The following is a 72,089-nucleotide window of genomic DNA, read 5'->3' on the forward strand; positions in this document are numbered from 1 at the left end:
CTCGTCCAGCTTCATTTAGAAGGGCATGATAAGACAGTACAGTATCTATCAGCTACCACAGGTTATGTCAGTGGTGAATAGATTAGTGGGATTCATTGTGAAGGAAGCATCAGCAAATTGGTCTTTAGGCTATGTTTGTATTAGTAAATAAATAGAATCAAAGAAGAGGCTCAAGCACTGCCCTGCAGTGTGTTTAACCCCTAGCACACCCATGGGCATCACTCTGGCATATGCTGTACTGTGCTCTGCATCATGATGCCTGGCAGTGACACAAGTGAGGACCAAAATCAAGAAATTATTTGGATGTGACTACTGTGATTAGGGCCAGGGAAAGTCTTGAGAAGTTATTTGAGGATTGAGAAGTGAACAGGCTTGTATAGAACGACCACAGATGATGGGATCCAACAGCTCCAGTGAAATTTCATGTTATACATCCTATGTTGCAGCAAAATGGTTGCTGTGCTCTTCACACCAGGCTCCCAAATGGGGATCTCTGAATACTTCTATCCTTCTCCTACTGCCGCTGAAAGCCCTCCCTCCTGCCTTCTTTCTGACAGTTGTTCTGTCTGGAGTCTGCACATGGAAAGGGGAGGTGTGTCACTAAATTTCAGTGGCAGTAAGAGCAGGAAATATATACTTTTCCTCTGTTTCTCCTAGACTGTCCCTTTTTTCTCCCTTCCAAAGCCATTTGACCCTTTTTCATGCTCTCTCCCAGCTTTCTCATCTTTTTCTTGCACCATAAATTCTCCGTCAAGTCACCAAATTCAGACTGCTTGCCTGTCCTTTAGTACCAGTCCTGCATTTAGCTTTTTTTCTTTATCCCATGACACATTTTATTCATTCTGATACCTTCCGAATGCCTGTTGGTACATTTTCCTTCAGTAGTCCTGTCTGATGGACGTGTTTCCACAAACATTTCTATAGTGATAATTTACTGGGCCCGGACAATATTTTCATCTGCTTACTAAGCAAGTAACTGACAATTCAAGGCAAGTCTATAATGATTGCTATATATGCCAGCCTAGGGAACTGGTACAACTGAAAATCAAGAGATAGATTTCAGTACAACAGACAGGCTATAATAATTCCCCCACACACAACAAAATGAGTAGAGCAGGGTTGCCTCCTGGAGTTCATCCTGCAAAATCTCATTGAAAACAGTAACCATTTCCTTACCACATCCTCCAGTAACAAGGCTGCCTCCCAGCCCACCTGTGAATCTCCACGGAGTTCAACTCTGCACTAATCCGAGACCCAAGGGAAATCAGACACAACAAGGTCTGGGGTTTGGATTTGTTCTTTCACTTAGATGCTTTCTGGCTATCTTGTCAGATTACAGAGAAAGAATGAATGGAAAGCATCCGGCTATTTGGTATACAGGGGTGAAAAAACTAGTATTTCAAGTGTGGGAAACTTGATAGTAGGAGGCCAAAGGGGTGAACATGAGAAAAGAAACAGCAGGAAGCCAAGGAGGTATTTGTTTTCAGAAGAGAGGAGAGAAAAAATGATACTACACAAGAATATGTGGTCATACGGGTACAGATATCTCTCTGTAGACTGTGTTAGAGTTGCAGGAAATAAATACCTAATAGCTTCTTAGTCACCAAGGAATAAGAACTAGAATATAGACTGGTGAGTATTTGTATTTGTTGTTGTTGTCTGTTTTGTTTGTTTGTTTGTTTGTTTTTAAGAAAATAATGGAAGAACTACTTGAAAGCCCATTTTCTTATTCAATCTCCAGAGAGTTTTAGAGGATTTTGTCAGCAGCTCTCTTGTGATATAATATCAAAACAGCCATGGTGAGTCTGGCTAAAGATCCCTCTAGCTATGCATCATATTTCTGATGCTGTCAGAAGCTGATTCCATAAGAAATAACATCGGAACAGCTCAGCACACAGCAAAACTTCTCATGCTGAGGCCTCCCATTTTCTAACAGAGGTAGTTTAGAGATACAGTTGCATCTATATCCTTGTGATTAATGACATTTTGTACTTCTCCATTAAACTCTTTTTGAACTTATTTATACTTCTGATTTACCAGGATTTGGTTCCTCAAAGAATACTAGTTCTGACTCTGCAGCCAATATGCAGAGCAATGACCTTGACTAAAGCTTTTTTTTTTTTCTTCTTTTTTTTTCTTTTTTTTTTCTTTTTTTTTTTTTTCCCACAACATGTTTGTGTGAGCACAAAACTTTATGACACATTTTTATTTCAACCTTAAAAAAATCTATAAGAACAGTTTTTCCTAAAGTAATGAAGTTTTCCACAGTAGTCCCTGTGATTTTAACATGCCTAAGACCACAGTCTGCATCTCTTACCTCTTGAGCACAAATAGAAATCTTGCTTTAAGAGGGGAAGGGACTGGAATGGCAAACCTGGAATATGGCTGTCCCATTGACTCTCAATCTGGTCTGCAAAGTATGTTCATACACTTTTGGTGATGATGCCTACATAAGAATCTCTTCAAGAGGAGAGCATTTTTCCCTTCAGAAAATGAACTGAATCAGATACAGAACGTGTCTGCATAGATTCATTTCTGCTCACCACCATGTGTGGCATTAAGTTCAATGGGAAGAAACAGGCTTCTGAAACAGAAGCATTCACACATTCAAATACTCAGAAATAACTATTGTATTTCCAATTTACATCCTACATCGACACTCACTTGTAGACAACACAGCCTGTAGTAAACAGAAAAGGAAATGTCTGCCAAAATATTTGCTGTGAGAGAGTATTTCCAGGAAGAACAATATTTCAATTAAAGTAGATGTATTAGTAACCTTATCACAGAATACTGAACAGCTGAAGTTAAAAGGGACCTCTGGAGAACATCTGGTGCAGCCACCCCGCTTAAGCAGGGATACCTACAGCAGGTTGTCCTGGACCATGTCCAGGTTTCTTTTGAAGATCTCCAAGGGGGGAGACTCAACCACCCCTCTGGGAAACCTGTGTCTGTGCATAGAATTGCTTCCTGGTGCTTAGAGGGAATCTCTTGTGTTCCAGTTTGTGCCCATTGCCTCTTGTCCTGGCACTGGGCACCACTGAAAAAAGTTTGGCTCTATCCTCTTTGCACCCTCACTGCAGGTATTTATATGCACTGATAATATCTCCTCTGAGCCTCCTCTTCTCCAGGCTGACAAGTCCCAGCTCCCTCAGCCTTTTCACAAAGGACACATGCTCCAGTTCCCTCAATCATCTTCGTGGCTGTTTGTTAGACTATGCATTATGTCCATGTCTGTCTTGTACTGGGGATCCCAGAAGTGGGCTCAGGTATGGCCTCACCAATACTGAGTAGAGGAGGAGGATCACCTCTTTGCAATTTGCTACCTAAAGCTTCAGTAGAGTCAGTAAATACAAAAAGCACAAAGTGCAAAGTTCAGCTATTAGCTAGACTGAAACCTTCTCCAGTGTACCTCCTTCCATCTGCTTTACATGCCTTCCCTGCTTTTTTTTTTTTTTTTTAATAATGAATGAAAAGAATAGCATTTTTCCTATTTCTATTAAAAAGAAAAAAAAATATTAAGTGAAATATCAACTAAACAGAAAGTCGCAGTTCTTCTGTAGCCTAAAATTCTATTTAGTTCCTCACGAGTGGTGTTCTGCATTCATACTTTCTCTACACACATCTAAGCTGAGTGAGATCCTCTCTCAACACTGTTAAAAAGCACTTCTTTACAATCACCAGCAGCCTGCAAAATATTCTCAATAAATCATGTAATGCAGTGCCCTATGAATCACTTAAAGAGTTTTTCTCTCTCATACTTGTTATGTGAAGACTACACATAGATTTTAAATATCATAATCTAATTAGAATTTAGGAAGATATTTTTCTCTTGCCTCTTTTTGGGGAGAAGTGTTTATATAAAACTGTGGTTTTATAAAGAGTCTGCCATGTACATGAGAACATAGTTCAGATGGCTGCTTAGACAAAATATAACTTGAGACACATTACTATTCCACACACACACACACACACACACACACACACACATACACAAGACTTCACACTTACTCCCACCCTTATTTATAAAGAATTATACAAGAGTAATTCATAAAACACCAAAATTCAGGTTTTCTGTTAATGCTTATAAATATATATATATATATATGTTAAAATAGATTTTGGTTCAAAAACCAATTTGACAAAGGTCTAAGTGCATCTACTCTGGAAAGCCTCATGTTGTATCTTGTTCGCTTGGCAGGTTTGAAGTGTGGGAGCCAAACACCAGCAGGAAATTGGTAAATATTAGAAAAACTACCCCAAAATAAAGTTTTTAAATCAAACATTTACTAGACTAGAGTCTTGTATGTCTCCTGTGAATGTACAGTGTATGTACTGTGGTGGCTACTGCATGAACAACACTGCCCTCCTCTGTAGGAAATCAACATCTCCATAGCTGCTAACCTGTCTCTTAAGGCCTTCTTTCAATATTTGAAGAACTCTTCAAACATATTACAAAAATAAATAAATTAATAATAATAATGGAGAAAAACAACCTGAGGTGTCAAGCACATATCTCTGAGTGCCAGATCAACCCTCCTGAGTGATGTTAAATGGCAAAGACAAAGGTGGAGGGCCAAAAAAGCAAGCAGCATTGACCAAGTTGTTCTTCAGAGTAAAGGCAGAATGAAGCTTTGTCAAAGGTTAGAGGAGCTAACATGTCCCTAATGGGACCCAGTGTGAGGGTGACAGGCCTTCCACAGCAGTGAGGCTTCCTTAAAATGAATGTAAGCCTATAAAACCAGGTGAATAGAATTAAAAGAAGAAGCGGAGGTGAGGTAAGGGAGCATCAGTTAACCAGAGTAGGCTGAGGGGAGATTAATAGAAAGACAGATTAGGATGGCTGAAATGATACAAATCAGGAAATGAGAGTTAAAAGTACAGCTGAACAAATCTGTTAGATGCTTAGAAATTATTTTTTTCTTGTGCTCTGGTGCTTGTTAAAGTTGCCTGCAGATAAATGTTTGACATGGTAGTCAAAACAGACACGAATTATAGAAATGTCCTTGTTAAGAACAATAACAGCAACAGATAAAACCCAGATAAACAACAAAATCAGCAGTTTATTTTCTTTGGAGACTGCAAAACTGGTGCAAGGCAACTGGGAGTAACAAAGAAAGTATGTCCACATTATGTTTACATATATCACATCTTACCTTGTCTTCATTTTAAAGTTTTCATCAGCTGTGCCTGAAAAGTAGCACCTACACCCACCCATGAGAAGCTGTTGTAAAACCTTCTCCACTTGGCATCAGATGGAACAGAGCATGGCATGTGTATGTCAGCTTTCCCTTCCAGCAGGTGGGAAGAAGCCCCCAGGTATACATGGCTGCATTGGCTACAGTCACTGGCACCTTTTGTGTTTTGCTCTGTTGTCTTGGCACTGATATCCCTGGAGTGGATAATTACAGGATTGCTTTCACAGTAGCTCATCTCTCTCGGAGGAGTACACAGAAGAGAATACACAGTGATGGATTGCACATCCAAAATTTAAAATGCCAACTGCCTTCAGTCCAACACCTCTCATGTGTGACTCAATACTTGAGGAAAAACAGACCTCTGAAGACTGAGAGATATTTTGCCTTGATCCAAAACCAAAGCCAAATAGATTTTGTGAATGTGTGTGAAATGTGCGAAACCTTGTCAACCTCAGTGTTCTTATCCAACAAATTCACGTAGAAGCACAGAACTACTGATGTCATATAAATAATGCTAAATACATGCAAAGAATGAAGGAAGTGAACATAAGCATTTGCTCCATGGGAACTTGCCATCACCAACACACTGGTATAGTCAAACTGAAAGGGATTGATGTCGCATGTACAAGTGATCTAGCTTGCTCAGCAGACAGCTTCCCAGCCCATTAGAGGAATGTCAAACCTTTGGGTTATTTTAATTGTAACCTCTCACAGATAGTATGTCTTCACTGAATGAAGTAAGATGAAGGAAAATCTTCAGTGCTTTAGAGTACTAAGACTCAACGGGATGACTGTGAAAAAATACATGCACAGATATACCTTCTCTTTGTTGTGATACTTTTGCAAACAACAATCACTTTTATGTAGCTGCCTAGGCAGAGTGTGCAAAACGATGTGGTGTCTGTGATTGCTTACTAAAGTTCCCAGAGGACTGTTGTGTTTTCTGCCTCTAAGCTGCTTTCCTGCAGTGATTACTGCACTGAGGATGTGTTGAATATATAATTACATTATTTACTAGTGACTTTCCTCACACTATATGAGCCTAAGTAAATTAAAAGGTATGCACTGAAACTATGTTATTATAACTGTTTTATTCATACCAAGATATTAGGAATTTGCTAGAATTTGCAATACAGTAGCAAATTTCTGACTAGATGCTTTGAATTGATTCAAAAAAATCAGCAAAGATAGGCCTTTCTTTTGAAAAGTAAATTTATAGGCAATCAGGCAACTCTGCAGTTAGAAGAATTCTGTGTTGTCAGAGGCAAGAAGTTCTGCTCAACTTCAGCCTGAAAACGTGTCAACACTGACCAGAGAGATCTGCTCTCACAAAACAGTGTTTACTCAGCCCTTCTCTTTAATACCATATGAGTTCTGTTAGCACTAACTAGAAGGGTGACTTTGATCACAGCCTGAAATGCTAGCAAAGGAAATAGTTTGTTTACTAACTCATGTTTTCATCCAACAGAAACAGGAGAGAGAGGCTTCTGCACCAAGAAAATAGAGAGTAAACTGTAGGTAATATAAACAGGCAGCAGTGAAGGGTACCTAAAATTAGCAAAGAAAATGAAAATCATGCATTCACACACATGACTCTATGTAAGTATTCTATTGACTTTGCTAGTACTGCTTCACATACATAGCTATTCCTTATTCTGTTTCCATGCATCAGTCTAAACTTTGAATATATATCTTCAATTGTTATTCACCCAGCATTAGACAATCATCTAAAAATAATGAACAAAAGCAAAATCCTTCATGCAATGTCTTCCAGTGTTAGTTTGGATAGTTACAGTGGCAAGAGAAGATACTCTGATACTACATATAGGTACTGTCATCAAGAGTAGCTAGACTTTGCACCACCCATGACTCCATGCTTCCACCCACCTCTCCTTCACACACACACAGTCTCCAAAACACAGCTCCAATTTCATGTTTTCCCTCACCCTTATCATTATGTCATCATAAGTTAAGTTTATGAACTTCATTCCTTTCTCAGCTTTATTCTACATACTTCATCACCATTTAGGTCTTCCTCACCTTCCTAAGGCTAAAGTACAGTTCTCATCATGGATAGATTCCTATACAGATAATGAGAAACTCCTAAATCCACCCAAAGTCAGATGTGACATCTACAGGTCATGTTTCTTTTGTTTCTTGTTTGTACTTAAGAATCCAGAAAACATGAAGTTTTTCAAAGTTATTTGCTTGCTTATTTGTCTGTCACTCATAGTAAGAGAACCCGTCCTCACAGATTCACAGGATTTGTGGTATCTAAACTTTTCAGAGCAGAACAGCACTACCACAACACCCTGTCTTCAGTAACAATTTTAATTTCTTAGACTTAGCAATTTATCACCAGATTTTGTATGTCTGGTACTAGTGTGTTGAAGGGAGATGGAATGTCCAAGAAACTAAACTCTGCAAAGTAGTTTGCAGGAGATACAAAGACTGCATCTACATGGCAGAGAGAGACCCATTTCAATCATGGAATCATAGAATCTCCTGAGTTGGAAGAGGCCCTCAAGGATCATCAAGTCCAACTCCTGGCTCCAAACCAGCCAAAAACCAGCCTGTATGTCTGAGAGTGTTGTCCGAATGCTTACTGATCTCTGATAGGCTCAATGCTGTGACCACTGCCTTGGGGAGACTCTTTCAGTGCAACCATCCTCTCAGTGAAGAAAACTTGCCCAGTATCAAATCTGTACCTCTCCTGACGCAGATTCAGCCAATTGTTCACCCACCGTGTTATGTCCTTGGCTAGCTGTCTGATGGGCATTTTGTCCAGAATGGTCCTGTGAGAGACAGTACCAAAAACTTTGCTGAAAGCCAAGAGTATGACTGTTGGCTTCCCCTGGTCAACCAAGCAGGTAACCTTGTAATAAAAGGAAATTTAATAATAATAATAATCCCCTTAAACAGGACTTTCCCCTTATGGACCCATATTGGCAGTGACCCATGACTACGTTGTCTTTCAGTAACTCTCAGAATAACCTTCTCCATAAAAAGAGGAACTGAAGTGAGACTGACAGGCCTCTAATTACCAGTGTCTTCTTTCTTACCCTTCTTGAAAACTGGAAAAACATTTACTGTCTTCCAGTCGATTGGGACCTCTCCAGATTCCCAAGACCATGGAAAAATAACTGAGAGAGGTCTTGTGATGATGTCAGCCAGCTCCTAGAATACCCAGGGATGAATCCCTTCTGTAGAATTTGTGGGATAACTGCTTGACCTATATAAGCAGATTTTCTAAACGTGTTACTCTGCAGTATATCTATTTTTACTGCTTCTTGGATGGCATAACTACCCTTCAAAATCCCATGACTAATCATAATACATTTCTTTACACAAAATACAACTTCCTGCACTTTCCCTAGAACATGTGGTAAAAATCACCTCGTTTGCAACAGTTGTTCCTGTAATTGTAAGAATTAAATCATGAAACAACTTTAAATGCATGGTCTGTTGTACAAGCAGACCAAACAGCTCTCTGCTTAATACTTGAGAATAAAAATAAATTATTAGAGTGCATCTCATTACAGCTGAGTGATGTGCTTTACAGACTGTCTCACATTGGTAGATTTAATTAAGCCTATATCTTACATGTATTAATTTTCTCACCAGCAGACTTATTAAATCCAATTTTACTATAAAAATAAGGCAATATCTATTTGTTTTTATTACTGAGCTGAAAATAAATAAATTCCTTCCAGTGTCCTCTTAGATGAGAAAAGTGTTTTCTTCCATTAGGAAATGGTCCTAAAAAATCACGGTAGAATTGACTCAGCTGCACAAGATTTAGAGCATGCAAATATAGATAGAAATAAGCTTTTTCCAGTGAAAACTTAAACCTCAGAAAATCTGTGATGGAATACAACAGAAAGTTGAAGGAGAAATTTGACTCCATGGCTCAATGCATAGTTCACAACAAGCTTCTACACTAGTTAATTTTAAGCTTGATCTTTATCAAATACATGCTATTTTCTTTGATCTGCCAAAAATAGATTAAAATAAATTTCAGTCTAAATTCATCATTACTAGCACTAGGTTTAAAATTAAAATTAAATAATTCACTTGCACTCCCATCACAGTGTATATTTTACGGAATGTATGTTTTTGTGATTAAAAACTATGACATCAAACTGAATTCTATTTCTTTTTGCACTGAAAAGAGCCAGCTTAACCTTAGAAAACTAACTCGCCTGCTCTCCCCTTAATGATATGAGGTACTTCTCTGTTTTACAGACAAGTTCATGGATACATTCACTCATACTTGTAGAATGCAAAAATACTTGGAAATCACTTTTTCAACAAGAAATATTTAAAATTGCCCGTAATCTTTTTAAATCTACATGTACTTTGATTCCAGTGTATGAAAAATGGCTGCATTAGTTCAGAAGCAGCAGCTGAGTGTTTTTGGGCCTGTCATTTGTCTAGAGTACTGTGTATTCACAATTTAATTACCAGGTCATAGTCTGGCTACTTTACAAAGTCAACTGGCTAGAATATCTGAAGCTTTGACAGAATTCTACACAATGAGATGATAAATCAAAACAACTGGCAGTTTTTCCTTTTAGGAACTGCAGCTCTATACACCATTACTTTTACGTGAATAGTTTTTTCCTTAATTGTGTAACTATGGATGAAACAGAGCCATAAAGTCAAAGCCAAATGGCTCCAAGATTCATGATGTCAAAATGTGAGGTTTTGATAGATTACAGGCAGACTTAATTGTGGCTGTTAAGATCCACATCAGAAAATTAACTAAGTTTGAAGCTATGCTATTCTGGTTTTCAAATCTTTTAACAACTTTTGATGGGTTACAGAATGTTCTCATTTTTCTATTTGTTCCAATCTCTGTTAAGGGGAAGAAGAAAAGAAAGTTGCTTTTGTTGCTGTTGTTGTTGTTTTTAATCACTTGGTCAAATATTAAATGTAATTGTAAACTAGACCCATAGATTTCCAGCTTTGACAGTTCAGAGATATATTGTTATTTTCCATATATAAAGTTTAAGTTATTTTGGAAAAAAAAAAAAAAAAAGACGACTATTTTTACAAATATGCTGAATGATTTTTACTAAAATACCAGTTTTCACAGGTTTTACAATTTCTTCAGAAACCTACTACTTGAAAATCACTCACTGAAAGAACATATGCTGTATGCAAGGATTAACTTAAAAGGCAACTTGTCAACGTCATTAAACATACATACTCAATCACAATGATGCTAAAGCTCTCTAGTGCAAGACTTGCATGGATGCATTCATGTTCTTCTAAAGCTGGCCAAATTCAGCAATAGCAGGCACACCCAAGGTATTTTTAGAGGGATTCTGGATTTACACTGTATTCCCATCTGCTACCTCAATTACACTCTACTACCTCCTGCATTCAGTGCATTGAATAAATCATCTAAAAGACATCTAAAAGATGATTAAGCTGTTCTACCTTCTTTGTTTTAGCCGTTCTGCATCCCTCACTGAACATTCTTACTTCTCTGGTACATCCTGATTTCTATCACATCCTTTCAGACTTCATTCCTTTCTTTGCCCTCTTTTGCCATTGCTCTCTAACTTGCCCAAGCTGAGCAGGTGTCTAAAAATGAAGATTGAATTTGGAAGGCATTTCTGAAAACCTGTTGTTAAAGAAGAACATCCTGGGAAGTGTATAGGTTCAAAAGTGGTTTGTTTCTCATTTCAGATAAACTGACCGTCCACCTAAATAAATTGTATCTGCTGTTTCTGCAGGCCCTACATATCCTACTCTTCTCCAGAGATAATTAGAGTAAATTTGAAGAAGGTAGCTGGATGAAATTTACCCAGAGTAGTTTCAACAGATGGGTGGGGAGTTCTACAACCAAGGTATTTCTAACAGAATGGTGCAGTTCTGAATGACCAATGTGATGAAAAGACTGATGTTGAGCCCAGAGCAGTAACTGTTCAACTCAGTCTAGCTGCAGCCCAAACAGTGTGTGAGAGCAGCCCCAGGTAACTTCAGCTGACTGTGAGTAAAGAGAGCTTATTCTGCTAGGAATATTATGTAATATAGATTATTTTCTGCTTAAAATGAGTAAGTAGTAATTATTTGCTCTTACTCATCACTGCATAACTTCAGTGAAATCAAATCATTTGCAACTGGACTGAATTTGATCCCAGCACCTATTTGGAGCATACACCTCATTTTGACTTTTGCAGTCTCCTGAGTCATGTATATTCATGACCTACTTAGCAGGTCAACTTAATGAGGTATGAGTGGAAAGGGAGCATAAGCAGCCACACTTTTGCAACCTGTACATTGACACAATTAACAACTGTTTTAAAAAAGCAGTGCCAAAAGCTTCACCACAGAATAACAACCAGCTTGAAAGTATCCAGAGACTAAGTATGTTTCCCTGTTTTTCCTTCTGTGGTCATCTGTACTAACTAGAATAAATTTAGCGCAGGTAAACCTATCTCTGCTGCTTTCCCATGTGCTCTTTGTTTCACACTTTTGTAACCAGGTAGGCACTGGTTCCTCTTTTTGAGGGTGACACTTTCCACTACTGAGAAAAGTGCACAGCTTCTTTTCACAAAGCATTCCACTTATTCCACTTGGACTTCTGCTGGATAACTGCTATGCAGGCTGCAGGCATTTCGAAATAGATGGGGTGTCCTGCTTCTGCAAAGAGTGGATATTCTAATTATGGGAACATAATCTCTAGGTATATCAGGAAAAAGAGATAAATAAGAGACGTAAAAATATTTCACTCTCTCCTAAACACTCAGCTTGTCTCAGTCTGCTTAGATGATCAGACCCAGACTGGAAGGCAAATTAAATGCTTGCACCAGAACTCTGAGAAGCTTCATTTCCAAGCTTTGGCTTCCCAGATTTTCAGTCACACAGTCTCATCAGACTTTCATAATTAATATAATTAATTCATTCTGCCATTCTGCTCCAGGCAACCTCTCAGCCCACATTATTTTATCTATTTATTTATTTATTTTTTTTTTGGTGAGGTTTACTTGTAGTGGAATTGGACCAAACAGGAAGAGTACATTTATTTTCCTAAACCCGTTGATAATAACAAACACCCCAAACAGCTGCTACAAATGGAAAAGCTCAAGAATGGCCAGTAGGAGTAATGTGGTACAGAAAGTGTCTAAGTGACCACACAGTGGTATTTTAACAGGATGGCTGTGGACATAGCAGTTTTGGTTTTGTTTTGTTGTTGTTGTTTTTTCCCTAAAGAATACTAATCAGAATTAATATATATATATATAATATATATATTAAACTTCACTCTTATGTACTAAAATTTCATTTGCAGGAAGAAACAGAAACAATCTTTCACTAACTCTTAGTACTGACATCACGTACATAATAAAGAATTTCAGCCTTCTACTTGCCATCAGGAGCTAGATCTCATTTTTTAAACAAAAAACTATTTTAAACAAAACTATTTTTCAGCCTCAGGAAAAAGTAAAAAAAAAAAAAAAAAAAAAAAGTAAAAAAAAAAAAAAATCATATTCTTCCTGTAGAGAAGATCCTTGTACTGATTTTTTCCTGAAGACTGATCCATCTCTTACTAACATGTACAGATCCTCTCAATTTCAGCCTGAATTTATCACAGGTCTGCTAATTAGTATTCTCCATAGCATCAATTAAAATGCTGTCACCATGCAACCTACAAGTGACTTAAATGAATCACTACCTTAACTTTACTAAGCAGTATATTTAAACACTTAGCATTGACAGGGTTACACAAAAGCAGCAAGTGTTGCTGCTTGGTAGGGTATCAGGCAAATAGCAGAGCTAATGCATAGTCCCTCAATTTTTTTAAGATTCTGCCTTAATTCTGCCCCAGGTAAATCTCCTTCAGTCCTTCAGTTTAATTCAAGCTGTAAAGATTTGGCTTTTTTTTTTTTTTTTTTTTTTTTAATGTGGTATAGCAGATAAGTATGTATTTTGACATGCATAGAGGCACTAATGGTTTTTAATCAGGATGTCTTTGTCAGGGTCACGAAAAAGCTACTATGCAGTGCTGAGAAGCAGTGCTGCAATTAGCCTCAAGTGACTGAACTGACCACATGCTGATAGTGAAGGAGATTACAATATCATTATAAAGATGTGCAGTGAAAACCAGTGCCACCAATGTCATAGCAGAGCATGCAGTCATTGTTACTCTTCAGCATACCTACAAGACGCAGACCATCTCTCACAGCCTGACCTTCTGCAACCTGCTTGGTACACTGCCATAACTTTGACTGCAGTGAGGCAGGAGCTATAATAGCAGCAGGTCATACCACGTTATGTTCTTTCTACAGTGTGATTATCAACATATATTTCCTGATGAGACAATTACAACTTCTTTGAGGCAAGTTATCTCCAAAACATCATGATAATGCTGGAAAAGTCCATGGTCATGGAAAAATTGTTTTCAACACTGCTTGCTACAAAATCTATAGTAAACAAAACTATTGGAACAGCAGTTCCAACATATGTGGAGATAATGTACAGCAACTCTGATTTCCTTATATAGCTCTTTTCCCTTTCTTCTGGGTGTATCCCCAGACCATTTGCAACAATCATTGACATTCTTCATCTTCAAATGGGGGAATTTCCTGTTTGTTTTTGTTTGTTTGTTTGTTTGTTTTTTATTTATTTCCTTATGACACCCATTCACAAAGCAGCAGCAACTATTTCTGCTCTGTATTCACAGTGGTGACAAGCAGCTGAGAATTGCCGTTACATGTCTCAATGTGTTCTGACATGTGCTTCTCTAAGTTGATTTCAGCATAGATTTAACACAGTATGTCAATATCCTACCTATTGAGCTTTCTCTCCCATCCCATCCCATCCCATCCCATCCCATCCCATCCCATCCCATCCCATCCCATCCCATCCCATCCCATCCCATCCCATCCTATCTGAGCAGACTGTGAAAAGCTGAATGTTATCTTTTACTCGCTTCAAAATTCCTTCGTGTCAGCTGCAGCTCAGACTTGGAAAAGTGTTTTCACTCAAATAGGAAGTAATTTTTTATTTGTTTATTTTTAGCTTTCCAGTACATACTGCAGACATTTTTCCTTTCCCTGACCTCTTAGGGAAGAAGCTGCACTCTTGCTCTTTGTGTGAGGATGTTATTTTCTTAAATATGCAAGAGAGAAAAACAAAACAAAACAAAAAAAAAAAAAAAAAACAGAAATTCAGCACACATAAACCCACTGATAATTTCATGTCCTCTCTACTTTTTATCATGTAGGATACCATCACTCTACAATTATAGCCTCACTCTAAAGGAGGCTATAGCGAGGTGGGGATGGATCTCTTCTCCCAAATACTAGTTGATAAAACAACAGCAAATGGCTTTAAATTGCAGAAGGGGAGGTTTACATTGGATATTAGGAAAAAATTATTCACTGAAAGGATCGTTACATATTGGAACAGACTGCCTAGTTGAGTCACTGCTCCGACCCTGTAGATCTTCAAAACATATGTAAATGTAGTGCTTAGTGACATGGTTTAATGGTGGACTTGGCAGTGACAGGTTAAAGGTTGGACCTGATGATCTTAGAGGTCTTTTTCAATCTAAATGATTCTATGATATTGTTGCAGTGAATAAGAGGGCAGCATTTAACATATTATACACTGCAAGCTGAAAAGACATTAAGAGCAAAGATACCTGCACTGAATAATGAGTTCACAGAATCATCTAGTTTGGAACACACCTTCAAGATCATCAGATCCAACCATCAGCCTGACCTACTCCCATCACTAGACCCTGTCCCTTAATGCTATAACAACGTGACTCTTAAATGCCTCCAGGGATGGGAAATTCACCACTTATCTAGCAGCCCCTTCCAGTGAAGAAATTCTTCCACATATTCAATCTAAACCTCCCTTGGAGCAACTTGAGTCCTTTTCCTTGGGTCTTACCAATTGTCACCTGGGAAAAGACTGATACTCATCTTGCAACAAACTACTTTCAGGTAGTTGTAGAGAGCAATGAGGTCCTCCTTCAGCCTCCTTTTCGCCAAACTAGACAGCTGCAGCTCCCTCAGTCTTCTGTCTTGTGTTCTAGTCCCTTCACCAGCTTCATTGCTCTTCTCTGCTCATGCTTAATTAACTCAATATCCTTGTGGTGAGGGGCCCAAGACTGAACAAAAGATTTGAGGTGTGATCTTAGCACTGCTGAATACAAGGGGGTAATTTTTTTCCTAGTCCTGCTGGCCACACTATTTCTGATGCAGGCCAGGATTCCTTTGGCCTTCTTGGCCACCTCAGCACCCTGTTGGTTGACGTTCGTCTGGCTGTCAACAAGCACCTCCAGACCCTTTTCTGCTCGGTAAATTTTCAGCATCCCTTCCCCAGGCCTATAGCGCTGTGTGAGGTTGCTATGACCCAGTTGCAGGACCGAGGAGTTAGCCACATTGAATGTCATGCGACTAGCCTCAGCCCATTGAACTATCCCATCCAGATCCCCCTGCAAAATCTCCCTACCCTCAAGCAGATCAACAGTCTTGCCTAACTTGGTACTGTCCATCAACTTAGGATGTGCTCAATCCCCTCATCCAGATAATTGATAAAAATGTTAAACAAAACTGGCCTCAATACTGAGCCGCAGGGAATGCCATGGGTGACCAGCTGCCAACTGAATAGAACTCCACTGACTACAGCTTAGAGCCATGCAATCTGTCCAGTTCCTCACCCAGAGAACCATACACCTGTCCAAGCCATGAGCAGCCACTTTCCCAGGGGAATACTATAGGAAACAGTGCCCAGCATTTTACTAAAACCCAGGCAGACAACCATAGCCTTTTCCCTTGCCCACTGAACGCATCATCTTGTCATACAAGGAGATCAGGTTGGTCAGGCAGGATGTGCCTTTCATAAACCCATACTGGCTTCATCTGATTATTTGATTGTCCTGCATGTGCTGTGTGATGATCATTCAGAATACACCTGCCCATAGTCTTCCTTGGCATTGTGGTCAGAATGACATTCCTAGAAACTCCCTGAATCCTCCTTCCTGCCTTTGTTGACTGGAGTCCCATTCACTGAACTGGGACCTCTCCAGTTAGTCAGGACTGGTGGTAGTTTATTGAAGGTGGTTTGGCTAGCTCTTCTGCCAGTTCCTTTCAGTACCCTTGGATGAATCCCATCCAGCCCCATAGACGTGTGAATGTTCAAATAATGTGGGTCACTTACAGCTTCCCATTAGATTATAAGAACTTCATTTCACTCTTGATGACAAACAGAAGTCCCAGTATCACCCTTTTAACTTTTGATACTAAGTTCCCCCAGTAAAAAACTTCATGACCTCAACAGTCAGATATGGGCTTGTTTTTTTTTCCCCATTAAGGTGTTCATCAGCTACATTAAAAACAAGTAAACCTTTATAATAGGTACAACTCTCTAGGAAAAAACATTTATTCAACTAATTTACAGAGGAAGCCAATTAAGGCAAAATATATTACTTGGAAATAGACAGGCTTTCACTGGGTACAAATATGAAGTGGCTTAACAGTATTGTATATAAATATGTCCTTTGAAAGCATCAGGAAAGGTAAAAGCAAAAGAATACAAGCTGCAAAACCGTTTAAGGCAAACAAAAAGTAATTGTTTATTCTTTGTTCTTAAAAAAAGTATTATTACCAAAATATTCTCTTCACAATTACTTCCATATTTCTGCATAAAGATTTACGATTGTGTGAGCATAGATAGAAGAAGTGAAGCCATGAAAAAAAATCAGAGAAGACCAAAAACTTATACGAGAAACAGTGAGCCCATGACATCAAGAAGGCATTTAGGACTTATAAATGTTTAGAAAATGCAGGATAGCAAAGCAAGTGATACACATCTCACTATTTTCCACATCCAATTGCTGACAACCATAACTTGATAGAAGAAATTATACTAATTCCATATAAAATGTGTGGTTTGGAAATACTGTAGTAAATGACGTTGAAATGCAATGCTGAGATAATTTCATGTGTATGTGCTACCTGATCTAAAAGCCACTGAAGCAACTTGAACTATGCTGTGTGTTTTATCTGGAGATGATTTCATCTCTGCTACAGAGAAGCTATACATAGAAAAAGATGCAGCTTGGAAAATGAGATTTCAAGAATTATTTAGCCCAGACTCGAACTAACTGGGCATGGGTTTGTGCTGTTCTTCAGCAGTCCACTGTTACATGTTAAAAAAAACTACTCAGCATCAGTCCTGAGAACTTACATACACCAAACCTCTGATGTGTGAAATACCACTTAAGCACAGGCCCCAAGATAACATCTAATTCAGAAGTTGTCTCTCTAGATTGAAATGCACATTTAACATACATATTATGCTGTCAACATGTTTATATTATTAATATAAGTAGCTAAACAATGATCCCCATCTTTAAAAAAGTATATTGAGTAACTGAAATATTAAACATTTCAGAAATGCCTATTAAGGTGTCAAGTAATAGCACATTCCAATTTATAAACTGTGATGTTATTTGTCTTACTTATAAATATATCTGTTTGTTCTGATTTCCTCTTTTGTGAATTATATTGGAAATCACATGGTTATTGAAAATTGGAATTGCTCATTTCCACTATTGGAAACTACCTCCACATCTTAAAAAGTAAAATACAGTTTACAGGTAGATTAGAAATCTGTGCTGTATCCCCACTGAGAATTAGAATACATAGTTTTCACCATTCCAGAAACAAAGCCAGTATTCCTTAGTGTCATGGATCAGCCTTCTTTCAAACGGTCCTGGGTGGTAGATGTTGTTTGTACATTCCTGCCAGAGCCTTGGCTGCACTGTAGATCATCTGTCGACGGGACATGCCAGTGAATACCATGTGCCAATCAGTCCTGTTGACATTCAGTATGTTCTTCTCAAGCACTTCGCCCACTGTCACCAACAGGCCTGACCATCTCAGATTGTAGTCCTGAGGAGTGAGACTCTTAGCCTGTGTAATGTTTTGAGAAGTGATTACTGAATGAGCATGAAAAGAGTAGTTTTGTTTGTCTTCACCAAGACTAGCAGTAAACTTTCTTACAATGGGACTACATGGCAAATAAAAGAATATCAGAATCCAAATCTCAGACTGCCCTGCAATTTTGCAAGCCAATTACACTTTTTAAATTTGTGTCTATCATGATCCAAGTGACATCTGAACAATTTAAATATGAAACATATTTGAGGGCATAAAGACATTCTGCTATTAGTATGAAATAGTTTTCTCTTTTGAAGTAGCCAACAGATGGAATCAGTAACAATACGTATTCATACAGTAAATTCTTACTCTCCACAGATTTTTTTTTTAATGCTTAAAATGTCCTTTTGGAGCAGACAAGTAACAAGAAAACAGCTTGGCAGAAAAGGAAGACTGAGCTATTTGCATGAGATCACAGTGTGCATACACTGTAATTCCCCAAGACTGGATGCAGATGGTAAATTGCGGTGTAAGTACCACTGCATTTATCTGTTTTCATTCTCACCCCAGATAACCACCTCTGGCCACTCTCACATACAACGAAGAAGACTTTCAGCCTAAGAAAGGCTGTTCTTAGTATTACTTATTTCTTCATAACATTGCACAACGGGCCAAATTCTTCATACAGTTTTTGTTTTGACACAGAACTGAGTCAGTCTTTTTCCACTGCATGTGCAGCAGACCAAAGCTCAGCAGTGTGTTTCTGCCTTCCTACAACCGCTGTCTTGTAAAGTAACAGTATGTATCACAGAATTACAGGATGTTAGGGATTGGAAAGGACCTTGAAGAATCATCTAGTCCAATCCCACATACAAATTTGTTAGAATATACAATCTGCTCCAATATGGAAATAACTTGATGCTCTCCAGAGGTACAGAAGAGGCAGAATTCCTTTGTAAGGAAAAAGCAAATTCAACACTTCTTATTAATCCAAACATATTGGCAGTAAGAAAATAATTTAGTGGACAGTAGGGACTGAATATCTGTTATGGTATCTCCATTATGATCCATAATTGCACATAACTTCATAGACAAATTTAGAATTTTTGGTGCTAAATATCAGTTAACACCAAATAAAATATAAAAAAATAAAAGTCTAGTATTTTCCCCTGTTCTTGCAGTTTCTGGTTTGACAAAAAAAAGACGACATCTGGCCTCTGAACAGAAGCTTCTCGTAACAAGATCTCAAATTCACCTTTCACTTTCTCAAATCAAGCAATATTTAAGAGTTATAAACAGCCATGAGTCCCTAATTATGTGCTCAGAAAAGTTTATGCCATTGGTAAAGACAGTAAGAATTATATTCTAATTCTAAAAAGTTTCATTCTATGCAGATACTTTTATCACTATTTCTATTACAAAAACAACAAAACACACAGCTAGCAATTTAATTGCTTTTCATGTATTTTTACACCTTTTGTACTGTGAGTAACAAATAAGATCTATCATCCAATGCACATTTCTTCTGTTTTCTGTCTGAAATACCACTATATGATTACTGCTTCTTTTTTTTCTCCTCCACTCTGTAATCTAGATTTTAATTACAGATATTTAACTGGATTCATACTAAGTTTCTCTCACACCCCGAGAGAAACTCAAAGAGACACAATGGGAATAAAGGTAACAATTGGTGCACACACCCAATCAAGAGCCCAACAATTTGCTATTAACAATAGCTTTTAAATGACAAAACAGTGTTCTGTAAAACAAAAATGAAGGATGGCTACCATGATTATTATTTTTTTTTGCATCTGTGGAGCATTGATATGAACTATGTAACAATTTATGCAGTAATTTCACATTGCTGTGCTTATTTTCAGATGGGTTGCTTACATCCCTCAGTGAAGTTGTATCTGCTTAATTAGTATTTTTTCCTGTAGCTTCACGTCTTTCACCACTCTTTTTAAGAGCATTCTGTAAAACTACAGAAATGGAGCAGTATTTCTCATTTTGCTACTCATCAGCTTTTCAAAGTTGTAAGAGCTCTGAAAACTAAGAACTATCCCACAAATCTCCACTCTAATGGAACTGGTATTACACGCACAAAAATTAAACAATCACTATTTGTTTTCTCAAAACAATCCTCTGCAGATCAAACTCTCAGTTTTGGTTTGGAATTCTTCACAGAAACATTAAAAATAATTTGCAAACCAGAATTAACTAATGTATGACTCATCTGCAGTCAGGCAACATGCAGCGACTGGATTTTGGAATAATTCCCAGTGTGGCCCAAGTAATGTAAGCAACCTCATGAAAAAATTGTCGGTTTAAGAACTGCCCAGTACTGGGTTATTTTCAGTGGGATGACCCATGGAATTTCCAAGACTTAAATCTTCCTATTTCAGAAATTTTAAACCTTTGTGAGAATAGCACAGTCAAAAGAGGAAATCTGTCTTGTTTTTAGGTAAGAGACTGTATGTTGTGGAATCAGGTCCATGCACAAATATGAAAAGGTATCTGTGATTTATTTGAAGTAAGTTTTAGGAACACTAACCAATACAGGATGCTATCCTATCAGTATGCTGGTAATTAGCAACATAAAATATCTAGGTTTTATGAGCTTTATTAAAATTGGAGTGTTCTCAGTTTTTATACTTGTGCCTGAATGAGATGTTAGATACTTCACTGATTTAGTAACATGTGCACGTGTGTGCACATACACTCCATTATTACACAGTTTTGTTGACCTCAGATGAATCTCTAATACATACATGAAGTAAGTTAAGAAAAGGGAAACACTCATTTTCTTGGGTAAGAGTGCTTATTGCGTATACTTGGTGCACTTGCTTAGTGCATTCTTGAGCTGCAAGGCTTTCCTGTGTGACCGAGGGAAATGCGAGTATTCTTACTTTATCTAAAGATTGGTAAGGTTTATTTTTAGACACTGAACCAGACTGACAGATGTAGTACAGTGATTAAAATTATATTCCATTTTGAGGAAATATTTTTTCTCAGTTAATTTCTTTTTGGTTAATATTTCCTCTTCGTTAATTTCTTCTTGGAATATTTCTTCTTAATTAATAGAAAAGTAAAACAAATGTTTCATGTGCTGTATACTGCAGAATGAGACTCCTGAGCAAGGATTACTTTGCCACAAATGCCGAAAGATTTTTAAGTAGTGCTTACCTATGACTTAGAAGCATTTTTTATCCTCATTTATAAAGAAAGATTTAAGTGAAGCAACAATACGAACTGACATCATAAATGAAATTAAAACTTAAATCTTATGTCTTGACTGTTAATCCAACACCTGTAAGAAACCTGAAAACTCACCTGCTGAACATACTGTAAAGGCACTGGTGTTGCTTGGGTAAAAGCTTCCAGATGAATTCCATGAACTGGGTCCTCAATAATTAAACATCCAATGTCGAACCACCTGCAATAATATGCAAATTAATTCACTTTTTAGTACTGTGTATCACTTGACTGAAAACTTGTTTGTAGTTGAATTACAACTCATGCATTTTACAAATTCTGCTACATATGTAATTATATGTAATGAAGTTTCATTTAAGTGTGTTGCATATTTTAAATAAAATTTGTATACATCATCTTTAGTGTGTATGTATATAGTGTGTACTATAGTGCATGAGTATGCATCTAATAAGCATAAAATAAACAAAATTATACAAAATACAAGGAACAGATCAAAGAAACACAGAAAGCTGGAGGAGAGGGGGCCTGTACAGATATATTCTTTTAGACATACTTATTATGTTACTTTTTTCATGCAATCTTTTCTATAATGCATCTCATTAAAATAACTTTCCCTAACAATCAAAAACCTTAATTCTTATTCACGTTCTATATTCAGAAGATTTTTTTTTTTTGCATATATAATCTTACTACAATCACTTAAATGATTTAGTCAGAAGACTAAACCTTTCTGAAAAAAACCTGCACCTTTCAGAAAAAATGGTGCCTGCTGCAGAAGGCATGGTAAAACTACTGAAGCAGTACCAAGAACGTTTCTCTATCTAGTTTACAAAAATATTAAGCAATTTCTCCCTATCAAACTTTTAACATTGATACAATCCAAACAAAACTAAGGGCAACTCATCATTGCCTCACTGTATTCAATTTCCAGAACACTTTTACAGTTGAGCTGCCACAGGAGAGACACACTTCATAGAAAACAAACACAAAAGCAAGACCAAAATCATAAAAGATTTAGAAAGCTAAATATTGAAGCTGTTGTCTTCTACATATTACCCGTGTCTACATATAAATTAAGTTTTATACTTTAAAGTGTGAGAAACAAGAATGTTGTTATGAATAGAAATGCAAGACTCAAATTTTAAAAATGACTGTCTGGGGGGGGTGACAATAGCTTACTGTCAGAGCAAGACTGCAGTAGAGTGAGAGGGGAAGAAGTACTTTCACTTGCATTCTCTTTTGCAGGAGGCAACAGAGTACTGGAATGCCCTGTGATAGAGCACTACTCTCACTTGCAACTATGATAGACTTCTTTAAGGATAAAGCGCTCTCAATTTATATAAAAAAAGTTGGTAAATGGAAAGATAACAAAATACTTTGCAACTTATTCTGCAAACAGTATTCAGAATGCACAATTGGAAGGGGAGTGATGTCCTTCAGCTGTCTGAAAGACCATTGAAAATTGTGTGGTTATTTGGAAACACTGCTCTCCTTTCAGATATTTGTAAGCATGATACGGATATCAGCAGAACACAAATTTTATCCTTGATACTGAAGTGCAACACCACAATGCTCACTTCAGAATTATTATTTATCAATTATTAACACCATGATCTATTATTTCATTGCAGAAAAAATAGAGCCAAAAATAGTTCAGATTTTTTTTTTTTTTTGTAACAACATGCAGGGAAACTTTCAAAGTCACTTGTTGGATGAAGCAAGCATCAAGTAATTCTTTGCTTCTACTGTAAATAATATTGAAGATTATGATGTTCTTGGGGCACGTATGGTATGGACAGAAAAGCTAGCATTCTGTTCTATGATCTTCCTGGGCCAGCTCTTTCATTTCAAATGTTTTATCCAAAATTCTCAGGTTTAGGAATGAGTAAACTCAAATAAAGAGAACAGCAATTATTCTGAAACAGAGACCTTATTGTCACAGTTACTCCTTTGTGTAAACATTATAAAACATCTAAATTGAACTAGGTGGAGATAAATACTTAAGAAGAATTAAAATACTTCCTAATTTTCTTTACTTAGAAAGTTCACCATTCATGTTCCACTAGGGATACTAAACGTACCTCCAAAAATGGAGCAAACGTGTCAAAAAATGAATCAAAGTCTATTACACAAACAACAGTGCAAAGATGAGAAAGCAAATTATTTCAGATTGTATCAAGGAAACATGAAATTGTCTCTTTGTTTCGGAAAATAATTATAAAACTACTTCAAGAACTGTCTGTCAAAAAGCGTGTTATGACATCAAGTTGTAACTATTGTGCCTTCAGATATGTTACATCTGTGTGGAACAGATTAGAAGCAGTACACTCCTGGTGAAATGAAAATGCATAATATAGTACCTCAGGAAACTGCATTACTCCAAATCCAGAACATCTCTAAATATACTTTCTGAAATGAATACAGTTTCAGAGAGAGAAAAGAACGCACACACACGTGAGAAAGGAAGTCATAAGACAAATTTCAATTTTTACAGCTCCTTAATTTTGTCAGTTTTGTATACTTCATTGTGGTTTTGTAACGTGAGTCTTGATAAAGCTGACAAGGATCTTGTCTATTCAACTCTAAAGACGTCTGGCCAATAAGCTGAACAACCTCTCCAAAATCAAGTCTGCCAAAGCAATACTGAAGATAGACTCCCTCCTGTCTTCTGCTGAGAAAGTGATAATGGCAACTTTTTATAGTAGGCCCCTTTGAGTCAATAAAGAATACTCCCTTCCTCCCCCCTGCCACCAAGAACAGGTATCAGGTTCTCACTTGTCAGGAAGCAATTCCTCAATGAAGTTTTCCACTGACACAGCAGGTTGTTTTTCATGTATTACTCCTGTCCGACGCAAGCTGTCTATCCTTTCTTGGGCTCCCTAGAAAGTAATGTAAACTGTTACACAACAGTCTGAGTCACAACATAGTGCAATACTTGCAGATGAATACAAAAAGAACTCTTCAATGTACTTTTTGCGTTAAACAATATGAGAGATTTGGAAAAATTACTCTCATTTCAAAATTTAAAAAAAAACAGCTTATAGTGGAATCCTCAATAGTTACAAAAAAAAAAAAAAAAAAAAGCTCACAGGGGAATCCTCAATAGTTACAAAAACTATAAGACTAATTCAATATTTTTAGTTTACTATTTTTCCATGAAAAAGACCTACACTAGCATACAAAGAATTCCTAATCTGTAACTGCACCAAGTTTTACTGTCAGCTAATGAATAAGCATATATTTCTTTTACCATTTCTGCAGCTTAATATTTCTCTGTTTTAGATCCTTTATGAGTGTTGTAAGACCAAAGGAGAATCTCTTTGTTGTGGTACCCCTTCAAGTAAGATCTAGAAATCACCTCCCCAAATCTTAGGTTGTTTTGTTACAACTCTTAGGTTGTAACAAAAATATTAGAATTACACAGTAGTACCCAAAGGGAAAGAAGAGGCAGGTAAAGAACATATACATTATCCCCCTTTACCTCAGTATGAAATCGTATCAGCTAATACACAGGTATGAGGGTAGTCTTAACTCAGCTGTGAACGCTGCCCCAACAATTAGGAGAAACTATTTAATTTATAATAAATGAATAATTTGCTTACATTTAAGAAACAACATACTGGAAGTTGGAAGTAGTTTTTTACAGCATTTTTGGTTATTGGCCAGGAGGTTCTACCTATATATACCCAATGAACATGCAGTTTAGAATCTGGTGAAACACCCTTTGCTAACCATTTCTTTGGGCCAGCACAGCTGTTAGTGAGGCTGCACAGTTAATTCTTACCTTTTAAGGGTTACATAGATCTGCTTGGGAAGATCCCTGTGACAAGCGTTCAAACTATCAAAGTGATCAAACTATCTCTGACCTACAGAATTAGTGCAGAGACAACCTCAGCCTCAGAGTCTCCTTTCATTTCTAACATTCCCAAAGTACTGCGCTAGTAATAGCTGGAGAACAAATGCCTGATATACTTAGAAACTGTAACAAAAAAATTTCACAAAGTATGCTAGATGTGAAGGAAACAAGACATAAGGAAATTGATGAAACCATTCTTCATCTGAGATGAATGCATTTCCAGTAAGAAATAAAAGCATGTTTCAACAAGCCACTTGAAAACATTTAACGATTCAGATCATAAAAAAAAGCAAAGGTTCACCTATACTACCAACTGACCTTCCCTTTATGGAAGATAAGGTTGCTTTGGGTGAACGTTTCCACAATCTGTCTTTGCATTGGAGGCACATTAGTACTGTTATATATCAACTTACTTTTAAACCTGCAGCATAGCCTACAGGTTGGGGTGCGATGTTAGACTGTGCAGCCTCTCCAGTAACAACAGCCATTCCGAAGACTTCTTGAAAAGCATCTCGAATTGCTGCAACTTTCACTTCTTTATTAGAAGTAACCACAATGTCCAGTTCTCCACCAGTTTCTGTAAAATACATAGTGTTGGTATTTATTTCTCCACGTTCACATTATATATAAGCTAGTTCAAATATGTTCTATATCTTAAGGATACGCTCCAATTGGTCTTTTCTTTCCCATGCACTGCACAAAAGTTCCTTCATGAAGCAGAAGTAACCGAAACTAGAAAGTAAGAGTCAGATGAACAGCAAAGAGATTTATGGATGAAAAAAAGACAACAGAAATTGAGAAATGTTCAGTACCCTGAAAAAAAGCAGATTCCTCATTTACTATGACAGTCTGGGGATTTAGGAGACTCGGACATCCATTTCTAAGGATGTTTTGATATTCAGGGAAGCAGTAAAGAATGTTGGTGTGACATGGAAATTTGTCCTTATGAAAGAGACCAAGAACACAGATTCAATTAACAGAATCAGTGAACAAATGTCAAATTACATAAGCTTTAAGACAAAGGATTGCATCACTTTCTAGTGGTCCTTGGACTGTAAGTTTCAGTATCTTGTTGTTAGTCTTCCTCCCTACAATTTTATATTGATTATAGACTAAACATCTATGGATCAAAAAGTTGTCAGTATTTCCAAAGAACTTCCATATGAAAAAGATGAGTTTCATAAAAAAGGGTGAGTTTTCACTAACTTTTTTTTTTTTTTTTTTTACAATAAAAACACTTCATGAACTAATAGAAATCTAAGACTACTCCGAAAGACTCATGAACTCAAATGTACCTTGCATTTGTCTATCACCACTGAATCATTTTACTGTCAAACTTAATGTATGCAAAAATATCTCTGAAAACTCGTCTCTGTTGTGACAAGTTTTCTTAAGAACAGCTTTAACTTTTTTCAAACATGGAATATTTCAGAGTAAGTAACATAAATAAATTGCATCAGAAAGTTTAAAGAACTGAGGCAACTTCATAGACATGTCCACAAATGGGCACTAAAAATAACGGGCTGGGACATGACTTACGATCCTTAGTCCAATGGCTGTGAATGACGGTGAAGTACAACATGAATGGACTACAGAAAGTCACCAGATCCACTGTCATTTACTAAATAGCATGTCCTTTTGTTTCTGCTGAAGACAGAAAATTGGGCTAGATGAACCACTGGTCTGATCCAAATGCATTAGGGACTGAAGGATCTACCTTATGAAGAAAGGCTGAAAGCTGTGACTCATCTTGGAGAAGAGGAGGCTCATAGGGGATCTCATCAATGCATAGAAATAAATGAAGGAACAAAGATGACAGAGGCAGTCTCTTTTCAGGGGTGCCCAGTGACAGGTAAAGAGGCAACAGGCACAAACTGAAGCACAGAAAGTTCCTTCTGAACATCAGGAAAAACGCTTTCACTACGCAGGTGACTAAGCAACCAAGCAGGCTGTCCAGAGAGGTGGTGGCACCTCCTCCCTCCTTGGAGATCTTCAAAACCCATCTGGACATGGTCCTGGGTACATGGTTTTAGATAGTCCTGCTTGAGCGGGGGGGTTGGACAAGATGACCTCCAGGTCTCTTCCAACCTCCACCACTTCGTGATTCTGTGACACATCAGGACATTTTTAGGACAAGAGCAGCAAACTAATAACGCCTTTTAACCTGTCATCACCCAGGCCCACTGTTTGTAGAAAAACAAACTGCACCTCTAAGGAAAAAAAAAGGACTAAGTCCAGTGATTTTGCTTGCACCCACATGAACCTCATGAGATTCAACAAGTCTTAATTGCAAGGTGTTGTACCTGGGTTGGGGCAGTCCCAAACAGGAGTACAGACAGGGAGAAGAACTCATTGAGACCAGCCCTGGAGAGAAGGACCTTGGGGTTCTGGTGGACGTAAGGTTCACCATGAGCCAGCAGAGCACGTTTGCAGCCCAGAAGGCCAACTGCATCCTGGGCTGCATCAACAGAGGTGTGACCAGCAGGTTGAGGGATATGATTATCCCCCTCTGCTCTGCCCTCATGAGGCCCCACCTGGAGTGCTGCATCTAGGTCTGGGGCCCCTACCACAAGAAGGATGTGGGGCTGTTCGAGCAAGTCCAGAGGAGGGCCACAAAAATGATCAGAGGGCTGGAGCACCTCTCCTATGAGTGACTTCTTTGCAGCTTTTCAAAACTTAAAGGAGGCTTATAAAAAAAAGAAGCAACATTTTGCTTTTGCAGATAATGTTAGGACAAGGAGGAATGGTTTTAAAGTAAAAGAGGGGAGATTCAGATTAGAGGTTAGGAGGAAACTCTTCATGCAGAGGTTGGTGAGGCACTGGAACATCTTGCTCAGAGAGGCTGTGGATGCCCCATCCCTGGAGCTGTTCAAGACCAGGTTGGACAAGGTCCTGGGCAACCTGATCTCGTGGGTGGCATCCTTGCCCATGGCAGGGGGGTTGGAACTAGGTGATCTTTTAAGGTCCCTTCCAAACCGAGATGTTCTGTGATTCTAAACAGAAAATCTCAATTACACCTGCTGATAAAGCCTGCAGTATTTATCCTGATCTAAAATAAAATCCTCCAAACAAAGCTTTAAGTTTAAATTTTAAAGGAAAGAATAGTTTATTCTTTGGCTCATATTACTCAGCAGACCTCAATTACGGGAAATATTTTCTTTTTATGAAGAATTCCCAAAGGTATGCCAGAACAGTAGTAAGCTTTTTTTTTTTTTTTTTTTTTAAATCTTGTTATATATTAATTAGTTTACTGAATGGAATTGGATGTACACATCATTGAACTCTGGTGCATTTATTTTCAACATAGCAAAACAACAAGCCAATAAAAATAGGGAAATTACTGAAAATATCTTTTTTCATTGATTCCTTCTTGATAAAAATCAAGTTAAGTACATGTTCTTAAAATTGACTGCAGGCTTTTGCTGAAGCTAGCCTTGTTTTGCGTGGCCTAGGGATAGAAAAACTGATAATGAGCTTTTTAGTCAACTGAAAACTAAGCCAAAACATATCTAATAATAAGTTACTGCATATTAACTTAAGAACTAATTTTGACTCATGTTTGTATTCTGCACATGATGAATTTAGATTATGTGCTTTTATATTAAGGATCATCATGTAACAAAAGCATTTATCTCTTTTCACCACAGAAACGAAACAAAGGTAAAACATGCACTAAAAGAAAATCTGTGACTGCGTCTGTCACACATTATGGTAATAAGGAAATAGTAAAATCTAAAGTGCAAAAATTTGAATGTATTGGTGTATATTTAAGACAGAACTGTCACATCCAGTTAAGGTCCAGTCCCTGTACATTGTACACCTTGCGCGTTCCTGAAATGCTGGTTCCAAAGACAATTTGAGATTGATTGTCCTCTTTTGTTCTAAAACTTTTTTTTTTTTTTTAAATGCTTATAAGGTGACCCAACATTTAACGTGCAGACAGATATTCCATTCCATGTGTTTGACTCAGACCAAAGTCTTTACCCTGAGCCACTGAAAACAGTTCAGCTATTTTCAAGGAGGAGATTACAGAAATCCTATTTTTTCACATGCAAATATTCTTTCGACCACCTCATCTACAAGCTTTGTTACTTTCAGGCTTTGGCATGAAAAAATCTGAAATTTGTTTGGAATTGCAGCAATGGAGAGAGAGCAGAGAGAAGGGGGCCAATTTCTGTTGACAGCATGACTTTTGCCAATTCCAGAGAACATTTCTAGAAAAAGGTAAATACTAAGTTTACAAATTTCCAACCTATTTCCACAACTTGCAACTACAAATAGACATACACGACTGTTTTCCCTTCTAGCATGATTACAGAGAACTTTGCGACAACCATTGAGCTTCCATACTCTTAACAGAATCTTACAAGCAAAGCATTTTATTAAAATGACTTCCTCCTCTAAGTAATTCTGTTCTGTCCAATGAATAGTGCTCCAAACTGTCAGTGAATTCTGAGATATTCCATATTAAAAAGGGACAGTCAAGACTGCAATGGCAACCTTAACTACAATTCCCCTAATTGTGCATCATCATTATTTACTATACCTTGCCTCCTGATACTCCACTCAATAGTTTCTCAATTGCTGGCTGTACTTCTCACTGACTTCATATCCCTCTGTCTCACCACTAATAAACTGCTAGGATATATTTAGTTAAATTTAAGATGATTAACTACTTTCAATGATAAGGTCGTCTTCCCCTTTTATTTGACATATTGTCCACTGCATTAGTGCAAGACTGCAGCAATATCGTTAGCCTGATCACAGAATAAATCCAGTTGAAAAACAGCTCCGAAAAACAAAATGCAAAAAATATTAATAGTTACTTCTCAGCCACATCAGCTTCCTGATCAGCTTGACCTACATTCAGACAAAGGGCAGTATTGGCACAACAAAAGAGGGAGGACTGCTTAGAGAACTGCTGGAAGGAAGGGGGGGGGGGTAAGGATAAAAAAACAAACTACCACCCTAGATAAATTATGTCTTCTGTTCCATATTTAATAAGTAGAAATCTCAGGTCACTATGTGTGACATAACATGTACTTCAGTAAAACAAAAACCTCTGAATACAACAAAGTTTCTCCCTCCTAATAATTTTCAAACTAATTGAAATGCTATGCTTTTCCTTGAAGGCTCAATGCCCAGAAATGCTTCAGACCTCATTAGACTGCTTAAAAATTTTCATTTTCCTACTGCTTTAAGTTTGCCAAATTTCCTAAAAATAGTATAATACTAGCAGAGTAGAGAAGTAGAACAGATCAAAGTCAGAAGAAAGCCTCAAAAGCCATGTAAATACCTCTGTCCTTTGCCTCTCTGAGTCTGCCCACCTTTCAACTTGTTTTAGTTTGAATGTGGTACCTTATACAATAGTAGTATTTAATCATGCGATATAATAGAATTGATACTTACAATGTACTTTAAACTCCGCAACACTTAAACGGAGATACAGTGGGAGAAAAAAGTATGGAAACTCAGACATTATACACGAGTGCTCTTTATTGTTTTTATCATTTTTTTTTCTCCTCATCTTCCACAGTTTGTATTAAAAATGTATTACTATGCCACTACATGAACTATAGTGGAATACAAATGCCAAATGAACCTCAAGACATAAATGAAGCCAGCCTCACAGTGAGTGATTCATTGGAAAATACACCTGAAAAATCAGTACAGTACTGTGGCTTTGAATTAACATACCATATATTTAAATTCTTTACTCTTTTTGTGGTGAGGCATAGGCACAGGTTGCCCAGGGAAGCTGTGGATGCCCCATCCCTGGAAGTGTTCAAGGCCAGGCTGGATAGGGCTTTGAGCAACCTGGTCTAGTGGGAGGTGTCCCTGCCCAAGGCACAGGGGTTGAAACTAGGCGATCTTTAAGGTCCCCTCCAACCCAAACCATTCTATGATATACAAACTTCAAGTGTGTAAGTAGCACGCTATTAGGTTAACCTATTATTTGCAAGTATTATGTAATGGTTTGTCACAAATACTTACTGATATATGGAACCATCCCAGGATCCAGTGTTGTGATCATAGACTCCACTGAATGTTTGGTTTTATCAAGGACAGACTTCACCATGGGATTCTCAGCTACACCCTAAATTTAAGCAAATAAGATTTCCATATTTATCTTCTATCAGGATGCCAAAGTGTTACAGTTAAAAAACAAACAAACAAAAAGATCCCTTAAAATATTAAACTATTTTGTGTTTTCCTTATCACATTTACCCTATATAACATTGCATCTCACTCCTCAGCATATATGCTATGGGAGATGATTATCACCGCATGACTCTTTAGTTAAAGCATACACTTCAAGTATTGTCTTTCCCATCCTCTGCATTAATGCATTACTCAGATTAGCTTAAAAAGAAACATCTCAATCAGTGATAGTGTGCAACACACTTTATCTGGTTCTATTCTGGGACTGGAATCTGTGAGCATTTAGTAAGGTTGTAGATTTCCCATGCTAACTATAAGCACCATCAGAGTATGCAGCTAGATTTACTCTGTGCTAACTTAGGCTGAAGAACTCTCTTTTCTAACCTTCATAAAGACAATAGGATCTATTTTTGTATTGTCCATTACTAAGAAATATTTCTAGGGCAATTGAGCTGAAAGTCCTCAATTTATAAATAGATTCTAAACAATACTGGAAAAATGTTCTGTACTCTCCAGCCAAATCATAGGTGGAGCTGCTGACAGACTTCAAAGTTGATTAAATATAAACACAAACACTGTCCTGTGTCTTGCAAATAGTCTTAATGAATGTCTGTATCTCTTCACGAGTTTACTTAAATCCAGGAAAGATTATAGAGTGAAAGAAGAAAGACAACAATGCTTAATTAGGGAGGGATAAATAACTGGAAACTGTAACATTTATAACTTAAGAACTGTAACACCTGTAACATTTCTTTGGTAGGCAGGCTGCTTTAGGTCTAACATTAAAAATGCAAATGCTTACATTTGCTTCTCTTTAGAACAAGCATTATTCAGGGAAGCACTGTGCATGCACTTTTTTTGGCAAGTGCTTGCTTAATATTTAACATGTTTCAGTGAACTGCAGAATCAGACAAGCTTTAATTATCTTAGAATAACTTCTGCTCAGCAAAGCTTTGTTTCCACAAATACAAATGCTTTCTATTTCTTTGTTGCAAACTTAACAAAGGCAAAAAGCCACAATCCTACATCTCCTGAGATATCGTATAGATACTAATAAGGATTGTTTTACCCACACCTCACATTGAAATAGCTCACTGCTGAGTTCAGGTACTCTTCCCATCACCGTGGAGAGCACTAAGCCTGCGTATAGAATTTGGTAAAGGAAATAGAACAATTTCTAATGCTAATATAATGAAACTTTTTCAAGGCAGAGCCCATTGTAGCCTCTTCTTTCCCATGCATACAACCCCAGACACTTTTCTGAATGGTAGCATCACTCAGTAATACGTAAGTTATTGTGATTTCTCATATATCCACAGGATGCTGTCATGAGCAGGCCAGTAATATTCCTTCTTCAGTTCTAGTAATATTCCTTCTTCAGTTCTCTCAAAATTTGAGGTTTGTCTGCTTCAAGTGACGAAGAAGAAGAAGAGACCTGAGGGAATAAGATTCTCAGAAATGCTGCCAGTAGGAAGTTCCAGTTCTGGAGTCAAGCAGTACTTCTCCAATCACTTCCATCTTGGCTTCCTAACTAATAACTAATACACTTCTCCTGCAGGTAATCAAATTCATGAAGTGCAAGAAACTGCTGCTTCTGCCTTTGCACACTGCCTTACGGTCACTGGCCTGTCACAAAGCAGGGAGAAATAATCTACATTTTTTCTATCAGTGCAAAACACTAAGGTTCACAACACTATGAACCATAACGTAGTTAGATTTGGAATTTCTACCAAGTCATTGCTAAGTCAACATAAATCCAAACAGATGGGGAATCTTCAACTTTGGAAGACTGCAAATACACATCTGTTGAAAATTTAGGTATTGATGTCCTCTTTTTTCAACCAGTCAAATACTCAGGCCATGAGGTGCAAAGACTGCTTTAGTGTCCAACTTTGCTTCTGACACATGGAATCAATTTTGGAATATATCTATAACGCTCCTTGGCCACCTTTGACAGATTCAGGGAACTGAAGCAGTCTCACTCAATTCTAGACCATAAACTTGTCAATCTTAGATTGTCACAATCTTGAGTATTACCTAACTTGAAGGGAATCTAGAAGAAAGGTATAAACATCTATCTTAAGAACACCTGAGAAAAAAGTAGTTCAGACTATATCTAGAATAAAAATAAGGTAACTACTCCAACTACTATTTTAGTTCTTCAACAGGAATCCAGGATGCATTTCTACAGTAATTACCAGTTTGTCTCCTAGATTCCGGCTCATCTTCAGAAAACAAAGTCTGATGTATGCGGACAAACATCAAGAACTTGATGGCTTCATTGTAATTAATGATTCCTTGTTCTCTGACCTAAAAAGTCCTCAAAAAGAGGCCACTGAGCACATGGACCACACAGAACACTTAATATGTCAATAAAGGTTTAGTTTTTATTATTGATGTCAGATAGTGATTTTCTCCAAAAATGGAAACAGGACACCTTTTGAACCTTCCTGCTATAAAGGCACCAGTAATGGGGATGAGATTGGCTTTTCTGATAATTTGCAACTGCAAGCTCTCGTACTTTCAAAATGGCTACAAAACCACGCCACAAGAACAACATTCTCTGGAACATTACCATCTACTGCAAATACAAAAAGAAACATAATGACTGAGAGAAGGACATTATTATTTAAGGGAAGAAAAACCATGTATTTTCATAACCATGAGAAGACATATCTTCCTGAAAAGGGCAGCACAACACGCTGCTCTCACTGTAGTGATGGAGGTTTAATCTGGCGCTTCAAAGCTGTTTCACTGTCAAGATGTATATTCCTTGCTGGTAGAGTTTGCCATGTCACAACTTTTTCTCCCAGCTTTTCACATTCAAAAGAGCTTGAAAGTCCCTCCAAGACTCTACATTCCCATCACGACTTTAGTCCCCTCAATCTTTCCTTCAGGTTTGGCATAAACCAGCAAAGAAGATGGTGCTGCTCTTGAGGATGGGGTTTAGCATTTATTAACAGCCCTTGGATTTTGCAACAATCTACACAAAGCTACTTATACGTAGCATTTTCCAAAGCTTCAGAAAGGTTACAGACTAATAAATTCTACTTGTGGATGCTGCTTGCTATTTCCTCGGGATTGTGAGACTGCTCCAAGAGCAGCTACTCTTCAGTATACATTTCACACTTTTCAGTAGAACAGAAAAATCGTACAAGATATCTTAGGCATTTCTCAGGTAAACTTTTCTTAGGTGGTAGAGATTTTATTGTTCTCCCCTTGAAGAGACTTATCTGTTACAGAACAGGCAGGACTTGCATCCCAAAGAAACCAAATTCACTTCATAAGGAAATGTTAAAAAAATAAATTTTGTCGAGGTAAAACATTATCATTTTGTTCGGTATCCAATTGCTATGAAGTACAAAGCAGCTTTCAAGTCTTAAGGATTTTCTAAAATGTCACCTAATTTAAGAATGGGTGACAGAACCTGTTAGGCAAGTCTTCCTGTCACAAAAACTAAAATTAATCTAGAACACCTGCATTTGTGTAGTCCTTCCTCTTCTATGCAGAGGAAGAGAAAAAGCATTAGCTTCAACAAACATCACAACTAAAAATGGCCACCTTTCACATGACACCTGAGGAAAGATGGGATTCATACTAACATGCATTTAAAAAATAAGGTTTGTCCTACTGCAGTCAGTAAGAAGTCATAACTTCTTGTGAAAGGTAACAAGAGAAAAAAACCTTACTTTTATAAACCCCCACAGTCCTCCAGCAGGTGCTCCACCCTGAGTAGTAGACACTCTGGGGTCTTCATGCTCCTCAGGAAAAGTGATTGCAGAACCACTTCCAGTTCCAGAAGCCAAAGGGGATGAGAAAGATGCTTGTTGAGTAATAGGATCTGCCAAAACACCTTGTAAAAGGGAGAAATAAAACACAAGCGTTCATTTATTCTACTGCACTTAATTTGTTATACTGTAGCAACATGCATTGTTTAACAGGAAAATGAGCAGGAAGAATTTAAGAATACTGGGCTGTTTTGTTTCGTTTCTTGATGGCCCCAGAACAATTCTGCTTGTTAAAGGTTAGCAGATATAACTACTGTAAATGAGTTCAACAATGTCTACTAATAGAACTGAGACTGCCTGTACATTATGTGTAAAATTAAACAATGTTTTTTTTTTATTAGAGCTTAGTTCAATAGTGGTGCTTTTAATTGTATTCAAATTTTAATAATATGCACTCAGTTGAGGAAAAAGAGGAATGGGTGTTGCTCTCTGCATATAAAGATAGGAATGTTCTCATACATAATAAAAAGAGAGGTAGGAAAATTTCTAACCCTGGGTGCTGGAAATTAGTAGCAATAGAAAAAGGAGCAAACAAATGAAAAGCTTTACATATTTTTAAGGAAAACAAAAAGAAACTCAAACAATAGAAAATTTTAGCCTGAACCTTTACCCCATTATTCAGGTCTATTTTAACAGATTTTCCAACACAGGCCTTAATCAAGAGTTATTTTTATCTTACATTGCCCAACAGATAGGTCTTTTTAAACATTTTCCTAATACAGAACACTTAACAGAGATATCACCAATAACAGAAAAAGCCTGGCCCAATTGCAAGTAAACAGCCAAGTTTCCATTCCACTAGCAGAAAATGACATCAGTAGAGCAAGCAACTACAGAAACTGCTTGCATGGAAGGTATGTATTTTTAGCTGTCCTAATGCAATTTAGTGACTTGAAATAAGAAAATAGAAGCCGGTGTCAGGGGATGAGCAGTTCATTAAAGATTAAAAAATAAAACTAAAATATGAGATTACAGCCTGCAATGTCATACCATACTGTGGAAATATCATGTCTCTACTTGACTCTCTGTCCTAAACAAAAGATAGGTCTCCACATTCGGTCTGATTCTTCTGCACAAGTTAACAAAACCCACATCTCGCAAGTAGTTTTTTGCAAGCCTGGACGCTAGTAGACCTCCATAAAAGGGGACTCTGTTCTAGACCATGACTGTATTTAAAGGCTACTCTCCATTCTTCTGAGCGCGGCTACATTAATTAATTGTACCTGGAATGATAAGAACTTAAACTTGCAGGACTCTAGCAGAGTTGGGAATAAAAAAGACCACCACCCAGGAGGTCAACGCGCTCCATGTCTCACAAACATGAAAGCATATAAAAAAATTAAAAAAAGATACCTGTCACCGGAGGTGCAGAAAATGACGGCATCAGTGGGCTCTGTGGTGCTCGACCAGCATGACCTCTGGTAATGTCATAGGTTGAAGACATGGAAAATCCTGAAATAGGTGGACCAGTGGGAGGTGCAGAAAGACCAGGGCCAGCTGTAGAGCTTAATGGAGGAGGTGTAGAGAACTGGGACAGGGAGGTACTAAAAGCTGAAGGGGCAATAGGAGGTGGGGCAGGAGTTAAAGGTGGTGCAATAGTAGAAACTGCTGCGGAAGGTACAAACGGAAGAGAAGCCGAAGTCATCATAGGAGGAGGAAGTGGAGACACTGCGGCTGGCATAGCTGGTGAGTATGCTGGAGATGACATGCTTGGTGTAGCAAGGGGACTGGACAAAGCTAGGAGAGAGAAAAAAATGTATTTTAGCAATATCAGTCCTTAACCTCAGAAATTCAGTTACAGATTTGGTCAGATAACTTCAAAAGCAAGTTTTGAACAAGTCTGCTTTTTTCCCTTGAAAGGGAATGTTAGTTTTGCTTAAGTTTGCACACAACATTGATTCCACTCATTTTTTTGTGACAGTATCATGTAATCCACGTCCCTTTTTCTTGCATTACCCTATTTGCCTTAGCCGAGAACAGAAAAAGATGAGTCAACATTTGTCTACTGAATGGACAGCTGCTGAAGGCTGCTGCAGAAATTTCTAGCCAGCTAAGTCAATGCTTAATCAACAGGAGTTACGGTGATGCAGGAAGTGTCCATCTTCAAGAAAAATCAAATGTATACTCAGGTTAGATATAGGGCTAAGGTAGTTACTTCAGAGGTGTCAATCTGTAAGGTACACTGACCAGGCAGACCTGTATTCCTTGGTATCTAGTCCCATAAACCCTATGCTTTCTCTGTCTCATTCTGGCCCCACATGATCCTTGGATAAGCCAGTTTTGCCCACTAAATCAAGGATAGCCAGAAAAGTAAGTTAGAAAAACAAAAATGATCTTTTTTTTTTTTGATAGCAATGAACTGTTGGATCAGCTCAAGCAATTCATGCACCTCAGCCTAAACATGATCAACAGTCAAATGATGCGTTGAATTACACTAAAGCACTGATCTCATACACTCCTCTCAGTAAAAAATTGAGCAAGCATCATCCAATACATGCACATTTCTTTATTTATAAATTACTTTCTTGTAGCACTGTACCAGCATATTATGTGCATTATAAAACAAAATTTTAAAAGGATAAGATAAAGATGAATGGCATTTTTTTGGAACACTTTTTAGTAGTAATACAAACACCTTTCTGCTCTCCCTAACACTTTTTATTATTAATATACTATTAATAACTATTAGAATCACAGAACAGTTTGGGTTGGAAGGAACTTTAGAGACTATCTTGCTTCAACCCACCTGCCATAAGCAGGGAAACCTTCTGTTAAGTAAGGCTGCTCAAAGCCCCATCCAGCCTGGCCTTGAACACTTCCTGGGATGGTGCATCCACTTCTCCGGGCAACCTGTGCCAGTGTCTCTCCACCCTCAGTAAAGGATTTCTTCCTCATGTCTAATCGAAATCTAGCCTATTTTGGTATAAAGCCTTTAATGCTTTACTTTTTACTATGCTCCCTGGTAAAGAGACCTTCCCCAGCTTTCAGTGGGCCCCCTTTAGGCGCTGGAAGGCAGCTCAGAGCTAGGTTAAGCGACCCCACCTTTCTAATGCTGTCTTTTTAAGTGAGATGCTACAACTCTCTGCCGATCTTTGATCCTCCTCTCAAGTCCAAGTATTAATGTAGTATATAATTCTATTTTTAATACTTTATCTTTTTCTTTAGTGTGAGCAGTGTGATTGAGTAAGCCTCATTATTTTCTGAAGTCTTGGTCTAACACTTTCATATAGTGATTAAAAGGTTTGGTTCTATGCTCAGTTTAATCTGACACTTGGATTTACTAACTGTCATAGCTGAAAAAACACCTCACGAAGATCCACATCCAAGTGGAGGAATCGCATCATTCACTGTGCTTTCTAAATCATGATTCTTCTTTTCCATTCCATCCATTAATTCTTTAATGCATTTTTCTTGAAATTCAGATAGTAAATTCATGTAAGCTAATCAGAAAGCAAACTAGTGTTACACTTTCATATTTTTTAACAAATCAGTTCAAAATCCACAGAAACTCTTTCTGTTGAAGATTTTTAAACAGGACAGGAACTTCTACATCTAAATTTATGTGTACAGACAGGAGTTTTCAAAGGTATACACTTGTATTACTTTTCAGAAAAAGCATCACATAATAATTGAAACTTTCCCAAACAGCTATTTTCAAAATGCTGTGTCCGTACCATGAGTTTCTAATGAAAAGTGTACTTTCTCATTGCCTGTTAAAATGCCTCCTTTGCCTCTATGGGATACATTACTTTTTTCTATTAGTTTTAGAAAGTATCTGCTAGGTAGCACAATGCTGATACTGTCATTACAGAAAAGGTTAGACAATTTAGAAAAGTTGTCTCTTCATAGCAGAAAAACATGCAACTCATCTTTAAGCTCAATAACTCTTCTAAGCACTTTGCCACAAAATAACCAGCAAACCCCTCTATCATGCAAAAAAAATGTCACTGGTCAACCCTCATCTCACTGCAAATTATTGTAAATATTCTGCTATTTAAAGGCTGTTTTTATAAAACGAACCATATCAATAACACCCAGTAGTACTCTGCAGTTCCAGCTCCAATTTCTTTGCTGCAATAGCTTGACATGAACAATGCAGTGAATAAATTTCACATTTGGTGATACCTCTCTAACCTTACACTGGCATCTGTTTAATTCCAGCCAAAGCGTCCAGCCATTCTATCAGTGGTTACTCTTATACAGTTGTCCCATAAAGCTGTGTTTTTACTAAAAAGGTAATTTACTGTTGAGCATATGTCTTCTACAGCACATCTCTCCTTTAGTGGTTCACAATGAAATAGCTTTTGTACGTCATTATTAAAACAGAATCTAGCAAATACCACAAGCTGAGACATGCTAGGAACACCCATACTTTCAGCCAAGTGTATAGCAAACCTCCCACACTGCATAGTTTGTTTTTTCAAATCTTCAGCAATGTTTTCTATACATCTTTCAACAGTATTTGCTGACAATGTGCTGTCACTGCATTGTTTTCCAAGTATTATTTCAGCCATTTTTACCATCACAGGAAGAACATGTTTCCCCAATGGTACATAGGTTTTTGTCTTTCACTGTTAAAAAAAAAAGAAGCCTCTAAAGAGGCTTCTAAAATTTTAGTATTAACTGTAGTGAAATTTAGTAAGGTACTGTACTGACTACTATATGACTTGGAATATTGCCAAAAAAATGTAACGTTTAGTCTTCATGTTCTGGATGCTTAGCTTTTAAATGTCTTGCTAATTATATTGGCTTCATGCTATCACTAGCTAGTATCAAAAGGTACAGTATAAACTTTGGGTAAGGTTCATCCCTGACAGTGGCAGATATAAAACAGCATTTCAAATAGTCTTGAACATTTTGAAACTTTTTTGGCCAATTTCTTCTCTGATCTGACTAGATCGTCATTGTTTTTACCTCACAATGTGGCTAACAAAGAGTTCTTACAATGTGCAGAAGCATCACCTCTGTCATTTCCTTGCTGCCTGCTTGTGTTCACATTGTTAGCATTACCTTCAATCTGTGCTGGAATCTTCCTAAAACACTTGCCCATTTTGTGAGGGTTAGTTTAGTTAAACTAGGTAATATAATCCACAATTCCACTAAACCAGACACACAGTGTTGAAACACTGAAAGCAAGATAACAAGTGAGGCTGCTACTGTCAACCCCTCTGTGTTATGGAACACCCACTCTTCTGGAAGGACACCTCATATACCATACACAACTTGACTGTCTGACATACTGGATTATTCACTCAGGTTGGTGGGTGTCAAGGCATATATTAAATGCTCAAAGAACTTAATTGCTTTATTTTTTTAGATAAAAATAAATGTCAGTAGAAGTTTGAACATTTTCTTCTCACACCCCAGTGAATTGTCTGGTGCACCTCATGGGGTAAGCACACAGCACTTTGGAGACCACTGCACAAAATACCAGACGTGTCAGAAAAACAAAATATTTGGTATTTAGCATATGGTGTTCAGATCCTTTAAAAAAATAGATTAAGTGCACATATAGCTTTGACTTCCACCCACAGTACTAAAAAAGTGATTACTTTTCAGGTTTACTACTGTAACTTCCTTCTATGCCGATCTTCTAACCGTGCATTGTAGCATAAGGTGCTATTTCTTAATAGTTGGCCACATCCTTAAAAAACACAAGTGTATCCATTTAACTTTATAAAAAAAAGCTTCAAGAATAAAAAAAAGTTTAAAATATTCTGTGTCAAATGTGCATCAGATAAGCACACTTCCATGATTAAGAAACAATTTAAATCCTTCAAATTAGTCTGGAGAAGAGCACCGTAATTATGCTAATTGCAACATTTTTGAATGAATGGCTGTGCTTCAGAACACATGAACAAATGTGACCAAGTTGCAAAATAAGTTTCGGTACCTAATGAGACAGGTGTAGCAGAGGCAGCAGTAGCCCCCACTGTGCTTGGTGGGGGTGTGCCAGGTGGAGTTGTCTCTATTCCACTCTCTTCCATCATTTTCCTTCAGCTATGAAATCCTATAAGAAAAAAATAAAAAGCATAATTTCAGCAACAAAACAAAAGATTTTAAATTAAAATGAGAGGGCCACAACACAGTGATTTACATTACCCAACAGAATGGGGAAATCTCAACTCTAGGAAAAAAAAAAAAGTCTGCTCTCAAGTACGTAATTATCTAGTATGCTTCATTTCTCCTACACCTTACCCTTATCTTTAGCACTGTAATAATGTCAGACACCAAGCATCTTTCTAAAAATCTTACTGTGTCTAATACATACTGATGGTATTTAGATGAGTAATACTACAGACATAGTTACCCATCTCAACCCCCTCATCCCATTGTAAGAAAAAACTATCTACTAGGCAGTATTTTGCTGCATTATTGAGTGGTAGCAATTCAAAGGCCTGTAATTTTCAGAGCTACAGCAGGAAAGGATGCAAAACATGACCAGGGCAAGACTAAGGACCAAAGCCTCCCCCTGCTGGCAGCAGAGAAACAGCACTGAACAAGTTGTAGCCATCTCAGGCCTAGGAATTTCAGCAGATGCTGCTGAGCATCGCACCTGGACCAAAGCACCTGGCTGAACGCTATGAACAATAAAATCAGCATGGCAGGGAACCAGCCCAGAAGCTCCTGACTCTGTGACCTAATTTCTAGCAGCAGTTTGCCTACCTTAAGGAAGTACTTTGGGCCAGCTGAATTAAGCCCCAAGAAAGCTAAATGAAACCAGACAGGATTTAGTTCAAATACGGCTAAAATTACATGGAAATCAAATGAACTCGAGAAGTTATGAATAGTACACTGAGTAAGACTTCCAGTACAGCCAATTCCTGTAAAACCCATGTATCGTACTAGTCTGGTAACAGTGTTAGAAACAAAGACAAATGACAAATTCAGCTTTTGTTTTGAAGACCAAGTTCATCTTGTAACACTTTTAAGTAAACCTTCAAAATATACCACTACTGAAGAAGTAAAGCTATGCATTCATTTAAAAGTTTAAAATTAATGTGTAAAGCCTTTGGACAAGAAAAGGAGAGGTAAAAAAATATATATATAAAAATCAAGACTCAAAAACACCTGGAGAATTTCGTTCTTCAGTGCAGAGACAGCAAACAGAAAGCCCTGCCTCCTCCCAGGCCTCGTAAGCTACACACCAAGGATTTGTATCACACCCTGAAGGAACATTTCTTAAGGAAATTTTAATAAAATAAAAACCCTACATAATTATACATATGAAAAACTGTGACACTCAAACATTTTCCACCATATCCATTACGTCAGCAGCTACTGAGGAGTGCCAGATTATTCCCTTAACAATTTATAGAGGAAAAGGCATAGATAATGTGTTGAGTAAGAATACCCACGTGTATATAAAAGTAATTCCACTTGCAAAAATACATTTCTTCCATTCTCAAAAAAAACATAAACCAAAAACAATATCCTCACTATCCCACTGTTGTTTAAATGCATAGACAACTCTAAGTTTAAAGTGGAGGAAAGAATTAACTCATAACCAAACTGAAAGATCCAAAAAGTAGGATGCAACTTTTAGTCCTGTCAGGCTTATAGCATAACTCAAAAAACAATGAAAGCATCAAAATCTTACGGGAGGAGAAATTCCAGACCCATTGCCAAACCACTAGGCTTTGCATAAATGATTCAATATTAAATGCGCCCAGCCTCAGACAGCAAGCAAACATGGTATACAATATACAGACAGCACTCTTCATGAAAACTCTTATGATGGAAAGACTTCAGTTTCTGGGGACCTCTTTAATCCATTTAAAAGCTTCGCTTTAGGCAGGATGGATGGGTCAGTAACAGCCTGGTGGGGCACAGACTGTCCTTACAGAGTTAGCACATCCATCTCATCGTCCCTTAGAAAGGAACTGCACACAGCCTCCCGTTAAACTTCACTACGCAGAGGAATTTGCAGTGATAAGATTTCTGTCTTTTAATCAGGTTACGTGAGTTTACATTCCATCCGTAAAAGCATTTCTAAGTCATCCTTCATCCAATTATACACTGCAAAGCCAGGAAGAATTTTCCATTGTGCAACTGAAGTAATCACTGACCCAAACCTCCTAGAAACATCTTATTTTATTGAGGCTCCGCTGATCTGCTCCCTGAATGCAGCTGATACCAACATTAAACACCCTGGCCACGCAGAATGACCAAAAAGGTTCCACAGGGCCACTTCTCAAAAACTCCACACAAAGCATTTTTCAAAGCCTGACAGACATTGGAGATGCAGGAAGGGGGAGGGAGGTGGGGCCAAAAAAAGATGCTGACGAAAAAAAGAAACCTGAACTGGCATCTGGAAAACTAGGGATAAGCAGTAATGTAAATAGACTCTGTAGTTGCTTTTTTCTACTGCCTTTAAAATAAGAGAACTGCTACAGCACCCCCCAGCTTGCAAGTCAGAAATTGCAAGTCAGTTCCTGAAACAGAAATAAAATAAAGAGGGGGCTCAAAACACAAAAAAAAAAAAAAAAAATAAAAATCGGTGTTTTCACGTTTTCTCCCCTCACTGGGGAGACTGCAGGACAGCCAACCATCTGCCAACCCAGCCTGGCCAAAGACAGCAGCTCACGAGGGGAACCCTGCCAGCAGTGGGGTTTGTTCCCATTACCCCAGGGCCCACAGCCCTGCGTGTGCACCACCAGTACACATCCACAGTAAGCTGGATGCCTTCCTGCTGGTACCCTGTCACAAGTACACTGCTCTGCCTCCCTTCTGCCTGCCTCAAGATTTATCCCCTGACCCTAACACATCCTATACTCCTTCATGTATTGTCCACTATAATCCATTGGGATTTTTGCCAATAGCTGGAGAAGAGGCGACTTCTCCCCACCTCTGGGTGGAAAGGCAGAGATTTATTTATTCCTTCACAAATCACACAGCCAGGGCAGCCTGTAATATTTTCCTCCCCCTCCCAATTCATTACTTTCACTCTTTTATTTTTCCATCTACCCAATCCTCTGCCTTTCAGTTTACATGTCTTCACGTTTTCTATGAGCTCCTACTCCCTGATTCCCCCCTGCCCCAAGACATCCTTTTGCAGCTCTGAGAGGGAAACAGACTGTGCTCTGGCTATGAAGAACACAAGATTGAGAAATGTCACGCAACAGTCAAATTCATTGTCAAGTCCTGACCTGGCAGCATGCACAAATAACTGCTTTCTAAACACTGAATTTTCAACATAAGCTAGTCATAGTTTACAAGTGCTGCATGGAGAAACAATTTAAACAAACAAAAAAAAAGGTTAAATAAAAAAATAAGACATGAAATAAAACAAGATAAGACAGGACAGAAGGGAGTTTGCAAAAAGAAAGGAAAAACACAATAGATGTAATTGGAAGATAATAGCTCATCATGTCAAAAGAGTCCAGCATGACATGTAATTAGAACTAATTCTGCAGCATGTATGGGTTAGCACTTGAATCTAAATGGCCTGTCTGAACACAGACATGTATGAGAAATTGGGAAGCAAGCATTATATGAGAAATGTGTAAGAACAGGAAAAAAAAAAAAAAAAGAAACAGGAAAAAAAAAATACAACGAATCCACAAACTTCAAGAATAATGGCCTCAAAGTTTCCAATGAGGATTTCCAACTTCCCTGAGAGAAGCTGCTGGGCAGAAGTTCCCCAGTAAATCCTACAAATCCTTAACTACTGCTTGAATTGGCCTGTCTAAAAAATAAAAATAAATGTTTAAGTCATTATTTATACGACAAGACAAAACCAATTTACAATGAGTAGCCCCTGAAAATAAAGATTCATTTCTTAAGGATATAAGTCTATAGAAAGCTACAGTGAGATTTTCTGCTTTTTACCTAGACAGTTTTTATTCCATCTAACTTTCTACAAAATATTATTCATCACAGCCAGCCATGCTGCAAATCTGCAAGCCATTCTGTTTAGCCAAAAATACATGCTAATGTGCAACTTACTACGTTCTTTACTTCTCCCCTGTCCTCTGTCGCTGCTTTATCATCAGCAAATATTTTTCAAGCAAATATAGCCACGTAATGCAACACAAATAGATGGAAAAATTAATTCAAACGTTAATTTAAATACACAGACTTTTATATTCCTTCCTGCAAACTGGAACACTGTGTATTACTAAGCTGAAGAGACAAAGGAAAAACTTGAGACAAGCAAACTGCGGTACGTACAAGTAGGTGAAAATTACAGCAGTACCGCCATCTACCGATTTTTGACCAGAAGTTGATATCACAAGTTTGATAATCTCACCACATTTTTAATTGGAAGAAAACCCTTACTTATGCTTATATGAAAGCAAAAGAAGTGATGCAGAAAAGGAAAATACAGAAAAACAAAACAAAACAACAACTTCCCTACATTCCCAATGACCAGCCTTCCTTAAAATAACTCATTTAAGGACAGACATTACTTTTGTTAGGCTTCCATCTTTTTTGTTTGTTTGGTTGGTTTAAAAGAAATCTTTATCAGTATTAATAGGATGCATTAGGGAAGACACTTAATCCCAGCATTACAGAGGGAAAGTGTGCCATATCCGCAAGGTCTGTCCTTAGCTGACTGGTAACTGTATTTTACTGATTCTCACCAGATGAATCTCAGCCATTAACCTAATTCCCAAATGCAAGGCCTGCGTATGCTGACGGAAAGACAGGCTAAAGCTCTGACTGAAAATTTGAACGGAGCTGATGTTAAAAGCAGGAACTAAATCATTCGATTTAGAGACTAAAAGGCTGAGCTGGGAAATTAATCATCTTTTGACTTAAGTTTAATAGGAAGTGATTACATTTACTTTAATATTTCAGCAATAATCTTAATGACATAACCATACTTCAAAAGCATTCTTCAGGTTATTACTCTAATATAAGAAATTGACAGTTAATGATAAGATTACCCACAAATGGAGATTAGCAGATTTCACATGGATAAAAACACATTATCCAGAAATCAGTCATACTTCAGAGTTTATACTAAGGTCTTATTTTCAGTCATTCTTAATTAACCCCTTCTTGTATTTCAGTAGATACTCCTGCTAATAAAAAACACACAATATACTCAAGAGCTCTAGGGGACAAAACTGTTCTCCAATCAGAGTCTAAAACGGAAAAAAAAAAAAAAAAAAAAAAAAGTACAGCTGGAATATCGAATCCAAACACTATTAAACTTTTAATCTTTAAATCACAATATGTATAACTATTTTACTTAAAGTGTAAGTAAAGTAAAGTAAAGAAACACACTGTGTGTGATTACTCACACTAGTAATGGCTAAACAGAGTTGACAGCTTTCCAGAGTAAGCAGTAGCCATTTATTTATTTATCTGAGCAAATCAACTGTTTGGAGCCATACACCCAAAGCAAACACCACTTCAAATAAAATGGTACATCCTAGGTTGCATTAACTGAGTCACAGGCACATACTTCCATTGAAGAGGATAGAAGCCCAAGGGGCAAAAAAGCCCAAGAACTTAAAATAAAATATTAGAACAGACTGACTGCCCAAGGGGCAAGCAATAAAGAAAGTGACAAAGATGAATGACATCCCATTAAGGATGAAGTTGATGCCGGTAAAAAAGACAACATACTTGCAACACGAGAAGTTAAAGTCTCATCTGAAACATTCCTCACGCTGCTTTATTCTATTTTAGAGAGGGAGAGAGAGACAGAGATAAAACTTCCTTCAGAACCTGCAGACAGGTCCTAGAGGACACACAAAGCCTCGCTGAAGCCAAAAGAAGGGCACGCAGGGATCACCATTTTAATCACCTGGTGTTAAATGACTTGCTCTAAGGAGAGGCAACGAAGGGGCGAAAAAAAATAAAAAATAAAAGAAAGATCTGAACTCTCCTATAGTTATTTTATATTCGTAGCATAGACAATGGCAATCGAAACACCCGCATCAAGGTCTCACTTACAAGATAAAGAGGAAAAGCCTTCACTGATCACCGGTCAGAGCCCGGCCTGCCTCAGCCCTGCCACCACCTCACAGGGCGGCACACAACGCGGGGCATGCCAGCAGCGGCCGGCCCCAATTTGAGACTACTGCAGATAGGGACATCGCAGTTCATAAATAATAATAATAATAACAACAACAACAACAACCATGTAATAGGCAGTTCCACTTTGAGCACTGTATAAATGGGTCGTTTTTACTCTCCCAAAACCTTTCTAATCCTTGGGAAATTGTCCTGCCGCCCAGCCACCGTTCTGCCAGCACCAGCCCCCCCCGCCCCCAGTCCCCAGCCCCAGCCCCGGCCCCGTCCCTACCGCCGCAGCCGGCACCGATGAGCGCGGGGCAGCGACGGCAGCGGCGCGACCGCGACCCCGCCGCCCGGCCCGGCCCTGCCCGGCCCTGCCCAGCCCTGCGGCCCCTCCCTCCAGGCCTCCAGCTGCCAGCGCGGCCCCCCTGGCCCCGCGCTGCCCGCGCCCCCCCCGCGGGCCCGGCCCCCGCCGCCCGGCCCCCGCCGCCGCCGCGCGGCCTCGGGGGGAGCCCGCGCCCCGCGCCCCGCCGGCAGGGACGAGGCACGGACCCGGGCCGCAGCCGCCGCCGCCTACAAGTCCCGGCAGCCCCCGCGGCGCGGCGCATGCGCGCTGCTACACTCCCCCCTCCCACCCGCCCTAGCCCCGCCCAGCGCCACGCGCTGCCACGTCTCCCGCGGCCGCCGCCCGGGCGGAGCCCCGCCCCTGCCTGCCACACAAGATGGTGGCGGGAGGGGGGGGTTAAGGAGGGGGTGCTGCGCGCTGCCCCGCCCCTTCTGCCACGTTCAACGGCGGCTCCGAGCGGCAGATGGGAGCCGTTAGTCGTAGTGAGGCGTGTTGCCGGCTTCATGTGTGTAAATAACCGCCCTGCCTGCTCGCCACCAGGTAAAAACTGGCGTGGCGGGCTTATTTACAGCCGTAGCCGCGCCGCTGGGCACCCTGGAGTTCAGGCTGACGGGCTGCTGGCTTTTAGCTGGGCTTTTTAGCCACACGCAACCGCGAATGGGTGTGTGATTCAAAGACCTGGACAAGGAGATGTCAAAATACATACCTCAAATACTTCTCTGCCCCCGTATTTTGTCAGTATCACAGTATGGGCTTCTGTGCTCGGCCACAGAAGGTAAACTAACACCGGTCTGGCATGGCCCAGGTCAGAAATGCCAGAATGAACCGTCAGCTGCCAGACTAGTGAACAACAGCCCAGTAAGAAAACCTAATCTTCTGTGCAAAATAACCTAGTACAGTAAGGGTTTGTAAAAAAAGAAGTGGCTTTAATGATACAGGAAAACTGTAAATTGCCAGTGCAATGGAGAATTGACAGAAGAATGTGGAGCAACTGAACCAAATGAAGCCTAAGAGAAACTTCTGAACTTTTCAAAAACCATCATTATTTGATCCATGTTATTTCAGTGATGAGAAAATAACCAGCCATGTGTGTCAGTGGGACTAATTTTATCTGTTCCTTGGCTGTATCATTCCCCCTTTTGCCTGAATCAGATTGTCAAGTGGAAATGTGGATGCAAAAACATAGTTTTTCTTACAAATACTATATTCAAAATCCTCATAAGGTTAAAGAGACGGTTCCCTTCTTCTCCATTCAGAGGATGCCATTCCACTCTGCACTAGCGTCTGAGAACTTGCCTTCTTGCTTTTTCTTTTTTTTTTTCCCCCCATGGCCTTGGTGATTTTATTACTGTATCGTGTGTGCGAGATGCTTTTTGTGTTCTCTCTTCCGTGCCTCAGAAAGCCAAGTATTCTTCATCACTTGAGTTGAATTCACCCTTGTCTTTGGCTGGAACATTCCAGTATTTTAGCTGCTGCTAAATAAAAGGCCATTTAGTTGCTCCCTCATTTAGCGAAATGGAAGACATGCCGATCATTTTTCAGCATGGTGTGTGATTATTTGAAAGTTAAGTGTAAACCCATCAAAAACTGCTCAGCATTCATCGTGACATTGCTGAGATCACCAAGTGCATTGATTTGTGTAAATGAAGATTTTGCACTCCCCCTTCTTAGGAAACCATTCAGAATTGTTTTGTTACATTGATCTCAGTCTGGCCTCTACCAACTCTGTGGCAACCAGCTTAATTAATAGCATGTTCTTGAAACAATTTCTGTCATACAAACATAACTCTTAATTTTGCTTAATCCATTTTTTTTTCTCAAAACTGCTTTGCAAACTTAAAATGTATCTTCATAAGTCTTGTCATTCCCATTATTAAATGATACAGTGAACATAAATGAAATGGTTATGATTACCTTTATCATGTACGTAACAAACAAACAAACAAACCTGCCCTGGGGTAACTGTCAATTAAAGGAATAAAATGGAAAAAAGTTCAGGAAACTTTTTTTTCTCCTTTTTTCAATAACATTTTTTTCTTTAATTTGCTCCCATGTAAGCATACTCTTTGGCGTTCTGATGACGGTGGAGTTTTGTAGTTGTGCAGATATCTTGTGGAAATACGAAAAAAAATAAAAATAGCTGCAGCTGTATCTAAAGTGCATCAAGAGACAAAACCTCTCTGTGTGGACCATGACTCAAGGTGTACAGGTAAAGGGATGGTCTAGCCAGCAGTGTCTCCTGTACAGCGTGGCCTGCCAGACCTCAGTGCCAGAGCTTCCCTCGCCTCCCAGTGAGCAGAGGGGCTGTGAGCAGGGCGATCACAGGGACACAGGCTGTGACCTCTCTTGCAATGGAGAGCCAGCACAGATGGCGCAGGCTGAATTACTCTCTTGTATTTCTGAAGCAAGCGGAGGAAGGTATCTTGAAGAGTACTTACCTGGTGATTGTGTCATCTGTCTTTATTTTATGTGATAGACTGCAACTGAGGACTAGAGCCATAAGGGGTTTGATGTTAATTCCCTCACTACAGCAGTTGAGTGCCTCCCATCTTAACTGGAATAGCGATACTCCACAGGGTCATGATGTTTGGTTCTCCTTGCTCCTCAGGTGATGGGAAGCTTGAAACATCATCAGTTAAGTATTCAGAGGGTATTTTTAAATCCATTACTTAGCTTATTTTTAAGCTCAGTGAAAGCTTGATAAACATGGCTTTTCTTTTACAGTAAGTTTGTTTACCTTCCTGCTGGGTAGGTGGAACTACAGTTTTTCTCCTTTTTCTGCCACTGTTTATGTGAATGGTTCTTCTGATGCTGGTCAGGGGAAGATGTTACTACAATGCTTCTTTAGCAGCCTCAGCCTATATTTTCATTTCTAGAAGAAACTTTGAAAATTGTCCCACTGAATTAGTTAGTGCATGGTTCCCCAAGGTTCAGTTAATGTTCTTCTGGAGGATGTTCAGCCAGGAAGAGTTGGTCGGATTCAGAACTTCATTTAGGACACATAATATATTATACTTAGACCATTTATGTTAATGGAAATTTGTTTTGCATTTTGGCAAGTCCAAGTGCTTCTATTACATAATCATAAATGTATTTCATTTTTTATTAAAAAAAAAAAAGTTTAATCTGGATTAAAACTGAGGTTTTATTCAGGGTTAGTGTCTGGTCATTTGACCTGCAAAAATACTTATGTGAAGCAAATACAGAATGATCTCTTCCTAAATTTCCACCAAGAAAGACAGGAGGGTTATTGTTGTTGGTGACTCGATTCTTAGGGGAACAGAGGGCCCTATTTGTCGGCCTGACCCTACCCGTAGGGAAGTCTGCTGTCTCCCTGGGGCCAGGGTCAGGGACGTTGCCAGGAAGCTTCCTAACCTGGTACGCCCCTCTGACTATTACCCCCTTTTGATAGTCCAGGCGGGTAGTGATAACATTGAAGAGAGAAGCCTCAAGGCTATCAAAAGGGACTTTAGGGGACTGGGTCGGTTAGTGGATGGAGCGGGAGTGCAGGTGGTGTTTTCGTCCATCCCTATGGTGGCAGGGAGGGGTTCAGAGAGGACACGGAAAGCCCACCTGTTAAACACGTGGCTCCGGGGCTGGTGCCAACGCAGAAATCTTGGGTTTTTTGATCATGGGGCACTTTACTCAGCACCTGGCCTGATGGCCGCAGACGGGTCCCTATCTTTTAGGGGAAAAAGGATCCTGGGCCAGGAACTGGCAGGGCTCATTGAGAGGGCTTTAAACTAGGTAGGAAGGGGGATGGGGCTGAGGCTAGGATTGTTGGGGCTGTGCCAGGGGGAACAATGGCAAGGCCGAAGGATAAGGCAATGGCCCAGCTGAAGTGCATCTACACCAATGCACGCAGCATGGGTAACAAACAGGAGGAGCTGGAAGCCATCGTGTGGCAGGCAGGCTACGACTTGGTTGCCATCACGGAGACGTGGTGGGACCAGTCTCATGACTGGAGTGCTGCAATGCCTGGCTATAAGCTCTATAGAAGGGACAGGCAGCATAGAAGGGGTGGTGGTGTGGCTCTCTATATTAGAGAGTCTTTCGAGGTTGTAGAACTCGAGGTTGGGAATGACAAGGTCGAGTCCCTTTGGGTTAGGATCGGCAGGGACAACAAGGCTAGTGTCCTGGTCGGGGTCTGCTATAGACCGCCGAACCAGGATGAGGAGACGGATGAGGAATTCTACAGGCAGCTGACAGAGGTTGCAAAATCGTCAGCTCTTGTACTCGTGGGGGACTTCAACTTCCCTGACATATCCTGGAAGCACAACACAGCCCTGAGAAAGCAGTCTAGGAGGTTTCTGGAGAGCGTGGAAGATAGCTTCCTGACGCAGCTGGTTAGTGAACCTACCAGGGGTGGTGCCCCACTAGACCTTCTCTTCACAAACAGAGAAGGACTGATGGAGGACGTGATCGTCGGGAGCTGTCTTGGGCAGAGTGACCACGCAATGGTGGAGTTCACTATTCTTGGCGAGGCGAGGAAGGGGACCAGTAAAACCGCTGTATTGGACTTTCGGAGGGCTGACTTTGAGCTGCTCAGGACACTAGTTGGTGGAGTCCCTTGGGAGGTGGTTCTGAAGGGCAGAGGGGTCCAGGAAGGCTGGGCGCTCTTCAAGAGGGAAGTCTTAATGGCGCAGGAACGGTCTGTCCCCACGTGCCCAAAGACAAGCTGGTGGGGAAGAAGACCGGCCTGGCTCAACAGAGAATTGTGGCTTGATCTTAGGAGGAAAAAGAGGGTTTATAAGCTTTGGAAAAGTGGGCAGGCCACTAAGGAGGACTTTAAAGAAGTAGCGAGGCTGTGCAGGGACAAAATTAGGAAGGCCAAAGCTCATCTGGAGCTCAATCTGGCTACTGCCGTTAAAGATAACAAAAAACGTTTCTATAAATACATCAACACAAAAAGGAGGACTAAGGAGAATCTCCATCCTTTACTGGATGCGGGGGGAAACTTAGTTACAAGAGATGAGGAAAAGGCGGAGGTGCTCAATGCCTTCTTTGCCTCAGTCTTTAGCAGCAATACCGGATGTTCTCTGGATACTCAGTACCCTGAGCTGGTGGAAGGGGATGGGGGGCAGATGTGGCCCTCACTATCCATGAAGAACTGGTTGGTGACCTGCTACGGCACTTAGATGTGCACAAGTCGATGGGGCCGGATGGGATCCACCCAAGGGTACTGAGGGAACTGGCAGAGGAGCTGGCCAAGCCACTGTCCATCATTTATCAACAGTCCTGGCTATCGGGGGAGGTCCCAATCGACTGGCGGCTAGCAAACGTGACGCCCATCTACAAGAAGGGCCGGAGGGCAGACCCGGGAAACTACAGGCCTGTCAGTTTGACCTCAGTGCCAGGAAAGCTCATGGAGCAGATCCTCCTGAGAGTCATCATGCAGCACTTGCAGGGGAAGCAGGCGATCAGGCCCAGTCAGCATGGCTTTATGAAAGGCAGGTCATGCCTGACGAACCTGATCTCCTTCTATGACAGAGTGACGCGCTGGGTGGATGAGGGAAAGGCTGTGGATGTGGTCTACCTTGACTTCAGCAAGGCTTTTGACACCGTCTCCCACAGCATTCTCCTCAAGAAACTGGCTGCTCTTGGCTTGGACTGGCGCACGCTTCGTTGGGTTAGAAACTGGCTGGATAGCCGGGCCCAAAGAGTCGTGGTGAAAGGAGCCAAGTCCAGTTGGAGGCCAGTCACTAGTGGCGTCCCCCAGGGCTCGGTGCTGGGGCCGGTCCTCTTTAATATCTTCATCGATGATCTGGACGAGGGCATTGAGTGCACCCTCAGTAAGTTCGCAGATGACACCAAGTTAGGTGCGTGTGTCGATCTGCTTGAGGGTAGGAAAGCTCTGCAGGAGGATCTGGATAGGCTGCACCGATGGGCTGAGGTCAACTGCATGAAGTTCAACAAGGCCAAGTGCCGGGTCCTGCACCTGGGGCGCAATAACCCCAAGCAGAGCTACAGGCTGGGAGAGGAATGGTTGGAGAGCTGCCAGGCAGAGAAGGACCTGGGAGTGATGGTGGATAGTCGGCTGGATATGAGCCAGCAGTGTGCTCAGGTGGCCAAGAAGGCCAACGGCATCCTGGCTTGTATCAGGAACAGCGTGACCAGCAGGGCTAGGGAGGTGATCGTCCCCCTGTACTCAGCTCTGGTGAGGCCGCACCTCGAGTACTGTGTTCAGTTTTGGGCCCCTCGCTACAAGAAGGACATCGAGGTGCTTGAGCGGGTGCAGAGAAGGGCAACGAAGCTGGTGAGGGGCCTGGAGAACAAGTCCTACGAGGAGCGGCTGAGGGAGCTGGGCTTGTTCAGCCTGGAGAAGAGGAGGCTCAGGGGTGACCTTATCGCTCTTTTTAGGTACCTCAAGGGAGGCTGTAGCGAGGTGGGGGTTGGCCTGTTCTCCCACATGCCTGGTGACAGGACGAGGGGGAATGGGCTTAAGTTGAGCCAGGGGAGTTTTAGGTTAGATGTTAGGAAGAACTTCTTCACTGAAAGGGTTGTGAGGCACTGGAACAGGCTGCCCAGGGAAGTGGTGAAGTCACCATCCCTGGAAGTCTTCAAAAGACGCTTAGATGTAGAGCTTAGGGATATGGTTTAGTGGAGGGCTGTTAGCGTTAGGTTGGAGGTTGGACTCGATGACCTTGAGGTCTCTTCCAACCTAGAAAAAAATTCTGTGAAAATTCTGTGAAAAAATTCTGTAAATTTGCAGAGCACCTGAAGTACTGTCTGTGAAGTGTTTGCTGCTCCTCTCACCTCCATGGGTGTAAATTCAAATGACAGAGATGTCACTTTAAAAGTGATTATGCTATTTCTCTATATGTCTATGCAAATGAAAAAGAAAACTCCCTAAATTTTTCAGTCCCTGTAGACCATTTATGTCTGTAGTGTGTGCGTAGAATATGCAACAAGCAAATAACAGCCAATAACTGAGAACACAGCAGTGTGATCTAAATCCGTCTGCAGTCAATAAGCCCATTTACATGAGCTAGCAGGTGTGTGGCTGCATCATGTGCTAGGTGCAGTTGAGAATTTTACAGAAAAAGGGTTGCTTTTCAGCTACATGAAAATGAAATCCCTGAACCAGTTTACTGCTGAGTTACATGAATGCTAGAGCTGGCAGAGGCAGGAAGATGGAAGGCAGAGCCACCTCAGTTTGGATCTAAATCTGTTTAAGCTGTTACAGAACTCAGACAAAATAATGATAGACATTTCACTTACGGTATCTTTCCACTGCTTTATTGCAGGAATCTTCAGTTTCCTCAGCTTTTGTGTTTTTATTTTGATGAGTTGATTGAAAAAAAAAATCAAAAAAGTGTTTTTTTAAGTTCATAACATGAAGTTATATAGAATAGTTTAAGGCAACGAGATTTGTTGAAATATCAAATACCCTTGCTGGAGTTGCAAAAATGTCACAAGGGAGATTGACACAATGGTGTGAAGTTCATTCATGGGAAATCAAATGATAGGTTGTCTTTTATTTGATATGTCCTTTATGTCCTTCCTACAGAAGTCATGGCTAAATGAGCACACAAAACACTTTGTAGTCTTACAGAATTGAGTCAGGGCGAAGATGAAAGAAAACAGCAGAATCAAATCAATTCAACTACAAAGAGTAAAAATACAATCCTCACAATGATGGAATTAGCCTCCGAAGTGTCTAAATTGTGACTCTAATTTTCAAGGTAGTTAGCTATTCAAAAATTGGTATGCTTGTGGTTCAGGAAGGCACAACTACTGAGATGTTGTTGATATTAAACCACAGTAACTGGCATGCTAAAAGCAGGTATCTTGAAACGTTGATTAGGTTAAAAGAAAATCTTTATGAAGGCAGGAACATTTGAAAACGTGTCTTGTGAAACTGGCTTTTGAAACATTCAAGAGAATCAGTCAAAATGGATATGATGGAAAAATACTGATCATTCACTTGCACAAATATATGAAACAGCTAAATAACAGTGCCTTGAGGTCAGAAACTTTATTAAAAAAAAAAAAAACCTACATCAACAATCAGCTAAGTGTAGCTAAGTATAGGGGTCAAATTCTTCTAAATTGCTTCTTTATTAATTCAAAAATAATTGTTTTCTGGATCCTTAAAATCGTACAGTTTCATTCTACAACATGTTATTTTGAAGGTGTAACCGATGTATTAGTACGGGTCTGCCCAAGTTTTCTCTCAGTAGCTAACAGCAGCAGTGAGCACACCTGTAGGAGGTGCACCCAGGTAGAAGAACTGCTCAGCGTGATGGCAGAGCTACTGGAGGAGGTGGGCAGGCTGAGGAGCATCAGGGAGCCTGTGAAGAGATCAGCTGATGGAGTAATATTCCACCATTCCAGGGACAGATGTGTCAACATTTTCACACGTGATACAAAGGACCCCTTATTCTCTCTCCACCAGATAGAAAGTGGTGGCTTAAGAGAGAAGGGGGAAGAGAAGCCAGTTTCTGCTTGGGGGTGGCAGGTGAATCCCCTCTCACCTACCTTGTCTTCCCAGCTACTCCTACACAAGAGGTGTGTGGCTTTGGAACTTGAAGGACACAGAGACAATGATGTGGACGATGACCCATCCAGGTTGGAACAGTCACCGTGGGCAAGCCACCCCCACATCATGGCCACCTCCATTGAGAAAAATCAAGACGTTGTCTTTGGTGACTCCCTTCTGAGAAACACAACCCATAGGGGTTGTGCTGCCTCCCTGTGGGCTTGGTGAAAGATTTTGCTAGAAGACTTTATAGCCTGGTACAGCTCTCAGATCATCATCTGTTCTTGTTTTTTAATGTAGGCAGTGATGAAGTTGCAAAGAGAAGTCCAAAGGCAGTCAGAAGAGACTTTGGGGCCTTATGGGCACTTACATAAAGGGTCAGGAGGATAAATACTGTTTTCTCTATCCTTCAGTAACAGGGAGTGACATTGAAAGAAACATGCAGATGCAGCTTGTCAATCCATGGCATAGACAAAGCAGAGGCATTTAATGCCTTTTTCACCTCTGACTTTAAATCCATGATGAGCCCTGGGAACACAAGAGCACTGAGTGGAAAGACCATGACAGCAAGAATGATAAACTCCCAGCAAGCTCTGAATTTGAGCATGATTTGCCACTCCAGCTGGATATATATATATGTGTATGGGGCCAAATGGGATTCATCTCATGGTACTCAAAGAGCGGGCTAATACCATCAAGAGACCTCTCAATTAATTTTCCATGGTCTTGGGAATATGGAGAGCTCCCAGGCATAAAGGCTAGCAAATATTGTCGCAGTTTTCAAAAAGGGGAAGAAAGAAGACCATGGTAATTACAAGTCTGTCAGTCTGTCTTCAGTGTCTCCTAAAATTATACAGTAGATTATTCTGGGAATTCCTGAAAAAAAAACTTGAAAGAAAACGCAGCCATTGGTCACCACTGACATGGGTGGGCCAAGGGAAAGTTGTGTTTGATGAACTCAGTTTCTTTTTATGACAAACACTGCATTACCAGCTGGCTGGGGGAAGAGTATGTACTGTTCTACTCTACATTAGTGTGGGCTCACCTGGAGAACTGTCTGCCACAAGGTTAGGGACAGAGACACCAACTGTCTTGTCACAAATACTGAGACATTTTCTGCAGTTTTCATGGCTTTATTTGCTTCGTCTAAAAGCCTTAGACTGCTGTGAGCCCTCCTGTTCCCCCCCCGTTGCCGGCGTGTGCCCCATCTGCTGGCCCAGCCCCAGCTAGGCCAGCTCCTGGGGCACAGTCCTAGTGCGGAGGCCATGGCTTTCTGCGGGGTGGATACCATGGCTGGGCTCTTCCCACGCAGCGGACAAGCACGGATGGCAAAGACCGTTGCGACAGACCGTTAGCAAAGACCGCTAGATGGGGATCCCACCACTTCCCTGGGCAGCCCGTCCCGAGGCTGGAGAAGCCTCTCCAGGAAGAAACTCTTCCTAACAGGCAAGCCTGCTGCAGCTGGAGCTGCACCCTGCGCATTGCACGCTGGCTCCGCTTTGGCCACCAGCGGGTCCCTTGTGGGGGAGCCAGCTCCATCCCGCTTCTGGCAGAAGCCGTCCCTGCAGCTCCCCTTCATGGCCTTGCCACGTCAGCCCAACGCACTTCCCCGCTCAGCATTGCTCTGCCCAGTGCCGGTTGGTTGCTGAGGGGATCATTTGTTTCCTTTGTTTTGGAGGGGAAAAGTCTTTACAAGGGAAGGTAGTGACAGGAGAAGGGGTGACGCTTCTATACTTCAAGAGGGTAGACGTAGATCAGACTTGAGGCAGACGTTCTTTGCTCAGAGAGTGCTGAGGCACTGCAACGGCTTGCTCGGAGAAGCTGTGGATTCCCCTTTGCTGGAAGCAGTCAAGACCACAGTGGACGGAGGTTTGGGCCTCCTCAATTAACGGCAGGTGTTCGTGGCCATGACGGGGCATGGTGGGAGGGGTAGTGTGACTGGGTGGTCGCGAGGGACCCTTCCAACCCAAACCATTCTGCGATCCTGTGGTTCCAAGGTGGTGTCCAGCAGGACCCCAGCTCCTTCCCAGCAAAGCCCTTCTCCCCAGCTGGACAGCTCCCAGCGAGTGCTGCTTCCTGGGGCCGTTCTTGCTCAGCTGCAGGACTTTGCCCTTCACCTCGTTGAGCTTCTTGGGGTTCCTGCTTTGTCTGGGCAGCGGGCAGCTGCAGACGTGCAGGCCTGGAAATGGGCAGCATGCGTTTTTGGGGGGAGCAGCTCAGTAGTGCCTTGTTCGTGGGGAAAAATCACACCAACACCGACACCCCAGCTGGCCCTGTGAAGGGCTGCATCGACGTATCCTTCTGCCACCTGTCTGAAGCCATTGGCCTTCAGGCCCAGCGGACACACGAGGAAGTGGTGGGAATATCAGGAGGCAAAGGGGGAGGAAGCAGCGAGGGTAGGGACAGAGACACCAGCTGTGTTGTCACAAATACTGAGACATTTTCTGCAGTTTTCATGGCTTTATTTGCTGTCTAAAAGCCTTAGACTGCTGTGAGCCTCCCTGTTCTCCCCCGGTTGCCGGCAGTGCCCCATCTGCTGGCCCAGCCCCAGCTAGGCCAGCTCCTGGGGCACTGCGCTAGTGTCGCCGGCGGGGTGGCCTCTTTGCGGGTGGGGCAGAGTCCTGGGAAGTGGGGGCCCTCCTCTTTGCAGCTCGCCGGGGCCCCCTGCGTCTTTGGTCCCTGCCCTGGCCGGCACTGGAGGGACCGGCCGCGGCCTCCTCTGGCTCCTCCGCTGGCGCTTGTTGGTTTCCAGGCGCAGGAACCGGGGTGGATGGACGGCGGCTGGGTCCCCGGCAGAGGGCAGCGGATGAGGTGCCAGGGAGCTCCTGTGCGTTGCTTCCCTCGGAGCTCTCTGGGCCGGCTGCTGGTGTCCCCAGCGATGCGGCGGCGTGGCTGGGGACTGCTGCAGGGCTGCCCTCCTGTCCTCCGGCAGCTGGGGAGGCCCCCAGGCCCAGGATGTTTCGGGCCTCCCCGCTGCAGCGCTGCACGGCAGCGGCAAGGAGCCGCTGCACGAAGCCGGCCGTCTGCCTTCCCAGGGAGGTCCTGAGCAGCAGGGCGAGGGCCCCCTCGTCCAGGCCAAAGAAGCGCAGCCCTGAGATGACGTTGCGCTGCGCTTCTGAGGCTGCCCTGCCGCCATCCCCGAGGAGCTGCCCCAGCTCGTGGCGCAGCCAGGGCAGCAGGGGCTGGAGCACAGCAGGGTAGACGCGGAAGAGGGACGCCCAGACGAAGGGGTGGAGGCCGCCCACAGAGGCTGTGGGCACTGGTCCTGCAGCCTCTGGTCGGGCAGCTGGCTGGGCAGGAGCTGCGTCTGCATCTGCCTGCTGGGCGCTGACCGGTGCCTCCGCAGGTGGTGGGATGACGAGCTCCTTGAAGCTGTTGTCCGCCCGCACCGAGTGCACGATGGAGCTCACCCTGCGCTTGCAGAGGGGGCACTCGGGCTTGCTCTCAGCCCACCGCTGGATGCAGGCGAAGCAGAAGCGGTGGAGGCACGGCAGCACGTAGCTGGGGTTCACCCAGCTGTCCAGACAGATGGGACAGCGGGTGTCCAGCTCCGTGGCCATGCTCTCCACCTGCTGAGGTGAGCTGGGGAGAAGTGGCGATGACGAGCCGCTCCCTCTCACCGGCGCTGCAGCAGCAGGAGTCACGCTGCAAAAGGCAGACAAGAGGCCATGGTCATGGGCTGAGCCGGGGGCGGCTGCAAGAGTTGTGCAGCTCCCTCCAGGAGGAAACCCTTCCAGCTGCCCAGGGCCCAGGGCGGGGAAGGTGTCCCCACCGCGCTCACCTCTGCTGCTCTGAGCGCTCGTCCCGGGTCTCCCGACGGCCCGAACGACGCAGGGCCGCGGAAGAAGCTCCGATGGCTCTGGGAAGGGCACTGAGAGCTACTGCAGCAACTCCCAGGGCACGACACCAGCACCAAGGCCAACCTCGCTCCTCACTCCAGACCTCACGGAACCGCTCAGCCGGAGTGCGGGCACTAGCCGGCGCGGTGGGACTCTGCGCCCGCATATGAGCAGCGAGGGCCACGCAGTCACAATGCGTCGCTCACGGCTCTCACAGGGCATCGCTCGGAGCCATCACAATGGGCCGTCCTGCCCCGCAGCGCTCGCTCTGGCAGGGCTCTGGCCCCGGCACCTGCGTCTGTGCCTAGCACAATGTCATTACCACTCTGCCCCACAAAGTGGTTGTCTTCTTCTGGGCATCAGTGTTCTCCACCAGTCTCTGCAGCCTTGGCCGTGTCTCCCCAGGGCACCATCAGCTCACCCTGACCACGGCAGACATCTCCAAGTCCATTCGACGGCAGTGTCCAGTCAATAAAACCTCACGCCTGCCTTTGAGGCAGCACCACACAGTCCCACAAGCTCTCCCCACCCTCCAGCTCTGCTGGCCAGTTCTCTGAGTTGCCCTGCTTCTTCCCACGCCAAGCCAAAGGCAGCCCTTGACTTGTTCTCAGTGTTTTTCTCCCTTCTTTTTTTCTGGGGTCATCTAGAACATCTAGAGCAGATGACCCCAGAGAGCGGTCAGCACTTGTCATCCTTTGGGGGTCCTGGGTGGGAGAGACATCAGCAAGCCAGAGGGGTTCAGGAGAGGCCACTGATGCGGTGGGGCTGGAGCACTTGCCCTGTGAGGAGGGTGCGTGGAGCTGGGGCTGGCTCAGCATGGACCAGAGGAGGCTTAGGGACACCTGACAGCACTGCCTGGTGCCTGGGAGAAGGGATGACAGGGATGGGGACAGGCTCTTCCCAGCGGTGCCTGGCAACAGGAGCAGAGAAAAGCAGCATCAGCTGGGACTGGGGAGGTTCAGGCTGGAGATCAGGAAATACCAAAAGTTCTGTGAGGCTCACAAAACACCTGAACGGTTTGTCCAGCAAGTTGTTGGCATCCCAGAGCTTGGAGGTTTTTGAAACCTGCGTGGGCCCAACCCAGGGCACAAGTGTCACAAGCCCGTGTAGGGAGGGACTCCTGTGGAAGTCCAGGAAGATACAGCATTGCCAGTGTGAAATCCAGCAAACATTTCCAAATATGCAAGAAATTCCAGAAGTAGCTGTTTCAGAGGGTCCATTGGCTGCAGAGCTTCACCCAGCTCAGCTTTTCCCCAGGTTCCTGCTGTGTGTCTGCAGGGTCCGATGTGGCTCTGCCATTGGGACCTGGCTCTCACTGGAGGACCCTCCAGCAACTCTTGGTGCTCCAAAGCAGCAGTGACTCCAAGGTGGAGTCCAGCAGGACCCCAGCTCCTTCCCTGCAAAGCCCTTCTCCCCAGCTGGACAGCTCCCAGCGAGTGCTGCTTCCTGGGGCCGTTCTTGCTCAGCTGCAGGACTTTGCCCTTCACCTCGTTGAAGATCTTCCCCGCTGTAGCTGGGAGGAAGAGCGGAGGCAGATCTGGGCCTGGACAAGTCCAGGCTGGTGATAGGGAAAACCAGAGAAGTCTTCTCAGGGTTATGAAGAACAGTCAGGAAGCCCTGTCAGGCTTAGGAGTGGGTTTTCTAGCAAGTTGGGGTCACCCCTGAGCATGGGGGTTTTCAAGAGCTGAGCAGACCCAGCCCAGAGCACAAAGGAGGCCACAAACCTGTGGAGGGACACACGGGGAAGTCCCGGGAGGGAAAGCGTCGCCCGTGTGAAATGGAGACAGGGTTCCCAAATGAGCTCACTGCAGCCCAGGCAAGGCACAGAGGCTCTACCGATGCAGAAGGCCCAGCTCCATGGGGCGCTCTCTCCTCAGGGCGCAGAGCCCCTGCGAGAGCACACGTCCCCTCTCTGTGGAGCTCCGAGCAGGGCTTTCAAGCCCTGTAGGAGCAGAGGGCCAGGTGCCATGGTGCTTGATTTAGGGAAAGGGCACCATAAAAGGCCCTGGTACCAGCAGTGGTGGGACATGACATGAGTGAGCGGAAAGAGGTCCAGCAGGAGCAAGCAACCCAGCTCAGAGGTGCTCAGCTCAGCACCAAGAAGCTGACTCATCTATAGCACCAGGCCCCACGGTGCTCAAGGAAGGGAAAAGGTCCCCTGCAAGAGTAGAGGGCTCAGCTCCTTCTGCTCTGGAGCAACAGGCACCCAGAGAGCTCAGCTCCAGGCCCCACGAGGGACAAATGGTGGCAAAGAGGCTGTGCAAGAGCAGCCAGAGCAGCCCCCCAGCGCTCTGCTGACGACAAAGAGGCTCTGCAAGAGCAGTGGGCAAGGACAGCTGACCCAAACTGCCAAAAGGGATATCCCATATCAAACTGGGATACCAATACAGACGATACCAAACTGGGTGGAGCTGTTGACTCCAGCGAGGGTGCTGAGGCCCTGAAGAGAGACCTAGACAGGTTGGAGAGCTGGGCAATCACCAACAATCTGAAGTTTAACAAGAACAAGTGCCCGATTCTGCACCTGGGAAGGGGCAGCCCTGGCTATATGTACTGCCTGGGGGTGAGATGCTGGAGATCAGCCCTGCGGAGAGTGATCGCGGGTTCTGGTCAGCGGCGAGCTGAACACGAGCCGGCAGTGTGCCTGGGCAGCCAGGAGGGCCATCCGTATCCTGGGGTGTATCAGGCACCCAGCCAGTCGAGGCGTAGTGGGTTTACGTGGCAAGGGTTTTGTAGCAGAGGGCTGCAGTGGTGCCCTCTGTGAGAAGAGCCCAGCAGCCGCCCCGTGTTAGATGAGGGCCGATTTCAGCCAGATCCAAAGGGACCCGCTGCTGCCCAGAGCCGAGCCAGTAAGCGATGTCTTTTGCACCTCTGTGAGAGCAGGTTGAAGTAAAGGAAGAAACAAACCAACAAACAAAAACCAACCAACAAACAAAAATCTACTGCACACCAGCACGTGGTAGGGTGAGGAGTGAGAAGCAGCCCTCCAGGACAGTGCAGCAGGGGGGCAGGTGGTGCTCCAGGCAGGCAGCAGCACCTTCCGTAAGGCCTGTGCAGAGAGAGGCCCCTGGAGGAGCAGGCTGTCCCCCTGCAGCCCATGGGTGCCACATGGAGCACATCTCCACGCTGCCTCATCTCAATCCTTCTGATAATCTGGCAGGGAAGAAGACTGGTGTGGCTGAACAGGGAACTTTTGCTGAGTCTCCGGGAGAAAGAGAGTCTGTATCCAGTGGAAGAAGGGACAGGCAACTCGGGGAGAGTACAAGCAGTTTGCTAGCACATGCAAAGAGAGAATCAGAAAGGCTACAGTCAAACATGAGTTTAATCTGGCCACTATGGTAAAGGATAACAAAGAAGGTTTTTCCCGATATATTTACAGTATGAGGAGGGCCAAGGAGAATCTCCATCCTCTATTGGACTCAGGGGGGAAGACGAGTACTGAGCATAAGGAAAAGGCTGAGGTTCTGAATGCCTTCTTTACATCTGTCTTTCCTAGCCAGACCACTTATCCTTGGCGTACTCAGCCTCCCGACCTGGAAGTCTGGGATGACGAGCAGAAGAAACCCTTCACAGTTCAGGGGGAAACAGTCCAGCTCTCAGGGGGAGACCTGCAGCTCCCCCTGGACTGTCAGTGTCTCATGGGGCCAGGTGGGATCCACACGAGGGTGCTGAGGGAACCAGTGGATGTGATTGCTGAGCCGCTTTCCAGCATCTCTCAGCGGTCGTGGTCATCCGCAGAAGTCCCAGATGACCTGAGGCTTGCTAACATGATGCCCATCTCTAGGAAGGGTCGGAAGGAGGACCCGGGGAACTACAGGCCTGTCAGCCTGACCTCGGTGCCAGGAAAGGAGGTGGAACAGGTCATCTTGAAGGCAATCGCACAGCATGTGCAAAACAAGCGCAGAATCAGGCGCAGTCAGCGCGACATCATGAAAGTCAAGTCCTGCCTGACCAACCCCATCTCCTTCTCTGACCGGGTCACCTGCCTAGCGGATGACGGAAAGGCTGTTGACATAGGAAAATCTTTTGCCTTTATGTAATGCAACAAAATTAAATGTTTAAATATGTTACTTAAAAAAAAAAAAAACTAACTTCAAACAATGCTCTTTATTTGTGTGTATTTTTTCCCTACTGTGTTGTCTCAATGTTAGTTTGTCAACACCAACTTGATAGGCTATATACAAAATTACTTGAGACACAAGTGATCTCAAAAATTACCGAGCTTATTCCTGTCACCTCAAACCACGTATTCCTCATTCATATATGTAGAATCTAATGTTGGAATAGGATAAGTTATAGTTTTATACTAGACACTGAATAAATAAAATTGCCATGGCTCTTTTGGCTACAGACACTTCTTCTAGAGTATGTGAGTGAGTACAGAGAGCAGAGCCTCATCTATTGTCATCATGTTCATGAAAATGTCTTTGCTAGATTGGAATTGTTTCTTGGTATAGACTGTCATATACATTCATTTTTGTTTATATGTAATGTTACAGACAGAATACCTGCATTTGTTGGTACAGAAGATTGTATGCTGGGCCTGAAGTATTTTTCCAGAAATGAAATTTGAAGACCTTACTAGCAACCTTGAAGAATTTGAAGTGACAGCCAGTCAGCATCTAGTGTAATCAGAGATTTTGGGCTATGTTTTTCAAAAGTTACTTGTAATGGGGAGAGAGGGGAAACAAGGATCCTAATAGAGAAGCTGTTGAAGTAAGGGCTGGATGAGCCAAAAGTGAGGTGGATCAAAAAGTGACTGAATGGCTGGATCCAGAGGGTTGTGGTCAAACTCTAGCTGGAGACCAGCAATGAGTAGGGTCAATAATGGTTCCACTCCTCTTTAACATCTGTGTCAATAATCTGGAAAATGTGGTAGAACGCACCTTCAGAAAACTTGCACACCACAGGAAACTACAGAGAGCGGCTGACTGACCAGATTGTCGTGTTGTTATCCAGAGGAACATTGACAATCTGAAGGACAGAGTGGCTGGAAAGCTGTGCAGAGGAAAAGGATCTGGGGGTGTTGATTGACACTCACCTGAACATGAGCTGTCAGTATGCCCAGGTGGCCAAGAAGGCCAATGGCATCCTGGCTTGTATCAGGAATAGTGTAGCCTAGAGAGTAGGTGACTGTCCCCCTGTACTCTGCTATGGTGAGGCATCACTTCAAGTACTGTGTTCAGTTTTGGACACATGAAATGTCCAAAAGAAAGACATCAAGGCCCTGGAGCATGTCCAGAGAAGGGCTACAAAGCTGGTGACGGACCTGGAGCACAAGTCCTGTGAGGAGCGGCTGAGGGAACTGGGGTTGTTTAGTCTGGAGAAGAGGAGGCTCAGGGGAGACCTCACCGCTCTCTACAGCTACCTGAAAGGAAGGTGTGGGGATCTGGGGGTCAGCCTCTTCTCACAGATAACTAGTGATAGGACTGGAGAGAATGGCTTGGGAGTTTCAGGATGGCAATTGAGAGAGAGTTCTTCTCCTGTAGAGTAGTAAGGCATTGGAATGGGTTGCTCAGGGAGGTGGTGGAGTCATTGTCTGTGGGCGTGTTGTGACTGCTGTGAGCCTTCTGGTCCCAAATGCCTGACAGCATGTGCCACACATGCCATCTCAGCCCCGGCATCGCCAGCTCCTGGGGCACTGTTGAAAAAGAGCAGTGAGTGCCCTTCTTTCAACGCCCTGCCTGCATGCACTGTTGTAGAAGCATATAATCTTCCAGGTTGGAAAAGACGCACAAGATTATCAGGTCCAACCATTAGCCTCACCTAGAGTCCCATGATGAGACCATGTCCTTTGGGCCACAACCACTTATCACTTAAATACCTCGAGAGATGGGGATTGCACCTCATCCCTGGGCAGCCGTTGCAGTGCTGAAGCACTGCAGTGCTGAAGCACTGCAATGGCTTGCTCAGAGAAGCTGTGGATTCCCCTTCGCTGGAAGTGGTCAAGACCACAGTGGACGGAGGTTTGGGCCTCCTCAATTAACGGCAGGTGTTCGTGGCCATGACGGGGCATGGTGGGAGGGGTAGTGTGACTGGGTGGTCGTGAGGGACCCTTCCAACCCAACCAGCGGCAAACATGACCTGTGCCCCTGATCCTTCAACCAGTCGACCTGAAGTCCCTTTCGATTGCTCTTGGACTTCTCCTTGCTACGTTGTCATTCCAGCCTTAAAAATCCATTAGCGGGTAGTAGTCAGAGGGCTGCAGCAGGCGAGTGACTTTCCTGGCAATGTCTCTTACCCGAGCCCCAGGGGGGCAACAGACTTCTGGGTGGGTTGGGTCCAGGCGGCAAATCTCTGTCCCTTTCGGCAGGGAGTCCCCCATGGTGATAACCATTCCGTCTTTCTAGACAGGAGATGGAGTGATGCGGGGGGGAGGCTGCCTTGTCTTTGGCACCCCCTCCAACCGGGATGGGCTTTCATCTCCATCGTTGTTTTGACTGTCAAGTTCTATGAGCCTCATACCTGTTACAGAAGGGTGGTCGGGAAGGTGAGGTGGGCAGGGAGAGGGCTCACCTACCATGCCGAGCAGAACCCAGCTTCCGTTGCCCTCCTTGACCTAGGTCCCCTCCTACTGCCTGGCGCGATGGGGGAAGCTGTGTCTTTTGGGTAGTGGCTGCCTGGTGGGACGGGGGACTCCTTGTTTCTTGTGTGGCGGCTGGCTCCTGTGTCTGTCTCCGGGTGGCTGGAGGATGCTTCCAGCAGCCAGTTGCCCTCTCTGACTCCCTGATGCTCCTCAGCATCACATCCTCGCAAAGCTCTGCCACCAGGCTGAGCAATTCTTCAGCCTGGGCACACCTCCCACAGGCATACCCAGCGCTGCTGCTGTCAGACACTGACAGAAGACTCGGGCACAGCCTGCAGCCCAAGAGCGGGACGGCCGCGTGTTTCCCCGACACCTCCGTCTGGGTCGCCACGTCGCTAGCTGTGGCTGGAGAGGCCGCGAGAGCTGCGGAGGCCATGGCTTTCTGCGGGGTGGATACCATGGCTGGGCTCTTCCCACGCAGCGGACAAGCACGGATGGCAAAGACCGTTGCGACAGACCGTTAGCAAAGACCGCTAGATGGGGATCCCACCACTTCCCTGGGCAGCCCGTCCCGAGGCTGGAGAAGCCTCTCCAGGAAGAAACTCTTCCTAACAGGCAAGCCTGCTGCAGCTGGAGCTGCACCCTGCGCATTGCACGCTGGCTCCGCTTTGGCCACCAGCGGGTCCCTTGTGGGGGAGCCAGCTCCATCCCGCTTCTGGCAGAAGCCGTCCCTGCAGCTCCCCTTCATGGCCTTGCCACGTCAGCCCAACGCACTTCCCCGCTCAGCATTGCTCTGCCCAGTGCCGGTTGGTTGCTGAGGGGATCATTTGTTTCCTTTGTTTTGGAGGGGAAAAGTCTTTACAAGGGAAGGTAGTGACAGGAGAAGGGGTGACGCTTCTATACTTCAAGAGGGTAGACGTAGATCAGACTTGAGGCAGACGTTCTTTGCTCAGAGAGTGCTGAGGCACTGCAACGGCTTGCTCGGAGAAGCTGTGGATTCCCCTTTGCTGGAAGCAGTCAAGACCACATTGGACGGAGGTTTGGGCCTCCTCAATTAACGGCAGGTGTTCGTGGCCATGACGGGGCATGGTGGGAGGGGTAGTGTGACTGGGTGGTCGCGAGGGACCCTTCCAACCCAAACCATTCTGCGATCCTGTGGTTCCAAGGTGGTGTCCAGCAGGACCCCAGCTCCTTCCCAGCAAAGCCCTTCTCCCCAGCTGGACAGCTCCCAGCGAGTGCTGCTTCCTGGGGCCGTTCTTGCTCAGCTGCAGGACTTTGCCCTTCACCTCGTTGAGCTTCTTGGGGTTCCTGCCTTGTCTGGACACCGGGCAGCTGCAGACGTGCAGGCCTGGAAATGGGCAGCATGCGTTTTTTGGGGGAGCAGCTCAGTAGTGCCTTGTTCGTGGGGAAAAATCACACCAACACCGACACCCCAGCTGGCCCTGTGAAGGCTGCATCGACGTATCCTTCTGCCACCTGTCTGAAGCCACTGGCCTTCAGGCCCAGCGGACACACGAGGAAGTGGTGGGAATATCAGGAGGCAAAGGGGGAGGAAGCAGCGAGGGTAGGGACAGAGACACCAGCTGTGTTGTCACAAATACTGAGACATTTTCTGCAGTTTTCATGGCTTTATTTGCTGTCTAAAAGCCTTAGACTGCTGTGAGCCTCCCTGTTCCCCCCGGTTGCCGGCAGTGCCCCATCTGCTGGCCCAGCCCCAGCTAGGCCAGCTCCTGGGGCACTGCGCTAGTGTCGCCGGCGGGGTGGCCTCTTTGTGGGTGGGGCAGAGTCCTGGGAAGTGGGGGCCCTCCTCTTTGCAGCTCGCCGGGGCCCCCTGCGTCTTTGGTCCCTGCCCTGGCCGGCAGTGGAGGGACCGGCCGCGGCCTCCTCTGGCTCCTCCGCTGGCGCTTGTTGGTTTCCAGGCGCAGGAACCGGGGTGGATGGACGGCGGCTGGGTCCCCGGCAGAGGGCAGCGGATGAGGTGCCAGGGAGCTCCTGTGCGTTGCTTCCCTCGGAGCTCTCTGGGCCGGCTGCTGGTGTCCCCAGCGATGCGGCGGCGTGGCTGGGGACTGCTGCAGGGCTGCCCTCCTGTCCTCCGGCAGCTGGGGAGGCCCCCAGGCCCAGGATGTTTCGGGCCTCCCCGCTGCAGCGCTGCACGGCAGCGGCAAGGAGCCGCTGCACGAAGCCGGCCGTCTGCCTTCCCAGGGAGGTCCTGAGCAGCAGGGCGAGGGCCCCCTCGTCCAGGCCAAAGAAGCGCAGCCCTGAGATGACGTTGCGCTGCGCTTCTGAGGCTGCCCTGCCGCCATCCCCGAGGAGCTGCCCCAGCTCGTGGCGCAGCCAGGGCAGCAGGGGCTGGAGCACAGCAGGGTAGACGCGGAAGAGGGACGCCCAGACGAAGGGGTGGAGGCCGCCCACAGAGGCTGTGGGCACTGGTCCTGCAGCCTCTGGTCGGGCAGCTGGCTGGGCAGGAGCTGCGTCTGCATCTGCCTGCTGGGCGCTGACCGGTGCCTCCGCAGGTGGTGGGATGACGAGCTCCTTGAAGCTGTTGTCCGCCCGCACCGAGTGCACGATGGAGCTCACCCTGCGCTTGCAGAGGGGGCACTCGGGCTTGCTCTCAGCCCACCGCTGGATGCAGGCGAAGCAGAAGCGGTGGAGGCACGGCAGCACGTAGCTGGGGTTCACCCAGCTGTCCAGACAGATGGGACAGCGGGTGTCCAGCTCCGTGGCCATGCTCTCCACCTGCTGAGGTGAGCTGGGGAGAAGTGGCGATGACGAGCCGCTCCCTCTCACCGGCGCTGCAGCAGCAGGAGTCACGCTGCAAAAGGCAGACAAGAGGCCATGGTCATGGGCTGAGCCGGGGGCGGCTGCAAGAGTTGTGCAGCTCCCTCCAGGAGGAAACCCTTCCAGCTGCCCAGGGCCCAGGGCGGGGAAGGTGTCCCCACCGCGCTCACCTCTGCTGCTCTGAGCGCTCGTCCCGGGTCTCCCGACGGCCCGAACGACGCAGGGCCGCGGAAGAAGCTCCGATGGCTCTGGGAAGGGCACTGAGAGCTACTGCAGCAACTCCCAGGGCACGACACCAGCACCAAGGCCAACCTCGCTCCTCACTCCAGACCTCACGGAACCGCTCAGCCGGAGTGCGGGCACTAGCCGGCGCGGTGGGACTCTGCGCCCGCATATGAGCAGCGAGGGCCACGCAGTCACAATGCGTCGCTCACGGCTCTCACAGGGCATCGCTCGGAGCCATCACAATGGGCCGTCCTGCCCCGCAGCGCTCGCTCTGGCAGGGCTCTGGCCCCGGCACCTGCGTCTGTGCCTAGCACAATGTCATTACCACTCTGCCCCACAAAGTGGTTGTCTTCTTCTGGGCATCAGTGTTCTCCACCAGTCTCTGCAGCCTTGGCCGTGTCTCCCCAGGGCACCATCAGCTCACCCTGACCACGGCAGACATCTCCAAGTCCATTCGACGGCAGTGTCCAGTCAATAAAACCTCACGCCTGCCTTTGAGGCAGCACCACACAGTCCCACAAGCTCTCCCCACCCTCCAGCTCTGCTGGCCAGTTCTCTGAGTTGCCCTGCTTCTTCCCACGCCAAGCCAAAGGCAGCCCTTGACTTGTTCTCAGTGTTTTTCTCCCTTCTTTTTTTCTGGGGTCATCTAGAACATCTAGAGCAGATGACCCCAGAGAGCGGTCAGCACTTGTCATCCTTTGGGGGTCCTGGGTGGGAGAGACATCAGCAAGCCAGAGGGGTTCAGGAGAGGCCACTGATGCGGTGGGGCTGGAGCACTTGCCCTGTGAGGAGGGTGCGTGGAGCTGGGGCTGGCTCAGCATGGACCAGAGGAGGCTTAGGGACACCTGACAGCACTGCCTGGTGCCTGGGAGAAGGGATGACAGGGATGGGGACAGGCTCTTCCCAGCGGTGCCTGGCAACAGGAGCAGAGAAAAGCAGCATCAGCTGGGACTGGGGAGGTTCAGGCTGGAGATCAGGAAATACCAAAAGTTCTGTGAGGCTCACAAAACACCTGAACGGTTTGTCCAGCAAGTTGTTGGCATCCCAGAGCTTGGAGGTTTTTGAAACCTGCGTGGGCCCAACCCAGGGCACAAGTGTCACAAGCCCGTGTAGGGAGGGACTCCTGTGGAAGTCCAGGAAGATACAGCATTGCCAGTGTGAAATCCAGCAAACATTTCCAAATATGCAAGAAATTCCAGAAGTAGCTGTTTCAGAGGGTCCATTGGCTGCAGAGCTTCACCCAGCTCAGCTTTTCCCCAGGTTCCTGCTGTGTGTCTGCAGGGTCCGATGTGGCTCTGCCATTGGGACCTGGCTCTCACTGGAGGACCCTCCAGCAACTCTTGGTGCTCCAAAGCAGCAGTGACTCCAAGGTGGAGTCCAGCAGGACCCCAGCTCCTTCCCTGCAAAGCCCTTCTCCCCAGCTGGACAGCTCCCAGCGAGTGCTGCTTCCTGGGGCCGTTCTTGCTCAGCTGCAGGACTTTGCCCTTCACCTCGTTGAAGATCTTCCCCGCTGTAGCTGGGAGGAAGAGCGGAGGCAGATCTGGGCCTGGACAAGTCCAGGCTGGTGATAGGGAAAACCAGAGAAGTCTTCTCAGGGTTATGAAGAACAGTCAGGAAGCCCTGTCAGGCTTAGGAGTGGGTTTTCTAGCAAGTTGGGGTCACCCCTGAGCATGGGGGTTTTCAAGAGCTGAGCAGACCCAGCCCAGAGCACAAAGGAGGCCACAAACCTGTGGAGGGACACACGGGGAAGTCCCGGGAGGGAAAGCGTCGCCCGTGTGAAATGGAGACAGGGTTCCCAAATGAGCTCACTGCAGCCCAGGCAAGGCACAGAGGCTCTACCGATGCAGAAGGCCCAGCTCCATGGGGCGCTCTCTCCTCAGGGCGCAGAGCCCCTGCGAGAGCACACGTCCCCTCTCTGTGGAGCTCCGAGCAGGGCTTTCAAGCCCTGTAGGAGCAGAGGGCCAGGTGCCATGGTGCTTGATTTAGGGAAAGGGCACCATAAAAGGCCCTGGTACCAGCAGTGGTGGGACATGACATGAGTGAGCGGAAAGAGGTCCAGCAGGAGCAAGCAACCCAGCTCAGAGGTGCTCAGCTCAGCACCAAGAAGCTGACTCATCTATAGCACCAGGCCCCACGGTGCTCAAGGAAGGGAAAAGGTCCCCTGCAAGAGTAGAGGGCTCAGCTCCTTCTGCTCTGGAGCAACAGGCACCCAGAGAGCTCAGCTCCAGGCCCCACGAGGGACAAATGGTGGCAAAGAGGCTGTGCAAGAGCAGCCAGAGCAGCCCCCCAGCGCTCTGCTGACGACAAAGAGGCTCTGCAAGAGCAGTGGGCAAGGACAGCTGACCCAAACTGCCAAAAGGGATATCCCATATCAAACTGGGATACCAATACAGACGATACCAAACTGGGTGGAGCTGTTGACTCCAGCGAGGGTGCTGAGGCCCTGAAGAGAGACCTAGACAGGTTGGAGAGCTGGGCAATCACCAACAATCTGAAGTTTAACAAGAACAAGTGCCCGATTCTGCACCTGGGAAGGGGCAGCCCTGGCTATATGTACTGCCTGGGGGTGAGATGCTGGAGATCAGCCCTGCGGAGAGTGATCGCGGGTTCTGGTCAGCGGCGAGCTGAACACGAGCCGGCAGTGTGCCTGGGCAGCCAGGAGGGCCATCCGTATCCTGGGGTGTATCAGGCACCCAGCCAGTCGAGGCGTAGTGGGTTTACGTGGCAAGGGTTTTGTAGCAGAGGGCTGCAGTGGTGCCCTCTGTGAGAAGAGCCCAGCAGCCGCCCCGTGT

General features: G+C 43.5%; 1 protein-coding gene across 6 annotated transcripts; it reads right to left on the minus strand.

Annotated features, from left to right (window-relative positions):
- Positions 1 to 16,569: 16,569 nt before the first annotated feature.
- Positions 16,570 to 47,694, minus strand: PRRC1 (proline rich coiled-coil 1). 6 transcript variants are annotated; one of them, XM_084502996.1, is made up of 11 exons: positions 47,039 to 47,323; positions 46,890 to 46,909; positions 46,709 to 46,762; positions 41,022 to 41,138; positions 36,482 to 36,865; positions 35,030 to 35,193; positions 31,173 to 31,275; positions 25,592 to 25,755; positions 24,098 to 24,201; positions 21,440 to 21,542; positions 16,570 to 18,139 (listed from the first exon to the last, which is right to left on the minus strand). In XM_084502996.1, exons 4-11 carry the CDS (start codon positions 41,116 to 41,118, stop codon positions 17,930 to 17,932), a joined length of 1,329 nt encoding a protein of 442 aa, XP_084359122.1. In that variant the 5' UTR covers positions 41,119 to 41,138; positions 46,709 to 46,762; positions 46,890 to 46,909; positions 47,039 to 47,323; the 3' UTR covers positions 16,570 to 17,929. The 6 variants fall into 6 exon arrangements, with proteins under 6 accessions (XP_084359122.1, XP_084359124.1, XP_084359125.1 ...); XM_084502998.1 differs by lacking the exon at positions 46,890 to 46,909; XM_084502999.1 differs by lacking the exons at positions 46,709 to 46,762; positions 46,890 to 46,909; positions 47,039 to 47,323 and adding an exon at positions 47,654 to 47,694.
- Between the last annotated feature and the right edge of the window lie 24,395 nt (positions 47,695 to 72,089).

This window comes from Aythya ferina, assembly GCF_964211825.1.
Source record: "Aythya ferina genome assembly, chromosome: Z".
NCBI lineage: Eukaryota > Metazoa > Chordata > Aves > Anseriformes > Anatidae > Aythya > Aythya ferina.

Excerpts from the sequence above, each read along its gene's own strand:
- PRRC1 (XM_084502999.1), bottom strand. The coding sequence starts at position 41,118 with ATGATGGAAGAGAGTGGAATAGAGACAACTCCACCTGGCACACCCCCA. Across the intron at positions 35,194-36,481 it reads TTCTGCACCTCCGGTGACAG|GTGTTTTGGCAGATCCTATT; the intron begins GTATCTTTTTTT and ends CCCTTTTACAAG. Across the intron at positions 25,756-31,172 it reads TGGGATGGTTCCATATATCA|AAACTGGTGGAGAACTGGAC; the intron begins GTAAGTATTTGT and ends TGTATTTTACAG.